Raw genomic sequence first — 72,089 nt, 5'->3', positions numbered from 1 at the left:
ATATTAAGCCATACTTCATTTGTGAAATAGTATAATCTATTATACAAACCAACTCTTAGTTGTAAGTTTTTTGTTTTTTTTCTTAATTTTCTTTAAGTGTTTAGTAGTTTTAAAATACCAGACCAGCGAACAGGTTTATCCTCTGCCGGGTTACAAATTTGTAATGTATAATTGTATAATTATTACTACTTGTTGTAATATTTTGTACTATACTCTGGTTAATAATAATAATAATAATAATATATATATGTGTGTGTGTGTGTATATATATATATATATATGTATGTATGTATATACTGTAAATTTTTTTTAATAAAAATAATTGTCAAATTTAGGAACTCTGGATGATATGGAAAAGAAGATAAAAAAAGATAATATGAAGCGTCCTCGTAGACTTCCAGTAAAACAACTTGACACTGCCTCCGATACAGGAGATGACACTGAAATCAAGAAGGGTGATAAGTCTTCAATGAGAGGAAGGTCACCTACTACTGGCAAAACAAGCAAAGTAAGTTTCAATTTATATTTTTTTTTCACAGTGATGTGAATACTTTGTTCGTTAAACCAAGATGTGTACATCATAATAAAATGGTTTATAGCTCTAATCTATTTTTATATTTTTTAGGAACAAAAGGAAATTGAATTTGAAAAAATTTTAAAGATTAAAATTGGGAAGTTGCCGACTACAACTAAAGCTAATCATACTAAGGTAATAATTTATCGCATTTAATTTTTCATGCTAAATCAGAATTCATTTGCAATTCCCATTATCAAAATATATTAAAAAGTAATAAATTGTAAATGTAGTTTAGAACTTACATCTTACAGTGTTTTTTCGCTTCAGGCACAATTAAAACTCAAAAACGACATATACACGACACTATAAAATTCATATAGATAGATTAAAGCCTCTCCATCCTGCATTTATACACCAACGATTGATTCGTCACTATTGAAATAAATTCAAATTGATTAAAATATTTTATAGTCTTTAAAAATTTATTTAAACTCAGTAATCTATTAAAAGTGATAGGGACCTTAACGGACTATTTTCAGAGGTTATTGAGAGCTTATAGCACCTCAGGTTTTTAATTATTTTCAACATGCAATAGCTCTCATACATTTTGTCAATTGTTAATTGCTACATAAAATTTTTTTGATAGTAATAGTTGTATTTGTTGACCTCATATGTAGCGAAACTGGAACTATATATGTAATCTTAAAATAACATTTTTTTATTATAACTTGCAATGTATTAAATAGATATTAATTCATTTTTTCATTCAAACACACCACCTGAGTATTTTTATTTTCATTTGATATTGTTTCAAACATATTAAGGGTCCCTCTTATAAATAATGGACAAAAACTGACTCAAACTTTGTGCATTTTTTGTGAAGAAACTATGCAATATTTTTATTTCAAAATTTTACAGTGTATTCTTCAAGCTGTCAACATATCTACTATAATTTTCTTTTTACATAATTGATATTAGGGGGGAAGGGGGGGGGGCAATAAATTTTTTTTTCTTCAAATTAGTGTGCAGAGTTGTTACTGCATCTGCCCGAAATATAAAAAAAGATTTTTCTCTTATTATAAGTACTGTATCTCGTTGATATATCTAATTTTTAGTGCATAAAATATTCGGTTTCAAAATGTTGAACTTTTCAAAAAAACAATTTTTCATTTTTGTCATTATTATTGTAAAATAACAATTAAACAATTTTTTTTTCTAAAAAAAATATATATGGCTAGTTCCGAGCTATTTCAACGATTGATTCTTCGCTATTGAAATAAATTCAAATTAATTTGAATATTTTATAGTCTTTAAAAATTTATTCAAACTCATAGTAATTTATCAAAAGTGATTGGAATCTGTTGAAATTATTATATAGTTCCGTTTATCTATGAACTATTTACAGAGGTTTTGAGAGCTCATAGCACCTCACGTTTTCAATTACATTTGACATGTTATGATTCATATTTGTTCTCAATTATTGATTGCAATGCTAAAAAGAAATGTTTTGGGAATTCGAACTTTAGTTTTTGAAGAACATGATCTGTAAGGTGCATCTAATACTCATCCGGGAGGAACGTTTAGTTCGTATGAGTTTATAAGAAGATTTCTACTATATTTACACCTGTTGCTCATACAAGATTCAATATGAAATGTACTCGAAATTTTTTTAAAGAGCTCGACGATCTTGTTTTGATCCTTGTATAATGAAATGCCTTTATATAGCCACAGTCAATAAGTTTGAAAGATGAAAATTAGGCTGTTTTGAAAATAGCAGTAGTCTGTACGTCAATAAAAATCTATTAACGCTATATATAGAGAGAGAGAGAGAAAAAAAAATTGAAATTATTTAATTGAAAACAGATAATGTATATCTGATTTCAATGGTAATTGATTAAAATGAATAATTTCTTTATAAATTTTAGTATAATTTGAACTGGCATGATTTAAATACAGCCTGATTGTGTAAATTATAATTTCATAGTAAAATCTCGAAAATAATAAGAACCGGTTATTTGTATTTGTGCATCTGTTTGTCCTATAATAATTTAAATATGGGATATATGTTTTAGAGTAACAAAGATTCTGAGGAATTTCCTCCAAAAAATGTAATCAAAGATAATAACAAAAGATCAGCTGGTGATCTATCTGACAATGAGATTTCTGATGATAAGCAAATGAAACATCCAAAAATTGATTTGATATCAGAAATTTTGAAGGAACAGAATACAAGCATTAATAATGAAGATACTATTGTTGTATGTATAATTATCTTTATTTCTTAGTGAGAATTTGATTTTCAAATTATTTTTCACGGACATAATTCTGTGGTTTCCCGGAAAATCTTAAGTCTGCAGAACATTACATTGATCAAATCAAAGCTATCTCAAGCAGACTTGATTATTATTTTGATATAAAGAATTAAATTTAGCGAATAAAGTAAGTGGAATAAGTTAACGTAATTACTTCGAGTTGAATTTGACTGAAGTCGTTCTGCCTGGAAACCGCATTGAATTATGTGATGTGAATAGTACATTATATTATATAATCTGTTGACTAAATGTACTAGCCGACGATTGCTGCTATGGAGAATCAAAAAACAAGTCCATCAGCTATCAAAGTAAGTTTTTATTCGGAAAAAATCAATTGAAGGTGTTTAATTATGAGACGTGTTTTACACAATAAAATATATGGGATGACAAAGCAATGATAACTACAATTTTGAATTACACAGGTGAAAAGCACAACTATAGATAAGGAAGTACACCAAGAAAATGTAAATACCATTCGACATTTGAAAGATGAACTTGCAGCAATGAAATCAAAGTTAAGTTCGTTTAAAAAAGACAAAGAAAAATTGAAAAAAAGAGTTGATGCTTTGAGCAAGGACTGTGAAAACTTTATGACAGAAAATGAGAAGCTCAAACGCTTTAATTTAGAGTTACAAGAGAAAATTCTTGACAAATTCGAGCAACAGGAAAGTAAGTACATTCTCGAAACGAAATAATCTAAATAAGTATGATCCCGATTTATAATTTATTTGAAAAACTAATGGAAATAAGATTATACAATTCTATGATTTTGAGCAGAATTGAATTTTTTTCTATTAATTTCAATGCACCGCTAACTTTAAATACTGATTTCAAAGCTACACTAAAATTTCAATACTATTTTATTACATTAGTGATATAACATAATCAATAGCGAGTACTAAGTGGTATTCAAATTTTCCGAATCCCGTACATTTGGAAAGCTTTAATAATTCAGAAAGCTCTTACATGTATTTGATATATTAGTATATATACATTAGTTTTTATAGAGCCTACACAAGTACACGTAATACACGTACAAATAAAGCAGTACGTGTATGAAATATTTGTAAAATAAAAATGTAAACTCGGTTAACATTTTTGCAAATAATTACAATATCTGATCATTTTTATCGATGATTCCGTGAAATATGAATTATTTCTAATCAGCAGCAGTTGGAATGATAGCAGAATTACGTATATGCATGCGTTTAGTTTATGACAAATTATATTTATAAACAAGAAATTCAAATAATTTCAGTGGATGATGCTGAACGCACAACAAGTGTCTGGTATCAGACTGATATCATATTCAGATTTTAGTAAGACAATTTCGTTTGTTTGTTGATTGGTGATTGATTATATGTTCATATGGTTTGACAAAATGCATGCTTTCTTCATTTAGTAATCAGCGGCTCCACTTCATTATCACTGCTATTTTTGGTTTTTATCATTACACTAAAACATTTTAATTTACGCACACTTAATAATTTACGCAAAGAATGCTTATGCTACATGCGCTAATTCTTAAATATACTAATATATAATAATAACACACACACACACACACACACACACACACACACATTGTTTTTTCTATATTACATTTAAATCAGTTTTACCTATTGGTTTCCATGATTTTTTATACATTATTCATCTAAATCACAGTAAATTGACCCCTCTATTGCTGGTAAGCATGTAAAAAATTACGTTTTCGAGAAATTATTAGCAGACAAGTGGCTCATCATTCTGCTTATCAAAAATATTTTCGCGCCCAATTTATGAGTGTTTTTTTCTGGAAAAAACATATCTCAATAACACATGCGTTCAACTCAACTTTTGACTTATTATTATTTATTAAATTGCTTGCATGCTTTGCAGTCATACCAACAGGCTCAATTTTATGTACACTATCCTTCATGTCTTTTTTTCAAAGCCATTTTTGCTACAGTGAACCCCTTATATTTCATTATATAATGTATAATGTGCTATGACGCCCCGCAAACGCGATACGTGATATAATATAACCGCGGTACCAGATATTTTCCAAAATTGATTCAAATATAGGCATTGCTATTATTCGTCAATACTTATATCAACGAATATAGACGCTATATAAGCGTCATATGCGTTGCTTATATTTAAATTAGTTTGGGGAACATTTTTCGGAAATGTGTAATAGCTACGCATGTAGAACTATTTTTAATTATTAAGAAGGGCACATGAATAATTTTTAATCATTCCGAGCTCTCTCCAGTAATTTTCAATCGTAAAGTAATACTATGGATGAGTTTTCAATTGGAAAGAGTGTCTTTCGATTGTCGATGAATTTGGAAAAGTCAACAATTGGTGTGGAGTAGAGTAGTTAGTAGTAGTGGAAAACATCCGTCACGTTTTAGCGGGGTGTCACAATACATTGTTGGTATAAGGGTACGCATCGACTTGATCGTGCTTTATCTTTATAATTTCGTATTTTAATATTTATTAATTATCTATTATAAATTTTTATTTCTTTTAAAATCATCATTGTAAGAAGTTATTTCTGGGTAAATCCATAGAACTTTGAAATTTGCGATAAAAAATAAGAAATAGTTTCTAAGGAGCACAGTTACCGCATTTGACACGTATTATCATATACTAAAAACCTAAGGGAAACTATATATACGATCGATTTCGAATCGACGACTTAATAGTTTGTATCTAAAGTTATAATATTATATCATCATTGTATTAATTATTTCTTGATGTTACAATCGTTTTATACTATGAATAATGAGTTTATTTGATTCTAATTATAATTTTATTGAACCTAAATATGATTCCTCGTTTTTTTACGACAATTATGTTGGATTCATATTGGTTTTTGATATTGTGATTAAAATAAAATTGAAATATTTTTACTGAACTTGTGAACGTCTCACGTACACTCACCAAAGAGGGGTAGCATCAGTCTGAATTGCACGATTTTATTACTAAAAAAATCAAATGACCGACGCAATACTGATAAATCATAACAAAAACAATATAAATATAAATCCAAAATTTCCAACCACAAACTTCTGTAGATTTGCCCTTATTCAATTTTCATCTACTGTTTTTTACTATATAACTATTATGTGATAGACTTTTGGTTTGCTAAAATTTGTTTTAACGCATTCGTAAAAGACTATTTAATGACATTGGAAACTAAAATTATTACTAAAATTTTACAGTAATCGATAAACAAGTGAATGAATCGGCTACTCATCCTGTAACTAATCCTTACGATTTACCACCTGGTTACACTTACAGAAATGGAGATGTACGTATTTATTAAAAATGAAACTACTAGCTACTACTTGATGTTTACACGTTACTATAAATACTAAAAATTATATATTCCAACAGGTTAATTTAGGACACAATAAAAAATTGACTAAGGGAGAGTTGACACATTTACTGTGCCATTCGCCTTCACCTGCCCTTTTTGTAGGAAACTTGCTGGTTATGAAATTTACTGAACCGGTGTTAGTCCAGAGTACAATTACTGGTAACACAAGCAATCGCTCTGGCAATAAAGATAAGAATAATTCAGCACCACAAAAGCTCGATGCAGAGCTACTCCTTGCCTGTAAAAGTATTAAAAAAACATCAACCGATATTGCCGATTTTATATTTTACGTTAAATAACAAAATTTCATTTTTTTTCTAGCATTTTATAAGCATTGGCTCGAAACTTATTACAGAGATACTCTGAGCAAAAATGATAAAGAAAAGTTCGACCCGGCTATAGAACTAAGCAAGTTCAATGGCTATGTGACATCGAAAATCTCCAACCTGAAAAAGCCCAAAGAAAGTAAATCAAAAAAGGGAAAACCCCCAGCTAAAGGTATTATTCTTTTCATATTACATTAAAAAAATATATCATCTTATCTCTGTGTTAATACACTTAATTCCAGGTAGGCTATCAAACGATGAAGGTGTTTCAGGTGAGGAGATTGAGAAAAATCGATCTTCCAGTGCTCTACTGGTAAATTTATTTAAACCGATTATCAATGATGGCACTGAAATGCCATTAAATGATGATCTCAATGGAGACGGAAAAATACCGACTAGGCCGAACTCTAGAAATAGTCTTGATGGCAATAAATCGATTGCACCAATCGATAATATGACAGAAGAATATAAATCACTTTTATTTATAGATACGGAAGGTAATGATGGAAATGATAGTGATTCTGGAAGTTCAGTCTCCGAATCCGATCTTATTTCAGATTGTAGTCATGATGAGGAAGATAAAAAATCAGATCCCTTAGTTTGAATTATAAAAACATTTTATATCTGGAAATTTTTTTATTTATTTAAAGTTTTATTTATTTTTTTATTTATTGATTTATCCGAATTAGTGTCTGAAAAATAATTTAAACATTATTTATACATATACAAGTGTAAAAATCACTGTATTTTAATATTTAATAATAAAAAAAGTCTATGACTATTTGATACTACATACGTATTCATGTTTTTAATATAAATATTATAATAGTTGTAATTTTACTAAGTTGAAAATATGACGATTTTCTTCAGCATAAAAAATGAATCGTATTTATAGAAAACAACGATTTAATAGGTAAGTTCTTAATTAAATAGTATTAAATATGATTTAGAATAAATTGAAATTATTCAAATCATAGCGACCGATTAAAATTTATTCATTTAAATAAGGTATTGTCTTTTGAATATCATTATTTACCTTTGAAGTAACAAAGGTCTATAGGATACCATTACAAATTTGTAGTATATACTATTAAAAACCATTCAAAATAAATGAAAATAAAAAAGGATCTATTGATACCTATTGACGAAAGACGATTTTGTTTATTCAATATCATTAAATATCGGTGAAATGACCACATCTATTGAAAATTATTGAAATATTTACAGTTGACACGATTCATAATCATTCAAAATAAACCAAAGTAATTGCGACACATAAATATTTATTCATTTGAGTAAGGTTTTGTCTATTGGAAATCATTAATTACACAGGACCACAAATGGGAACCGGAAAAAGTCCTTCGGCAAAATTGATACCCTATATGTATTTCGACGCGCTGATTCCAAATCCGAGGTCCACAAAACCCCAGCACGTCGTGTTCAAGGACATTTGAAGGTCAAACGCATTTACTACGGAAAAACATAAAATCTGACCACGGATTCGGAAAGAGCGGGAAATTTTACGTCCAAATATGTATTTTCTATTTTTTCCAACATGACCCTCCAAGGTCATCTGAGGGTCAAATGACTCACCGATAGATCAAATTCGTATTTCCCACATACATCATCACAACTAAAGACATGCGTACAAATGAGTCAGGTATCTTTAGGTTTCTCGATGCGCTGAATCCAAATCCGAGGTCCACATAACCCCAGCACGTCGTGTTCAAGAACATTTGAAGGTCAAACGCATTTACTACGGAAAAACATAAAATCTGACCACGGATTCGGAAAGAGCGGGAAATTTTACGTCCAAATATGTATTTTCTATTTTTTCCAACATGACCCTCCAAGGTCATCTGAGGGTCAAATGACTCACCGATAGATCAAATTCGTATTTCCCACATACATCATCACAACTAAAGACATGCGTACAAATGAGTCAGGTATCTTTAGGTTTCTCGATGCGCTGAATCCAAATCCGAGGTCCACATAACCCCAGCACGTCGTGTTCAAGGACATTTGAAGGTCAAACGCATTTACTACGGAAAAACATAAAATCTAACCACGGATTCGGAAAGAGCGGGAAATTTTACGTCCAAATATGTATTTTCTATTTTTTCCAACATGACCCTCCAAGGTCATCTGAGGGTCAAATGACTCACCGATCGATAAAATTCATGTATTCCATATACATCATTACACTAAAGATTTTTAACTATAATTTGGTCACGTATCTTTAGGTATTTCGACGCGCTAAATCAAAATCTGAGGATCCTCGGTCTCAAATTCAAATATGAGTTACGGTGAGAACTTAGTTCATGGTTGTGTTAGCTCTCTTTATGGTTTTCTCGCGCGGATATTGCCAATTGATTCCAGCAATTAAAATTTACCTAGCTTGATATATAGACTTGATTTCAGATAGTGATGGCGATCAAAAAGATTTACGAATGACGCGTTCTTTTATTAGCAAACGATCTGCGGAGCGCTTTTCTTTTGTGTGGAGTAGTAGTGTCTCTTAGAGACCAACAATAGTCTGACATCATGTTCACATCCCAATAGCCTTGATATCTTCTTTCGATGTCTTTGAAGTCTTGGTGGAATCTCTCTCCTTGCTCCTCGCTAAAGTCTCCTAAATTTTCAGGAAAGTAATCAAGATGAGAATGAAGAAAATGAATTTTCAAATTCATCAAGCAACCCATTATTTTGTAATTACCCAACATCTCATTTACTATATCTTCGTAATCGTCGTCTTTATTATTTCCTAAAAATTTATGCTGAACTTCTCTAAAGCTTTGCCACGCGTTGCGTTCCTTTATCGGCATTCTTCTTTCAAATTCTTCATCTCGTAATAGTTCTCTTATTTGTGGACCATCAAAGACTCCTTCGTTGATCCTTGCTTCCGAAAGTTTTGGAAATTTCTCGAAGAGATACATAAAAGCGTTGCTTTCGTCTTGTGAATTTTTCATTGCTTTAATGAACTGTTTGACCAAACCAAGCTTAATATGCAAGGGTGGGAGGATGACTTTATTTGCAGGTATAAGACTTTCGTGTAAAACATTTTTATTACCTGGGGTCAAATTTTGTCGAAGTGGCCATTCTTTTCTCACATAGTGTTGATCTCGGGCACGGCTATCCCATTCACAAATGAAACATGGATATTTCGTGAAGCCACTTTGTTGACCCAACAAAATTGTTGTTATTTTCAAATCTCCAACCAACTGCCACCCGTGAGTATCATAATGCAATTTCTGTAGCAGTAAATCGAGATTACTATATTCCTCTTTCAAGACAATGGAATGACCAATTGGTATAGGGGCGTATATGTTACCGTTATGGAGTAAAACTGCTTTCAAGCTTCTCGTAGAAGAATCAATAAACAGACGCCAATCAATAGCTTCATACTCTACGTTTCCAAATTCATTTATCAGTCCTGCAACGTCGTTGCAATAAACTAAATCGCATTCTTTCGAAAAAAATTTTCTAAATTGTTGATCACGATTTCGGTAAAATGTGATGGAAGTACCAGGAGCCAGACAATTTTTTTCTTTCAATCTAGATGCTAATAGTTCCGAAAGTTCTTTTCAAAGTCCCGTGTCTCGAACTAAATCACTCAGCTCTTCTTGATTAAACCCATTAAATGTCTGGTCTTGCTCATCATCTTCTATATCTTCCATTCCATCAGTGCAACCTCTTCTACTTGGCCCCTCTCTCGTTGAATTTGGAAACGTAGAGTATGAAGCTATTGATTGGCGTCTGTTTATTGATTCTTCTACGAGAAGCTTGAAAGCAGTTTTACTCCATAACGGTAACATATACGCCCCTATACCAATTGGTCATTCCATTGTCTTGAAAGAGGAATATAGTAATCTCGATTTACTGCTACAGAAATTGCATTATGATACTCACGGGTGGCAGTTGGTTGGAGATTTGAAAATAACAACAATTTTGTTGGGTCAACAAAGTGGCTTCACGAAATATCCATGTTTCATTTGTGAATGGGATAGCCGTGCCCGAGATCAACACTATGTGAGAAAAGAATGGCCACTTCGACAAAATTTGACCCCAGGTAATAAAAATGTTTTACACGAAAGTCTTATACCTGCAAATAAAGTCATCCTCCCACCCTTGCATATTAAGCTTGGTTTGGTCAAACAGTTCATTAAAGCAATGAAAAATTCACAAGACGAAAGCAACGCTTTTATGTATCTCTTCGAGAAATTTCCAAAACTTTCGGAAGCAAAGATCAACGAAGGAGTCTTTGATGGTCCACAAATAAGAGAACTATTACGAGATGAAGAATTTGAAAGAAGAATGACGATAAAGGAACGCAACGCGTGGCAAAGCTTTAGAGAAGTTCAGCATAAATTTTTAGGAAATAATAAAGACGACGATTACGAAGATATAGTAAATGAGATGTTGGGTAATTACAAAATAATGGGTTGCTTGATGAATTTGAAAATTCATTTTCTTCATTCTCATCTTGATTACTTTCCTGAAAATTTAGGAGACTTTAGCGAGGAGCAAGGAGAGAGATTCCACCAAGACTTCAAAGACATCGAAAGAAGATATCAAGGCTATTGGGATGTGAACATGATGTCAGACTATTGTTGGTCTCTTAAAAGAGACACTACTACTCCACACAAAAGAAAAGCGCTCCGCAGATCGTATGCTAATAAAAGAACGCGTCATTCGTAAATCTTTTTGATCGACATCACTATCTGAAATCAAGTCTATATATCAAGCTAGGTGAATTTTAATTGCTGGAATCGATTGGCAATATCCGCGCGAGAAAACCATAAAGAGAGCTAACACAACCATGAACTAAGTTCTCACCGTAACTCATATTTGAATTTGAGACCGAGGATCCTCAGATTTTGATTTAGCGCGTCGAAATACCTAAAGATACGTGACCAAATTATAGTTAAAAATCTGTAGTGTAATGATGTATATGGAATACATGAATTTTATCGATCGGTGAGTCATTTGACCCTCAGATGACCTTGGAGGGTCATGTTGGAAAAAATAGAAAATACATATTTGGACGTAAAATTTCCCGCTCTTTCCGAATCCGTGGTCAGATTTTATGTTTTTCCGTAGTAAATGCGTTTGACCTTCAAATGTCCTTGAACACGACGTGCTGGGGTTATGTGGACCTCGGATTTGGATTCAGCGCATCGAGAAACCTAAAGATACCTGACTCATTTGTACGCATGTCTTTAGTTGTGATGATGTATGTGGGAAATACGAATTTGATCTATCGGTGAGTCATTTGACCCTCAGATGACCTTGGAGGGTCATGTTGGAAAAAATAGAAAATACATATTTGGACGTAAAATTTCCCGCTCTTTCCGAATCCGTGGTCAGATTTTATGTTTTCCCGTAGTAAATGCGTTTGACCTTCAAATGTCCTTGAACACGACGTGCTGGGGTTATGTGGACCTCGGATTTGGAATCAGCGCGTCGAAATACATATAGGGTATCAATTTTGCCGAAGGACTTTTTCCGGTTCCCATTTGTGGTCCTGTGTTATCGTTAAAATGACCATCTATTGAATACCATTAAATAAATGCCCCATAATTTAAATTTTCTATACAATATCTTTGGGGACGTGTTCGAGGTAGAAATGATTTGACACGGTAGGCAGAGGTAAATAGACTTAATATTTATTGAACACAGTTAGGCAACGACACTTCTATGCGATGAAACTCGGGAGGTAAAAACTAGGCGTGCTCGCTCTCTAGCCATCTTGCTGAAGTAAGTCGAAGAGACAGCAGAGCGGCAACTCCGTGGCGTCAGTACTTGTTTTCGACGGTGCTGCCACGAAGCGGGGCCAGAGCGCGTCGGTTCTGTCCCCACAAGTACTCCCCCCTTAGAGACCTTCGCATCGTCAAACGAAGGGAACGATACTCTTTTGCGAAGTATCGCGGGCACAGCCTTGGACGGAAGGGGAGCCTGTGGCTCGGGCGAGGCTGGAGGTAGTTGGCTCTGGCTCTGCTGCTGTGTTGCGTGCGATGGTGAAGGAGCTTGCTGCGAAAGCTAACGAGGAGCAAGCTGCGAGGGCTGCTAGGGCGATGCGTGAGATGATGGAGCTTGCGGAGCTGGCAGTTGTGGCTCGAAATCGAAAAACAGCCACTGCTGCGACTTGCCGGGCGGCTGGGCCTCAGGGACAGGCGTGGCTGGGGGTGGAGTTGCTGGAACCTGTTGCGAGTGTGGTGGTGGTACTGGAACCGGCTGCAGAAGCGGGCTGTTGTCGAGCTGAAGCTCAGGTGATGGAGAGGGTGGCGCAGCGGCCACGTGTTGTGACTGCTCATAAGGCACGTCGGTGTAGGCTGGTTTGAGGGTGTCAGTGGACACGGACTTTTCCTTTCCGTTGACCAGGATGACGTAGACCTTGTTGTTGTCGCGGCGACGAACCTCGTGTGGCCCTGAGTAGGGCGGCTGTAGAGGCTTGCGCACGGCGTCGATGCGCATGTAGACATGCGAGCAGGTCTTGAGGTCTTCGAACTCGAAAACGACTGAGTTGGAGTGGTGAGAAGTTGGGACCGGGCGGATGGATTGCATGAGGCTTGACAACTGCTTGGCGAAGGTGGGCTGGTTTGCTGGGACGCTCTGGGAGACGAAGAATTCTCCTGGCAGGCGGAGTGTAGTGCCGTAGAGCATCTCGGCAGGCGATGCCTCTAGGTCGGCCTTGTAGCATGCTCGCAGGCCGAGCAGCACGAAAGGCAAGCGCTGTGGCCAAGGAGTGTCGCCGTGGCACATGAGAGCGGCCTTGATGGTGCGGTGGCTGCGCTCTACCAAACCGTTCGCCGGAGGATGGTACGGTGTAGTGTGGATGTGGTTTGTGCCAGTGATGCGGGCCAGCGAGTTGAACAGCTCTGACTCGAACTGTGTGCCCTGGTCCGAGGTGATGGTGATGGGGCAGCCGTAGAGGGCGATCCAGTGATGGATCAGCGCGCTTGCTACCGTCTCCGCGGAGATGTTCGACAGAGGTACGGCAACTGGCCACCTGGTGAACCTGTCGATGATGGTGAGGCAGTACCGCAGATCCTGCACCTGCGGCAGCGTGATGAGGTCCACGTGGATGTGCTCAAACCTGTTGTCTGGCACGTTGAAAGTATGGAGCGCAGCACGGTTGTGCCTGCTCACTTTCGACCTTTGGCAAGGGTCGCAAGCTTTGGCCCAGGCTTCCACCTGCTTCAACATGTGAGGCCAGATGAATTTGTCTCTGAAAATGCGCCTCATCGTGCGAGGAGCGGGGTGGGCTGGGCCGTGCAGGACGTCGAAAGCCTTCCGCCGTAGAGAGGCTGGCAGAAAAGGTTTGACGATGTTGTCCGAGATGTTGCAGGCCACCTTGGCGCCGTCGAGGTCGAGGATCTGGAGGTCCAAAGCGCCGTTGCTCAGCAGATGAGGAAGTTCGTCGTCCTGTTGCTGGGCCGCCTCGATGTCAGCTGCGAGTAAGCCGGAAGGCATGCCGATGGTGCAAGCTCGGGAGAGAGTGTCTGCGATGATGTTGTCAACGCCGCTGATGTGTTGGACGCGGACGTTGAACTGCAGGATGTAGTCGATGTGCCTTTTTGCACGAGGCGTGCCTTTGTTGGATGGATGGCGGCAGGCAGACACCAGGGGTTTGTGGTCCGTCCTCAGAACGAACTCTCGGCCATCGAGGAAGTGCTCGAAGTGCTTGCAGGCGCTGTAGGCTGCGAGCAGCTCCCTGTCGTAGACGCTGTAGTTTTTCTCGGTCTGCGTCAGCTTCCTCGAGAAGAAGCCTACAGGTAAGTGCTTGTCGTTGATGATTTGCTCGAGTGAGGCGGCCACTGCGTCATCCGAGGCGTCGGATGTGAGGACCAGCTTGGCATTAGGCTCGAGGAAAGAGCTGTTGGTTGCTTCGCGAAGCGCTCTTTTGCAGGCGGCGAAAGCTTCGTCCTGTGCCGAGGTTCACCTCCTTAGTTTGGCCTTCTTGCTGCGCTTGGGTGCGCCCTGGAGCAGGTCATCGAGCGGCACCTGCAGGTGACTAGCGTTGGGGATGCAGTGGCGGAAGTAATTTATTGACCCCAGGAAACTGCGGAGTTCCTGGTAGTTGGTGGGAGTAGGGATGCGCTCGATGGCATCGACCTTTGGCTGCGGAGGTTTAAACCCGTCCTTGCTGACCAGGAAACCGAGGAAAATGACCTCGAGCTGCGCGATCTGGCACTTGTCGAGGTTGATGCACAGACCTGAAGAGCGAAGCAGCTGGAAAAGTTGGCGCAGATGGTCCAGGTGTTCCTCGTGTGTCTTGGAGAAGATTATGATGTCGTCGATGTACCAGCGGCAGAACGTAAGCGGACGGAGCAGGTTGTCCAGGAAACGCTGGAATGTCTGCGTGGCGTTGCGCAGGCCGAGAGGCAGCACGAGAAAGTCGAAGAGGCCGAATGGCGCGTTCGTGGCCGTCTTGCAGCAGTCCTCCTCAGCCATTGGAATTTGGTAGAACGCTTTCTTGAGATCGACGACAGAGAACACGACGCCTCCGTGGCAGTCGTGCAGAAGGTGCTCGATGACCGGCAGTGGGTAGCGGTCTGGCTCGGTGATGGCGTTGAGACTGCGGTAGTCACCTGTGACGCGGTAAGTGCCGCTGCCGTTGCTCTTCTCTACAAGGTGTAGCGGACTGGCCCATTGGCTTGATGAGGGACGCACAAGGCCGGCGTCGAGGAGCTCCTTGAAGGCTTGCTTGGCGCCTTGGAGCTTGTTGCCAAACAGCGGGCGAGGGCGTTGGAAAACTGGCGGCTTGGTTGTGACGATGGAGTGCGTCACTGGCTTCCCGTGGAGCGTGGCCCTGCGGCTGCTGGGCTTGGCGAGGTCAGCGAACTCGGCGAGCAGCGCATCGAAGTTGCACCTCGTAGCTGAATCCTTGGTTGGATCGTGTAGGATAGCGACGGAGTGGTGAGAGACGGCTGAGAGCTGACCTTGAACAGCGAGTGTGGTGGTTGCGTCGACCAGACGTTGACCCTGCAGGTCCACCATCAGACCGGCGTACGTGAGGAAGTCTGCTCCTATGATGGCACCTGGGACATCTGCAATGATGAATGGCCAAACGAAGTCGCGTCGTAGGCCGATGTTCAGGGTGCAGAACTTGCGCCCGAAAGTCGCGATAGGCGACAAGTTGGCTGCAGAGAGAGTCAGCGGCTGCTGACTTGGTTGAGTTGCCTCCTTACACAGCGAACGGGGCAGTAGGGAGACGACGGATCCGGAATCTACAAGGAAGGACAGACCGGAGTTCCTGTCGAAAACGTGGAGGCGGTTTTCCTTTGGCAGTCCGCTGCCATGAGCCGCCTGTACTGAGGGCAGCAGAGATAGTTTTTTGCCTGTGGATGTGTGCAGCCTTGCGCCTTCCCCTCGCAGTTGATAGCGTCTTCGCCGAAACGCTCGTGGTAATAGCAGGGACCCGGATGGGCCTGCTGATTTTGATTGGCCGGCGTTTGTGGACGTCTGTTGCGGCTGAAGCTGCGGCTGCGATTGCGGCCTCTGGGTTGCTGCAGCTGTTGCGTGGAGACGACCTCCAGCACCTGCTTAGTAGCCGTGAGGACCTGGCTCATGATGGCCGTGAGGCTGGCTATCTCCTTGGCAAGATCATGGCGGTGTGGTGAGTTGCCGCGCGAAGATGTCCTGATGAGCGAGACTGAGCCAGGGGCGGCGGTGGCAGGGATGGCTGCGATACGGTCGGCTGCGTCAGCGAGTTTGTCCAGAGGGGCGTCGAGCACCGTCAGGACCTCCTGGGCATGCTTTGGCAGAAGCGCGAGCCACCTGACCTTGAGAGCTTCGTCAGTGATGTTGTTGCCTGCAAGGATGCGCATGTTGCGCAGAAGCTCCGAGGGCTTCTTCCCTTCCGTCTCAATTGTGTTGAACAGCTTGCGGAGACGCTCATCTGCGGATTGACCAAAGCGCTCAATCATGCACGTTTTGAGTGTTTGGTGCTTATCTGAGGCGGGCGGACTCCTAGTGACGTCGATGAGCTTCTGCATAACCTCATCTTTGAGGGCCTGGATGACGAGGTGGTAGCGCCTCGAGTCATCCGTGAGGTTGTAGTTGTCGAAAACTGACTCGACGTTGATAAACCAGCTCTCCGGTGCATCTTTCCAGAAGTCCGGGAGCCTGCAGCGACCGGCCGTGGCGTTGAGTGAATTGGCCAGCAACTGCGCCTGGAGGTTGCTGAGCTGTTGCATTTGCTGCGCGAGAGCTGCTGGGTCGAGGGGCGGCGGCGACGGCAGGCCGTTAGTGTTGTTTGCGGCAGCGGCAGCGGCCGCGGCTGCGGCGGTGGCTGCCATCTGGTCGTTGGGATTTTGCTGATCGCTCATTGTTTTTTGGGCTCGTGCGCACTTAACTCTTTTGGCGGGCGCGTTTGCTGTCGCACTCCCGCACTTAGTTTGCTTTTTGTTTTTTTGGCTTGGAGCCGCACTCACTTCCGTAACCTGGCGATCGTCGCCTTTCTCTCTCTTTAGAGTTTTCGCGAACGCGCGGGTGACAGGCCTCGATTGCGCGTGAGAACCTGTTGCTGAAATTGCCTCGGTCGCTGCGACAGGTAGGGGCAAGCATGAGCGCGGAATGTTTTTTGATGGCGGCGGCGTGGTCTGAGAGCTGGCTCGCCGAGAAAATACGTTGCCGAACTTTAATCCGCTCGAATCACGTCGGGGTCACCACTTTGGGGACGTGTTCGAGGTAGAAATGATTCGACACGGTAGGCAGAGGTAAATAGACTTAATATTTATTGAACACAGTTAGGCAACGACACTTCTATGCGATGAAACTCGGGAGGCAAAAACTAGGCGTGCTCGCTCTCTAGCCATCTTGCTAAAGTAAGTCGAAGAGACAGCAGAGCGGCAATTCCGCGGCGTCAGTACTTGTTTTCGACGGTGCTGCCGCGAAGCGGGGCCAGAGCGCGTCGGTTCTGTCCCCACATATCATTGGGAAATATTCAAACACATTTCAAAACTATGTCAAATGGATTTCAATCCTCGATTTGAACAGGTCAATTTACAATTGACAACTATTCAGTATCGCACACAAAGGAATTTATTAAATTCCATTAAAAGTTATTGGTTCAATGATGATACCAACCATTGATAATTATAAAAAAAGGAATGTACTTCAATGGATATCAATATTTCTCTATTTTTTCAAAACCAATAGATTTCAATATCTCGGCAAATTTTATTCGATGGTCAATCGACATCAATGGTCATTCCTACTGTTCAAATCGAGGATTGAAATCCATTAATTTTTTCTTTCAATGGTTTTCAATGGAACTTTTTCAGCAGGGATTGAACAGAGATAAAGCAAACGATGAAAATGATCCTAATGCTTATGTGTAGAACAATGTGTGTGTCAGTGCAACGTGCAACCGTCACCTCGGTCGGTCTAACTAGATCTGTCTCTAACCGAATTCTCGCCTGTAATTGGTTGACTTAGAGAAATAGCTAGACCACGCTCAGATTTGTGTGTGTATCGTCTGCTGGACACCAGTGATCGCCATATATTGACATGCATACAGACATTCACGTACATAGTTGAGATTATACTTCAGAGCATAATTAAAATTAATAAATTGGTAAGTGTACATTTTGTATTACGAAGTTTTAAAAATAAATAAAAGATGATCTATTATATATTTTATTTAGTAATTTGAAAATAATAACGTATTTCAGATATCATTATAACTGCTAATAATATGGAAAGTAGCAGTAGCAGTAGTAGTAGCAGTAGTAGTACAGAAGAAGAGAAAAAAACAATACCTTCTAAAAGGTATAAATTACCTTTGGATTTGAACTACAAACCAAGTGATGTTAGTCGGCAGACTCGAAGAAGATGGGAGCAACAAAAACCAGTTAGTAGTACATTTGACTATATTATTATTAATGAATACAGATCCTTATATTAAAATTTAAATTAGTCTTTTACATTAATTAGCAAAAAATTAAAAAAATCAAGTATGTAAAATATTATATATAATTACATATCTTTTTTTATATATGAAACTCATTCTAAGTCATTTTGTGATTAAACCAGTAAAAAAATTAACAAATAAAAATGAAGCAATTGCAATTTAATTTAAATGTTCAAATTATAAGTACAAGAAAATACAAGAATATGTTATATGTTTCAAATAATCTAGTAGTATGAAAAGATTATGAAATCTTTCTTTTTCATCCGTTGGACATTAATTATTCATCGATATTTATAGCTATTAATTCCAGTCCTTTGTAATATATTTTTTAATACTGATCATCACAACAAAATAATAGTTATCCTAAAAAAATAATTGTAGTAAATGCGGTGTACCGAAATTAGTATATTTATTTCAATGGTGCTCGTGACAAATAATATAAAATTTATTTGTCTAAAATTGCCTATATGTCTTCTAGTTAAAAATCTATTGTTTGAACCAATTCTGTAAAAAATATTTTATTTGAACTAAAAAAGTGTTTTCTAAATATGTACGTCCTATTCTAAGAAAGGAAGTCCTCTTGTCATTTATTTGTTAAACGCAAATATCAATCATTTTGTCATATGGAATTCTTTATACAAAGTTATTTGAATGAATAGTCAAAAATTTTGCTTTTTCGACAATCTTTGCATTAATCCATTCTATGGAAAAACTTTGTTGGTGCAAAATCGTTATGACTAATTAGAATTTAAAAAAAATTTTGTTATTTTGAAAAACTAGTTGCGGTACTCGATTTCACGACAAAAATCAACAGAAGTCTCTACCAATTTATCATCAAACTTACTACATACTTATACGAACTTAAAATACTTTGCTATACATACATACGTATATGAATTTCGAATGCACTAAAAACAATTGATATTAATTAATTATTGTTTATTTAGCTGATAAAACGTTATTAAAAATTATAAAAACTTATTAATTATTATTGAAAGTTATTCGTAGCGATAGAAAGTTATTCAGAATTATAAAAAGAATTTAGTAATGATTTATACAAAAAGTTATATATGTCCACTGTAATTTTCCATATTCCCGGTAGCAATAGTAAATATGAATTATGAACGTTTTTCGGTTTAATTTTAAGGCATTAACGTCCGTGCTGAAACTGCCATTGATGGCATATCCAAAAAACGTAATTGTGTTTTTTCTTTTGCCATTTACAATTGTTTATAAAAAGTGATTTAAAGAAATAGTAACAAATTTTGATTTTTTTACAAACTCATTGCTTTAATCGATTCTACGGAATAATTAAAAACTAAAACCTCTTCGACGTTTTTTCATATTTCCAAAGTTATATATTTTTGAAAATCGCCAATTTGAGTAATTTATGTTCACTTTAGACACTTATGAACAATTACAACTCTACTCAGGGCCAATTGCATATATTCATGGGCTCCTTTACTTAAAATGATCATTTGGAAGTTATTGAAACGGATTGAACTTCAATATCATTTTCAATAATTTTTAATAAAATGGTTGATTTCCAATCCAGAACTGGATACCAATTCAGGCCTTTGCCAAAACTGGATAAGGTATAGCGTCAATCTAACCATGTCATTCACAGCATATCCACAAGATAACATACGCATGGTTTTTCTTTTGCCATTTTGTAACAAATAGTCAAAAATTTTGTTTCTTTAATACTGATTGCATTAATCGATTTAACGAACAAATTTTAAGCTAAAACCTTTGACGTTTTTTCTTCAGTCGCTATTTTTTGTGAATAATTGGAAATTTTCCAAAAATTTGATGTTTTGATAAACTAATTATGGAAATCGATTATACGACAAAAAAAAACAAAAAAAAACCCTTTGTATCAATTTTTCATCTAACTTCATTGTTTTTCTGTGAAACCGTGATAAACAATATTAACTGGCACAACCTATTTTCACAAAAAATATGGATGTTGACAAATGTTGTAAAAATTTGTCATTCCTGACTTAGTGGGTTCATGCAATGAGTTTGTCTAGACCATTTGTTTAAATAAGTTTTTATAACAAATTGTAAATGCCAAAAGAAAAAGACATGGGTCTGTTGTTTTGTGGATGTGCTATGAATGGCATAGTTAGATTGATCCCACTTCATACAGTTTTGGCACAGCCGTTAATGGGTGTCCACTTCTGGATTAGAAATCAACTATTTTATTCCAAATTATTGAAAATGATTGGGTTATTGGGTTATTTCAAGTTCAATCCGTTTCAATAACTTCCAAATGATCATTTTAAGTAAAGGAGCCCGTGAATATATGCAATTGACCCTGAGTAGAATTGTAATTGTTCATAAGGGTATAAAGTGAACGTAAATTACTAAAATTGGCGATTTTCAAAAATGTATAACTTTGAAAATATGAAAAAACGTCGAAGAGGTTTTAGTTTTCAATTTTTCCGTAGAATCGATTAAAGCAATGAGTTTGTAAAAAAAAATCAAAATTTGTTGCTATTTCTTTAAATCACTTTTTATTTTTATAATACTGAATAACTTTCTATCGCTACGAATAATTGTCAATAGTTATTAATAAGATTTTATAATTTTTAATAACGTTTTATCAGCTAAATAATTATTAATTAATGAATATCATTTGTTTTGAGTGCTTTCATATTCGTATATGTATGTATATATGCATTACCTACTAATGACCGAAATAAAAATTTTGTGTTGCAGGCCGGCCGTACTACAGAAGATCATTCTATGGAAATCGATGCTGAAACTTCAAAGTCATCGTCCAAATCAGAAAACCCTAGTCAAGAGCAGACAAGCGATGATAGTATTACAGACGCTGGATCTGGTGAAATGCCGAACAATAATCAACAGCCTAGATCATGCACAAATTTCGAACAATCCGAAGAAGATATTCTTGGTTCAAATGAACTAATTTCTTCTTCAGAAGAAGATGAGCTTGAAGAGCCTTTGCAAGATACTGATATTGACGATCTGCAATCTGAAGTAGATTCGAGCGATTATAGTGATAACGAAAATGATGGTAATGTAGTAGATCAAAAAATTGACTTCTTGGACCAGATCATGTTTCGCGAATCGAATTTAAAGGTGCGTGATGTGATTACTATGATAACAGCATTGTCGTTAGATTTACAAATATCAGATGAAGGAAAGTTAAAATTAGGTAAATTTTCTAAAGTTTTGGCGGGAGAACGATTCGATAACTTAAACCTTTCAAAGCACATGATGGATAAGTGCTTTTCACCCCAAGACGAAAACGTTACTTACCATTTTTACTGTAGCAGTTGTTCAGCTGTAAAGGTTTACTCGGTGAAAGCGACGCAGAAAAGCAGAAATAAAAAAGTATATTGCGAATCTTGCAACAAAAAAAATGAAATAACTTCAAAGTCGCTAAATTATTTTTTAGGCGTTGATTTAAAATATCAAATAGAGCTTTTGCTTTCAGACTCCAGTGTAATGAATGACATTTTAAGTAATGTGCAATCTAGAACCATTAATGATACTTCTGATATCTATGCTGGATCTATTCACAAAAGTATACTCGAAAAGTCAAAGAATGGTTCTCATATTATTTTAACCGTTAATATGAATACTGATGGAGCACCACTTACCAAAAGCGGGAAAAGAGGATTCTGGCCTGTACAGATACATTTGAATGATTTGTCGCCGAAATTGCGATTTCGAAATGTTTTAGTAGGCGGGTTTTTATTAACGGAGACTGAACCCAAAAGTAATCTGCTCAATTTGTATTTAGACGAAGTATATGTTAATCAAATGCAAAATTTATACGAAGAAGGAATAGAAATAACGTATAAGGAAAACGATTATGTCTTTAAATTTTGTACACATGCATGCCCTGTGGACGCTGTTTGTCGTCCCATAATACAAAATCGTATTCAATACAATGGATATTATGGGTGCAGTTGGGGTTATCAGGTAGGAAAATATATTCATAGTGTGCATGGAGTACGCTATCCAGTTAGCCAACCAGATATTGAGAGGAGTAACGACAGTCATAAAGAAGATGTTGCAAATGCTGCTTTAACCGGGAAAGTCGTGAACGGAGTGAAAGGTGATTCTGTTATGGCAAAGCTACCTCACTTTGACATGGTTTGGTCTTTTTGCTATGAATACCTGCATGCATTTGGTGGACTTATTCTACAAATATTTAATCAATGGAAGAGTGCCGAGTCTAAATTCAAAATCTCTAAGAATCAGGTAGACTTTATAGAAAAAAGATTTTTGCATATAACCCCGACGCATGACATTCACAGACTTCCTAGAAGTGGTATTCTCAAAGGATCAGGTAAACCCAAAGCTGCTGAGCTAAAATATTGGCTATTGATTTACAGTTTACCTTGTTTAAAAAACGTTTTGGATGACGACGCTTTAAAGCATTATAGTCTACTAGTAAGCAGTGCTTTCACTGCGTTAAAGCCTGCACAAACTGACGACGAACTGAACCAGTGTGATGCTGATCTGCTAAAATTCGAAGTTGGTTATGAAGAGTACTATGGCGAAGAGAAGATGACGTCCAATCTTAACTCTCTTAGACATATGATTAGTTCTATCAGGAAAACTGGGTCATTATGTTACAATTCAGCATTCCCTTTCGAAAGCAATATTTATAAATTAAAAACTTATGTAAATGGTCCAAAGGGGATGGATAGACAAATGTCTAGAAAACATTTACAGAACTTAATATTCAAAACAGGAAATACTAAAGACATTTCTTCATCAGATAAAGCTGTAAATTTTTGCTCCAGCTTATTCAATCCAATAAGATATAGTAAATCGTTTCAGCATGGACAAGATATTGTTTATTGTGGGAAAAGTAAATTGAAAAATATAACCGGTCTTGGAATAAGCGTAGTTTACAACAGATGTATATATAAAAATACTCTGTATCATAGTGAAAAATACGTGCAAATGAAGAAAAACAACGATTCTGTTATTCAGCTAACTTCAAGAGAATTTGCAAAAATAATTCAAATTATTGAACATGATTCGATTCCGTACGTTCAAATACGTATTTTTAATACGTTCCTCGAAGATCCTTTCCCAGGAGTTCAGCATATCAAACTAATTGAATCTGAGCGCGATGAAAAAGTTATTAAGCGCTTCTGTGAGATAGAATGTAAAGTTGTATTGGTAAACGCTCGGAATGCGAAATATTTATGTAAACTGCCCAACAATTTCGAAATTCAATAACTTTTTCTTCCTGTTAATATTTTATAAATATGTATATAATATGCGAGCATTAGAATGTGCAATTGTAAAAATTATATTTTGTATATTTACATGTATTTTATATGAAACGCTGTAAATAAATTTTATAAAAATATAGCTTGACTTCGAGTTATTAACACAGACTTTACTAGTTATTAAAAAAAATATTGATATCGATTTGAAGGAAAAAATTACACGATAACACGCATCAATAATTTTAATTTGATTATAATTGTTTTAATAATTTTAGAGGTGAATATATATATTTTTTTCATTTTCTGAGAATATGAATATACATTATTAAAAAGTTCTGTTAACGATTCATCGGTATTGGGTACATGGCGATAAGAAAACCTAATTCCAAAAGTTTATTGGTCTGGACTTAAAATTATTAAATTAAGTGTGATTGAATTTTAGTTTGTATTGGACAATATCGAAAAGTATTAAATAATATTCGATTCAATGTTATTGAATATGAAGTAGGAAGAATATATTAGAATCGATTGAAAATTACTCGATTAGAAGTGATAAAATAATACGTTTTAGTTAAAAATATTGAAAAGTAAGTAGGTAAACTAGAGGGGCATCAACTCAGAGGGGTACTAGCTCACTGAGTTGAAGCGTGTGAGTTGAGGTGTGTGCATGTTCACCTCACCCCCCCCCCCCCTCCCGATCGGCCCGTGCGCTGTCGACTCACCTCCCCCCCCCTCTTACTGAGTTATACCGATGCGTTCTACGCACTCCCCCCTCCCCTACTAAGTTGATCTGATGTGGCGTGCGTTCTTCCCTCTCTCCCACTGATTTGATTCCTATGCGCGCATCACCTCCTCCCCCTCCTCCTACTGAGTTATACCAGTGCGTTCTACGCACTCCCCCCCTCCCCTACTGAGTTGATCTGATGTGGCTTGATCTGATGTGGCGTGCGCGTTCTCTGCAGCACTTCCCCCTCTCCCACTGATTTGATTTCCTATGCACTGCGCGCGCGCGCGCGCGCGCGTTCTGTGTTTCGCGTTTTGATTTTCTTATTGTGTGTGTGTGTGTGCGAGCGTGTGCGCGCGTGTGTTAAAAATTTTTAGATTTATCTGAAAAAAAACGGACGGATCGGGGGATCGAACGCGCGTCCTCCGGATCCGCAGGCCGATGCTCTACCGCTAGAGCTACAGCCACTGTTACCACGGGCAATACCGTATTGTGTATACTGGCTACACACGCGATTGATATATGGGGGGGGGGCGGCGGCGCCGGCGGCTGCTGCTGCTGCTGGGGAGGGCCCAAGCGCTAATACATACAAATGATAATAAAGTTTAATAAATATACTAATTATAATAAATATTATACATAAATATTTATTATAATTGGTATATAACGAATAATAATTTTTTTATGTTCGATGTGTGCGCGCGGGCGCGCGCGTGTGTGTGTGTGTCTGATCGGTGAAATAAAAAAGACATATTATTAATAATTATTTATTATATAAAAAAATACAAGAAAATATTAAAAAATGTACAAAAAAATACAAAAAAAATATAAAAAATGTACAAAAATTTATAAAAAAAACCGATGCTTAGTTATCGTTACCATCATCATCGTCGTCGTCGTCGTCTTCGTCGTCTTCGTCGTCGTCGTGATCAGCGGGAAATAACTTGGCAACTTTATAGCGCGGGGCGCCGTCGACCGTTTCGTCCATGACGCACAGGCGCTTTTTCCCCGTGATGTTCTGCATGAGCGCCGTTACAGGCGATCTCGCAGGTCTACTCAAGGGACCTGGCGACGGCGATCTAGAAGGCTGGCGCATAGCGGGGGAACCTTCGGGACTGCACGACCTCGATGTAAATAATCTGCGCACCATGTGTCTCACCGGCCCATTTCGATCTACGTGCCGCCTGCTGCCGCGCTGCGGTGGTGATTCTACCCACTGCGGCTGCCGACTGCAGCGACCAGCGGCGCAGTATACGCACTCCCAGCCCTCGCATACTGGCATGTTGTTGTTGTTGTCGTCGACCTGCAACTAAAAAATGAAAAAAACTTTGAACATACTACCGCCGATTAGAAAAAAAAGAAAAGAGAAAAAAATCATACCTGTTCTCGTTGGCGGCAGGGCGTCTCTTGTATCTCTGGTGAAACTAAGTTCACCAAGAGCGGCTGCTGTGGCGTTGTGATGTCGATGATCACAGGTGCTGCTCGAGGCGTCACCAGGTCGATGTGTCACGTGTCGTGATGATGGTGGTGGTGGTGGTCGACGTGCGACAATCACCTCGCAGACCATCTCCACGTCGTCGTCGTCATCGTCATCAGACCTGCAAAAAAAAGATTCTTTAATTGAAAAAAATTAATTCATATATCTATTTATATATAACAATATTCAACTTACACATTCACCGTTGGTAGCAATCGCAAGCTTGGAGACGGTGGCAGTGATTCAAGTGGCGACCGATGCCTGCTGTAATAGGAAACACATGTATAATAAAACTATGAGAGTAACAGCGATAACGACTACGACGACGAAAACCAGACATCGTAAAAAAAAAACGCGATCCAAAAACAAAACAAGAAATTCTAACTACGTGAGAGAAAGGGACATTAAATTTAAAATTGGAAATACTCTCTCTCATATACACACGTACATACATATTATATAACGAATAATACAATATTATTCAATGAAAAAAAAGAACAGAACCTCTTTTTTTAATGCAAAGAACATATATGCTCTTATTATTATAAAAAATTTATGTATAACTAATACCATTATATTGATAAATTAATAAAATTTAAATATAATTGTGTTATTAGTATAATGGTATTAATTATATATAAAATTTTATAATAATAAGAACATATCTATTTATATTTTAATGATTTTGTTCTTTATATTATAAAAAACAGAATGAGAGAGAGTAAAAGAGAATGAAAAAAAATGATACTTACAATAATATCGTTGGTGGAGGTGTCAGCGGCATCCGTATTGTTGCCGCTTCGTGGATGTCGTCGCCGTTCCTCCTCGGCGAAGGTGTTCGCGGCTCCTCAACGACGACTTCGTCCACCGCTGCTTCTTGTACCGGTAAATCAATCAATCCGACGACTTCATCTTCGGAAAGATCTATGTCCTCGCCCAACGCCTCGATTGCTTCATTCAGTGCGTCTTGCCACGGCACATTGTCCGGCGAAAACAATTGTTCCAACAATTCATCACTCACTGCTTTATCGTTTTCACGCTGCATTTTCCTTCACTGAACTTAACTTCACGACAAAAAAAATCACAATGACGTATCGTTGCAAGGCGTTCGAATTTTATTCATTTTTGAAACACTTGCCGCGTTTTGGTCATTGGTCGAGGATTTGGGAGTAGGGACGCGAGACTACGCGATAGCACTGATTTTGTCGCGCGCATAAGACGATCATAATTAGTGGTGGGAGTAGCTAAAGAAAATGTGATTAGTGCGGAGAAAAGACGACAATGTGTATTAATATAGGATCGCGATAGCGCATACGCTCTTTTTTTCTCACGCAACGGACGAAGAGTAGGTGGTGGCAAGCCGTTGGTAGTGACAAGTTGCAGCGAACGAACGATCGGCCCTTTTCTGGGCCACTTTTTTTTCAAGTTGACGGAGCTGTACAATCCCGACAGTTAATCGATATCATGATCAGATCAGATAAATTTAAAACAGCACTTTTAAGTGCTATTCAAACGTATGTGCAAATATATTAGTGCTAAATTTTCAATAAAAAACTTATATTATTTTTCTATAAATCAGCACTTTTAAGTGCTATTCAAACGTATGGTTAAATATAACATAGACTAACTATTTGTTTAATAAAAAACTTATATAATTTTTTTAATAAATCAGCACTTTTAAGTGCTATTCAAACGTATGTGCAAATATATCGTAGCCGCAAAGGTAAGTACTAAAAACAATAACAATTTGAAATTACGAATAAATTTAACCTTGTGTTTTTCTTTATTCTTGCCCCCTCCATTTTCAGCGAAACGAGCAGGTAAGTATAAGGTAAGTATTTTTTTAATTAGTTAAAAATTAGTTTTTAATTATTTTTTTAATTAGTTACAAGTATTTTTTTAATTAGTTAATCAATATAATATTTAAAATATACAAAATTAAAAAATAGTTCGTTTAAATCAGTGTACAAAATAATATTAAAAAAATGATAATTTTTTCCTAAATCATAAAGTAATATACAGTTAGTATGCACTATCTTTAGAAAGAGCGACAATGACTCAGACGGTAGACCACTGTCGTATAGATGCAAAGGAGGCTAGGTTCGATTCTCCTGTATGTCTATTACCGAAAGATTATTACGAGAAAAAAATTCGATAAATAATGTTACTAATTTTTTCTTATAGAGTATTAGATGTAGACAATTAATTATTAAAAACAACAACAACAAATGTCTCTAAAAAATCAGTGCGTATATGCGACAGTTTTAAATGACATCACTCGTATAGGCCGTTGAGTCAATTCCCCACAAGTTGTATGCTTTACATACACATACACGCACGCGCGCGCGCACGTGTATGTATAACTCATAAAAATTAAATGAATTTTTTTTTTTTTTATGGAATGTATGGTATGTATGGAATGAATGGAATGTATGGCATGTATGGAATTTTTTTTAATGGAGGATGGAGGGGGGAAATCTTAATCGTCCGTTATAAAAATGAGCTGCATCTCATCAGCAGTCGCATTCGCATCCAGAGTGAACTAGTGTAAAGTGTGAAAGAGAAAAGGTTATATGAACATTCTACAATGAGCTCCAACGAGATTGACTATAGGTAATTATTTGTTTTATTGTTTATAGAACATACTTTATATATTTTTTAAATATTTTTTTATTTGTGCAGATTTGAGCAAGCGAGGCTGGATAGCTTCACGTCTCAATGGACATGCGCACACGTACGACCAGCAGATCTTGCTGCGGCCGGCTTTTATTATACGGGGCAGATCGATCAAGTACGCTGTTTTGAATGTGGTATGGAAGTCTGTCGTTGGGAAGAAGGTGACGACCCTATGACGGAACATAAGCGCTGGGATGGCGGCTGCCTTTTCATTCGTAACAGAAGTTGCGGCAATGTGCCGATCGGATTGAGCCCCGTACCGGTACCTCCTCCTCGAAGAAAAAGTAAAGATGATTGTGGACCGTATAAGCTCGAGTATTGGGCAGTAACAGCGTGCGCAACAACCAGCCCACTTTCGAGTACAGACGAGCCTGCGTTATCGTTATCGATTGAGAGTCTTGTTACAAAGCTTTTTTCCGATTTACATTTGACGGAGAAATGTGCTTCAAAAACCATAGCAAATGCAACTGGTGGTATGGTATCTGTTTGCGAAGAATTTGTACGCGGTTATAAGAAGAGTATCTATAAACAAAATGAAAAAATGAATAAAATTCACGAAAGGGTTGAAAAGTCTCAGCGAGATATAGGCAATATTTTGCGTCAACTTGAAATTACCAGATGTAAGATATGTTTGGATGCTAGGGTCGCTGAACTTTTTTTACCTTGTGGACATATCACTGTATGCATGGAATGTGCATCAAGAATTGACGATTGTCCAATATGTCGTCAAACTATTAGCAAACGCGTTCGTGCTTATTTTGCGTAAATTAGTTCTTGTTTGGTTTTAATAAAGTTCCTATTATTTTTAAAAAATGTTTGTGTACTTTCTTTCTTTTAATCTAATATTTTTTTTGTATTTTAATGTTATATTTTTTTTGTTTCTAAAATTTAATATATATATTATAAGTGAGTAAAAACAAGGATTGATCGACACGTTAATTTTTAAAATTTATTTTCAAACTTAAATATAAAAAATCAAATTACATATCACGACTTTTGCGAGCGAGCATCCATCTACTGATAGCCAGCGCGTTTTTAAAGGCACACGGTGGATTTGATAGATACGCGTTGTGGTTACTGCATACGGAAATGCTATCGTTTGAAATATTCTTGAGTGATGGACAACCCAAATCTTCAACGTTAACCACAGTCGTTCTGTAAAAAAAATCATTAGATATCATTTTTTTCTCTTTAAGACGATACGCGACGAAAAGACACTTACTGTGCATTGGTCAACAAATTTCTCAGCCATTTTGTTTTTTCAAGACCTTTGACAAAAATAGTTGCTCCAAAAAGTGTTTTTTTGATTATTTTTCCAAGATCGTCGTACGGTAAATCGCCAGATTCCCACGGAATACCATGAAAATTTCTCGTTAACCACCGGTTTTCACACTGATTTTTCTTTAATAACCACTCCCATGGGTAAGGTGGTTTAAACAGAAGCACCGATGGAGTTGGATCTTCTTCCAGAGGACAAACAGCAATCTCCTTGAATACGAATTCATTTAAGCTAGTTTTGAAGCCCTGTACGTCTACAACAAAATCCATCGTAGTAACTGAGGAATCGACGTCGACGACTGCGTCAATACAGACGAATGAATGTCTTTTTATACTGAGCTTGCACTTGTTGATGCCCCACTATAATTTTTCGATCAATCACAATCGTTCACCCCCCCCCCCTCTATACTTTTTCCAACCAATCAGCATTGACGAGTAATGAATATAACGCGATGGATTTGTCAAATCTGCTCAGTTGAGTAACTAGCATCATGGCTGAGTATTTCAAGAACACAGCTTTGTTGCTCTTGCGCGCACATCGTCTGGCGAATGCAGGTTATGCTAGTGTCGAAGACATCGAAAGATGGTTGACACTGGGTTCATTGGCTTTGCGCAAAGCCGATGAGCTTTCTCGTTCGCCTAGCTTGATCGTGTCTGGCAAACAGAAGCTGCAGGCAGCTATGTGCATGATTAGAAGCGTTTTACATCTGCTAAACGAATACAAGAGTAGGCTGTTGGCACAGCCCCCCATTGCCACCTCATCGATTGCCGAACCTGTGGTGAGCAAGCATAGCGAACAATCCATATACGAACCTCTCGTTATTTTAGATGTAGTTGGTGAAGGTCTCGAACCGGCTAGTACTACTACTACTACTACTACTACTACTACCACTACTACTACTACTACTACTACTACTACTACTACTACTACTACTACTACTACTACTACTACTACTACTACTACTTCTACTACTACCACTACACCGGCTGTTGTTAATCCAGCTCAAGACTCAACAGTTCACTGGAACGACATCAATAGTGCGTTCAAAGGCAGAATAAAGATTGGTGTGATAACCAATCTGAAACATCTGGATTTGAATGCGTTTTTGAGGCATGCCAAACGATTATTCCATGCTCAAATTAAGGAGAACTTGAAGAAACATAGTTCTTTAAAAGTTAATGCCGTACTGGATGCCGAGTATGCAGTCGAAAAGAATAATTGCGATGAAAAGCTCGATGTGAAGCATTTCAATACGAAGATGGCGCCGTTATACCTAACCACAGACATAGACGAGTGGTTCGTCGAAAACGTTTTACAACCAATTAGTAAGAGCACGGAAGAATTTCAAGAGCAAGACTCAGGCTGGTCTCTTCGCGTTATATTAAACTTAACCGTAAATATCAGCAAGTACAATTCTATGAGAGTTGGTTCTTACGTTGAATTGCCCAAGCCTGTTAAAAATAAGAAAGCCTGTGTGAACGTGCGGAACAACGATAACGAATGCTTCAAATGGGCCATCCTTTCGGCGTTACATCCAGTCGCAAGGAATGCATGCCGTGTCACTGCCTATACTGCTCATCAAGATAAATATAATTTCAAAAATCTATCATTTCCGGTACACCCGAAAGAAATCGTGAAATTTGAAAAGCAAAACAACGTTTCAGTGAACGTGTACTTTTTAAATTTGAATAATGGATCCTACGATGTGTTGCCGCAACATTTGACCGATGAGAAAAAAGACAGGCATGTGAATCTTCTTCTAGTGGAAAATTATTATATCGATGTAAACGAAAAGCAGCAGCAGCAAATGGAACGTCCCGGTATACCATACAAAGTGCACTACGTTTGGATAAAAGACTTATCTCGATTGATGTATCGACAGTTGTCATTTTGCAAATGTAAGTCGTATATATGCGATCGTTGCTTGCACTATTTTCTAACTGAAGAGAGATTGAAATCGCACGAGATCGACTGTAAAAATGTGAATATGTGTAAAATTGTGCTTCCCAGTGTCAAGGATAAATATTTACAATTTGAAAACTTTAAAAATGAGTGCGCGGTACCGTTCGTCGTGTACGCCGATTTTGAGAGTCTCTTGGAAGCGGTGTCCAACGACGAGCGGATCTATCAACGTCACGAACCGTACAGCGTTGGCTTTTTCGTCAAGTGTAGCTACGATGACTCTCTTTCGCGTTATCGAAGCTACAGACAGAAAACCGTCGATGACGTTGGTCCGGCCAAGTGGTTCGTTCGCAATCTTCACGATTTGGCCAAGTATCTGCAAGAGTTGTACAGAAGCCCGCAGCCTATGGAAAATTTAACGTTCCAAGAGGCAATTAGCTTTCTTCGTGCTACGCTATGTCATATATGTAATAGGCCTTTTGTCGAGAATGAAAAAAAAAGACAGAAAAGTTCGCGATCATTGTCACTTTACGGGAAAGTATCGTGGAGCTGCTCACAGCACGTGTAACATTGCTTATCAAGAATCGCGAACTATACCCGTTTTTTTTCACAATCTCAGCGGATACGATGCGCATCTATTTATCCGGGAAATCGCGAACGAAATTCCCGGTCGAGTGAGCCTCATTCCTCAAACCAAGGAAAAATACATATCTTTTACGAAGTACGTGGAAGGTACCGATATAAAGCTGCCTTTCGTCGATTCGTTTCGATTTATGGCGTCTTCGCTCGACAAACTATCGTCGTACTTGGAAAAACACGATATTCTAGAGCGACATTTTCAGCAAGATGACGGATACACACTGCCGCAGATTGCCCTACTCAAGAGAAAAGGTGTATTTCCGTATGACTATGTGTCGTCGTTTACAAAACTCGAGGACACGACGACGCTTCCACGAAAGCAAGATTTTTACAGCAGTCTGTACGATTCGGATATCAGCGACGAGGAGTACAGTCACGCGGAGAACGTTTGGAGAACGTTCGACATCGCCGATCTCGGCCACTATTCGGATTTGTATCTCAAGACGGACGTTCTCTTGTTGGCCGAAGTTTTTGAAAATTTCAGAGCCAAGTGTCGAACGGCGTATCGTTTGGATTCGGCCCACTACTATACGACGCCCGGACTGAGTTGGGACGCCATGTTGAAGTATACGGGTGTAAGGTTGGAGCTCTTGACGGATATCGACATGCTCATGTTTGTCGAGCGCGGCATTCGCGGTGGAGTTAGCCAGTGTTGTAATAGGTACGCTGCCGCGAACAATCCATACATGGACGACGACGACGACGACAACTACGATCCACAGAAAGATGACAAATATTTGATGTATTTTGACGTCAATAACCTTTACGGTTGGAGTATGACCGAGCCACTTCCACTCGGTGATTTCGAATAGTGCGACATTGACGCCACCGCTAACTTTTCCTTCGATATTCCCGATGACTCAGCCTTCGGTTACATACTCGAGGTGGATTTGGAGTATCCAGAAGAAATTCACGATGCGCACAGAGATATGCCATTTTGTCCGGAGCACAAAGCCGCTCCGGGATCCAAGCAGAAAAAGCTCATGACGACTCTCCATGATAAGGAGCGTTACGTAATCCACTACAGAGCTCTGAAACAAGCAATAGGGCATGGCTTGCACCTCGCGAAGATACATCGGGTTTTAAAGTTTAAGCAGAGCCCATGGCTCAAGACGTACATCGATTTGAATAGCGAGTTGCGTAAGCGAGCGGCAAAAGAATTCGAAAAAATGCTGTACAAACTGTTCAACAATGCGGTGTACGGCAAGACCATGGAAAACGAGAAGAAACACATCGACGTGAAGTTGGTGAACAAGTGGGAGGGGCGATACGGTGCCGAGGCTCTGATAGCTCGACCAAATTTCCACAGTAGCGACATTTTCGACGACGAACTGGTGGCGATTCAACTGTTGCGTACGGAAATCACCGTGAGAAAACCCATTTACATAGGTCTCGCTGTTCTCGACTTGTCCAAGACGCTCGTGTATCGATTCCACTACGACTACATGCTCGGTGCTGCCATTGGCGAGGAGCGTTGCAAGCTTCTGTACACCGACACGGACAGTCTCGTGTACGAGATCACCAATGTAGACATGTACGAGGTCATGCGTCGTGATATTCACGAATTCGATACGTCGGATTTTCCAGAGCCGAATCGCTTCGCGATTCCCAGAGCCAATAAGAAGGTGGTCGGCAAGATGAAGGACGAGAACGCCGGAATGCTCATGCTCGAGTTCGTGGGACTCAGAAGCAAAATGTACAGCGTGAGAGTTCGGAATAGAGATGCGATAAAGAAGGCAAAGGGGATTAAGAATTCGGTGCTGAATACCACGATTACGTTCGCCGACTACGTCAAATGTCTCCGAGAAAATGTAATTTTGAGCCGACAGCAAAAGTTCATCAGATCGCGTCATCATCAATTGTACAGCGAGAGACAAACAAAGATCGCGCTCAGCGCCCACGACGATAAACGCTTCTTGCTGCCCGGAACCACCGATACGCTTCCTTGGGGCCATTACGGCATTCCGTTGGTGGAGAGGGAGGGGCGGATAGAGGCGTTGGGAATGATCGCAGTCGAGCCAACGGTCGCTGCTGCCGCCGCCGCCGCCGCTGTCGAGCCGCCGTCGCCGAAAAAGAGCGGAGTGGGGGACGGGTTATATCAATCGACGCCCGAGGCTTCGCAGCTCATTCTCATCGAGACAAAGTTACCAGCAACGTTGACGACGACGAATAGCGAGCAGCAGTCTTCGAATTTCATTCTTAGTCAACTTGCACCGAGGAAAAGAAAGTTACTGGAAGCTCGGTTCGTCAATAAAATTAGAAAAAAATAAAAAAATTACACGAGGTAATTGTGATTTTGTGTGTGTGTGTGTGTATTTTGTTTCAAGTCGACTGAGTTTAAATATCATTGTTTTTTTTTTCTACAGATGGATCTCGCGCAGCTGAATAATTTAGCTTGTAATCAATTCAAACCCACTATGAAGATTCGTGAATTGGACACAGAATCCAAGTATATGATCACCAGACTCAAACAAGTTGAAACACGATACGGTGCAAAAATCGTAGCCGAAGTGAACGAGGAGTTTCAGCTGTTTCTACCAAACAAGGTATCGAGTGCGCTGATCGTGAATGAAAAGCTGTACAACGATATGTCGGATTACGCTAATAAACTTAAATTATTTCTCAGCCATAAGGGTAATGGTTGTATAGAATTTACAACTGCATAAATATATGTATATTAATGTACGCATAACAAGAAAAAAAAAGAAGAGAATAAACTTCCTTTATATTTTTTTCAAATCAAAATATGTGTGTGTGTGTTTATTTATTAATTCTTCAATCTACATAGTTTTTCTTTTTTTTCTCTAAAATACGGTTCTATTTATCCAACTATTGTGAGAATCATCAAATCCTAACCACTTTACGAAAACTCGATTACCACGCCTCTTAATAACCTTTTCCACTAGATAGATGTCGGGATATTTGGTTTTCTGAAGTTCCTGTTCGTAGAAGCCACCTAGGATAGGCTTATTTTGATAATCTTTCAAATGATAAGTAGTTGGATTTGTTGGTGCCACGCGCACAATTGTAAATATTTCCGTTGACCAATTTGGTGTATATCCCTTTTCAAATACTTGCTTCGCTTTGCTCACTCTGACTTTGTCGCCAACTTTGAACTTTGGCTTTCTTCTTCCCACGTATTGTATAAATTTTTTTAATACTTGAGCTTGATTCGCCGCTGTAACTTGGATAGGTTTTATACCAATAGTTTTGTGTTTGCGATTATTGTAAGCAGCTGTGAGCTCCGGTAGTACGTCGAACCATTTGTAGTTCCCACGGAGACTAAACTTTTTCCACATAGCGTTCTTCAACGTGCGATTAAATCGTTCGCATATCGAAGCTTTGAGCGAACTATTGGTAGAATACAGATTGATATTATATTTTTTCACGAGAGCTTGAAAATCTGTATTGTAGAATTCCTTGCCTCTATCCGTATGAAGATTCTTTGGCCGTCTACCTTTCGCTAAAATAGATTTCATGGCCGCTGTCACATCGCGACCGGTTTTCCTTTTCACTGGCACAATCCACGCGTGCTTGGAAAAATTATCAATTATCGTGAGAAGCCAATTATAGCCGCGATTTTGTCTAGAATAGGCCTGCATATCGACGAGATCGGCTTGCCACGTCTCATCGATACCTCGAACGTCGTACTTTCGTCTTGGATAATTACGTCTCGTTGGTTTGTGCAACTCCTCCACCACCCCTTCCATCTAATCGACTATTTTCTAAATTTTCAACACTTGACTTTATTCGTGGTAATTCCTCTTTGATAATTGCATCCAAATCCTCAAGATCACTCCTTAATCGTGCGATCACGTCTCTCGTAGATTTGATTGCCATCTGAACGATGTTTTCCGCAGTTTTCCAATTTATAGCATCTTTAGCCTTCTGCGGAGGAGCAAGATTTTCCAATCTTTTATTCTCTAGATCGTAATGGTACTCGCTCGTGAGCTTGAACCCAATACCAGGCGGACCGCGAAGACCGGGAACTCCTTGCTCTTTATATTTACGTCCGAATACGTCGACGTTCATTTTGATAATGCTCGAACGATAGGTGTGCTCTTAGTATATATATATATATATATCCACCCTCGCGTAATTCTTCGATTATCGAATGAATTTCGTTGATGTGATTATTGTTACCAGCTGATTGCTCAGCCAATAACAATCGAAGACGATCAACGAGCTCATTCGGATCATCCCAGTATATGTAATCCATAGAAGTATCGTTTCGAGCAATCTTGTAGGTAGGCAAAGACGTATCAGTCGTCTGTAGCAGCCCCTCGCCTCCTTTTGTATTTTTTTTAGTCAAACCAAATAACGGACCAATTATGTTATTGAATTTATTACTATTGTGCGCTCGTATAGCCTCGTTTGGATTATTTTTCTTCCTATGAATATTAGAAATCTCCAAGATTTCTTTGTAGCTCTTGAGATCATTGGAAGTGATTAAACTTTGATCAGGTTGCTTTGCAACCAGTAACTCCATCAAACCCTGTATTTTTGGGTACTTGAAATCATCGACGTCTACGTTATCTTTGTCAAAAATCACCGTAGATTTACCAAGCGTGTATGATCCATTTCGTTCTTTACGTACTCCATAAATCAAGTCCACAAAATTCGAATCACTTTTATCCAATGCATTCGTGTACTTGTCGCCAGCTAAATGCTCATCCTCGCTCGGTTCGTCGGATAAACTGTTATAAAATTGTGTAGTATTGTGCGTGACAGTAGCATCGCTATCTCCGCCATTATCATCCGAACATTATCAGCCGAATTGATTTCGTATTTTAATTTTTTTTTGTTTAGAAATTTCGGCTTTTTAATAACTGTAACGGGAGTTTCGGGGGGAAGATTTTTTTTTGTTCCTTCTCACTTATTATGACTTTAAGAGGATCGACTATTGGTTTGAATGTTTTATTCAAGACTTCGTCGGTATACTCTCGGTTATGCTTCAATAAACTATATTTTCGTCTTATCGCGTCTTGCGCTTTTACGAGTTGAGAAAGCACATGTTTTTCCCTTTGATGATCAGCCATGTTAACGCTTCGACGATCATCGAGAAACTGTGTACCGCATTACTATCGTGATATATTTATAACAAAACAATCAAAGCCCTTTCGATATCTTCCACAGTTTATAGCTCTGTCTTTGTCGATCACTAAAAACCCATATTTATCATCCAACCAGCATTTTGCACAAAGTTCTTTAAATTGATTATAAGTCATATCTGAATTCACATAATCGTCGTATATATGTTTCATATTTGCTTCGTCTTGTCGAAAAATTGCCAATAAATTGACGTTATCTCTCACGAGATGCTTAGGAATACGCGCGTACGTTTGCGAGAGATAGAAACAGTCGACGCTCCTATGTCTGCCCATACAAAAGAAAGCGCGTACATTGTCCTGTTTCTCACAGGCGATGTCGTCGAATATCATAATTGAATTAGGCAATGCATGCTCGGGATCGATCACGGATTCGTGCTCCTTGAACGGAAAATACTTCACTCCGTCTATCGGCTTTAACATCTCTTCCAATAATTTATACTTTGGCTGATCGAGCGATTTCGAGTACACGTAAACATTTTCGAATCTAACGCCATTGGGGTGAGTGATAAGCGCCAAAAGACTGTTGGTCTTGCCACAGTTGGACGGACCACAAAAAATAGCTCTGATGCTATTCGGCAGTAAATCTCCGTGACGCTTTGGTTGTTTATCCTCCCGCACGATGACGTCAAAATTTTCTACGGGAAGTTTCACAGTTTGTTTCTTGAAATTCATACTCACGAGACAGAGTTCGAACGATAACTGACCACATGGCTATATATATACCTGTTTTTATAGTTTAAAACGTTAGTCGTGTGTTGGACTTGGTCGAGGGATGATCATATGCAAACGTCAAAGAGCAAAGAAAGGACGAGGATTCGTCAATAATATCATTAATAAACTTCCGTTTGAACTCCATATTCCAGGCTATCAATATTGCGGACCAGGAACTAAGTTACAGACACGTTTAGCTCGCGGTGATCCAGGAATCAATCCTCTCGACGCAGCTTGCAAGCAACACGATATAGCGTACTCGAAAAATCGAGAAAATATCCAGGCTAGAAATATCGCAGACAACATTTTAGCTGAAAAAGCGATCAAAAGAGTCTTCGCTAAGGATTCTAGTTTTGATGAGAAAGCAGCTGCTTACGCTATATCTAACGCCATGAAATTAAAATCAAAGTTTGGTATGGGTCTCGCGAAGAGAAGAAAGAAAACCAAGACGAAAGGACGCAAGAAAACGAAAAAGTTAGTTAATTTGAAAAGCGTGATCAAAGCGGCCACATTCAAATGGTCCAAGGGTAAATGTGTGCGCAAAGTCATCGGTTCTGCTTTGAAAAAAGCTCGTACAACCGTTAAAAAAGCTGGTGGAAAAGCAAACATCAATGTTCCACGAATTCTGCCAATATCAACTAAGATGGGTGGAGCTTTGCCCTTCCTCATACCACTTTTTGCAGGCTTGAGTGCAACTGGCGCTCTAGCTGGTGGCGCCGCGGGAATCGCAAAAGCCGTGAACGATGCAAAGTCTGCAAAACAGCAATTGGAAGAGAACAAGAGACACAACAAAACGATGGAGACCATTACTCTGGGAAAAGGCCTGTATCTCAAACCTTATAAAAAAGGCTATGGACTTTATCTCAAACCTTATCTGGGATCAGGTTTGAAAAAAAAAAAAGTTCGAAATAAATTTACCGGATAGAGCCCTCACAAATGCCGACTTGATGAAGTATGCAAAAGTTTTGAATATACCAAATTTTCGCGGAGTCTTCATGAGAAATGACTTACCGAGTTCTGGACCATATTATCACGAATCAGCTATAGTCAATCTTGACGGCGTCGAAGGAACAGGAACGCACTGGGTGGCTTATCGCAAAATCGGAAAAAACGTCACATATTTCGATAGCTTTGGAGATCTTAGACCACCTATTGATTTAATGATGTATCTTGGCGATATCGAGATCAAATATAATACGAAAAGATATCAAGATTTCAATTCTCACGTATGCGGTCATCTTTGCTTACAGTTTTTGTGCGAGGGTATAAAAGTAAAGGCAACGTGAAAATATCGCTAGTCATGTTCACACAGTCATGGAGGATTCGTTAACTCTGACGCTCTCGGGTAATTCTTCACTGTTGGAAGCGCACTATTTCCCACCAATCGAACTATCACAGCATAAACATTACAAGTTGGGCTTAGTCGAGTTTCTAACGTTCAACTCGATACCTAATATCGACGTACATAATAATAAATTTTACGTCGCAAATCAAATTATCGACATACCTGTCGGGACCTACGAGATCGACGACATTGATAAATTTCTTCGCAAAGCTGTGCAGCCTCTCCGTACTGATAATAATAATAATATAATATTTAGTTTGAAACCAAACAACAACACCTTGCATTGTACAATCAAGTGTTCCGAACCTATCGATTTAGACCGATAGAAATCTATCGGACGATTGTTGGGTTTTTCACAACGTACATTAGAGGCAAACGTTTCTCACAACTCTGATCTTCCCGTCAGTATTCTCAGAGTGAACGCTGTGAGAGTCGAGTGTAATATAACCGCTGGAGCTTAGTTGAACGGAAACACCGTTCACGATATTCACGAATTTTTTCCAGCAGTACCGCCTGGATATAAAATTATTGAAATTCCCTCTCGCGTGATTTATCTTCCAGTTACGAAAAAGTCTATAGATTATTTACAATTACGCATCGTCGATCAAGACGGAAATTTAATTAATTTTCGCGGTGAAGTCATAACCATCAGATTACACCTCAAAAGCGTATAATGGGAATTGTTTACGATTCAAAGAGTGGTAGGGACTATATAAGCATTGAAAAATGCAAACCCATCATCAGTCGTCGACTGAAATTGAAAACGTCAACACGACGAACTCCAGTCATCAATCGTCATCGGAAAGCGAAAGCTTTAACACGTCAAAGCATAAAGTTCCTAAAAAGTCTTGGGTTAAGAGTAGTTCCAGGTGGAAAATAAATTGCCTAATTTTTTCTTTTTGCTGCTTCTGCTTTCAACGAAACAATGGAGAACATTCTCGAAATACAGTCACCTGTCGTCTTCGATGAATCTTTGGCTCATTACGAGATCCACGCTTATCAACCTTACACCAATTCATCGTTCAAAAATAGTGACGAGATTCGTATATCAATTCAACATCAAGACTTGTGTCTTTTACCATCTCGCAGCTCGTTACACATTTGTGGACGATTACGCAGCAACAATAACACTTTGTTAACGAATATTGATTTTGTTAATAATGCCATTTGTCACATGTTTGAAGAAATTAGGTATGAGCTGAATGCTATAGAAATAGATAAATGTAAGAACGTTGGTCTCACAACCGTTATGAAGAACTGGTTATCTCTCACTCCAAGTCAAACCTTGATTGCCGAAAATGCCGGATGGATAAATACCTTAGAACAAGAGGACCGTAAAATAACTAATGCGAATGGCGACTTTGACATTTTGATTCTTCTGAGCTTCATACTTGGATTCGCTGAGGACTATCGCAAAGTGCTAGTGAATATGAAACATGAATTAATTCTCGTAAGATCGAGTACTGATTTAAATGCAGTTTATCAAACGAAGAAGACCGTGGCTAACGTTGAAGCTTACGAAGAATTCAAGATTAATGTAACACGTCTCGAATGGCTTATGCCCTATGTGACTGCATCGAATGCAAAGAAAATACGTCTACTCGACTTTCTAAAAAGCGAACGAAGTATTTCAATGAGTTTTCGTAGTTGGGAACTGTACGAATATCCAGCGCTGCCTGCAAACACAAAACACGTCTGGACAGTTAAAACGACAAATCAGTTGGAGAAACCACGCTACGTCATCTTAGCCTTCCAAATCAATCGAAAAAATGAACCAAACTCTAACGCTAGTATATTTGATCATTGTAACATCAGAAATGTAAAACTGTACCTCAACTCTCAGTGCTATCCATACGGTAATCTCAACATTGATTTCAGTAAAAACCAGTACGCAATGTTGTACGATATGTATGCCAATTTTCAAAACGTATACTACGGTAAGGATGCCGAACCGATGCTCAAAAAACTCGAATATAAAAATTACATGCCACTCGTAGTGATTGACTGTTCGAAACAAAACGAATCATTAAAGACTGCTCCAGTAGATGTGCGCTTGGAGTTCGAAACCAGAGAAAATATTCCCGAAGGAACTACAGCCTATTGTCTTATTCTACACGATCGCATCGTTCAGTATAATCCGATAAATGGAGATGTGAAGAAACTTATTTAGGAGAGGGGGGGGGGGGGGGGGGTATTAAAGAATTGACTCTTTCCTTAAGCAGCTCAGTAGTAGCTTTCTATCGCAATGGAGTACGTAGTGGATATGCAAGGCTTCATGATGCCTGGCAAAACTTATGCCGTGAAAGAGTTAGCGATACTCCCACTTAACTACAACGAAGAACCGCTCGTACGCTAGTTCAAACTATCATGGATTAACATGGAACTCTGGCGATTATAAATACGAAGAGCATAAATTCATCATCACAGATACACTCAAAGATGCCACAAAAATTTTCGTTTCCGGAGATTTGAAAAAAGAGTGGTTAGAATGATATGGCCTCAAAGTTTTCGATTTGAATGATTGGGGCTATTCGCCTTTCGAAAAATTAAAATTAGTTACCGTGTGCCCTAATCATAACGGCAAATACGTAACGACATGTGCACATCAAAACGTTAAAATAATGAAAAAGTTTTATATCGATGGCTGTTGTATGGATTGGGAAGAGAGCGATGAAGTCGTTGAAGGATTTCTATAGTGATTTTGTTTTTTAAGTAAATACTTTGTAGAATAATATGTATTTTTTTAAGAACATGTAGAATAAGATATATTTTTTATGAATAAAAAAAATTTTTGTTTCAATAGATACAAAAAAAATATTCTTTTATTTTTTATTAAACCATCCAAAAAAAAAAAAGCGAAATTCTTCGCTGACTCTGACGATGACAGCAGCAGTAGCAGCAGTTCATCTTTTTATAATAAATTTTGTATTTTTTTGTCAACAAAAAAAATTTATACAACATAGAATTTAGACAAAAAAATGTTTATTTATTAGTTGAGGTGGTGTACAATGATGACATGTATAGATATGATTATTTCTTCTTTTCGTTATTGAACTGCTGATAGCCTTTTTGTTCAGGAAAATTTTTAGTATTGCTCGAAAATTTCGAAATACTTTGTTTCCATGTCGATGATTCTTTGTTCTTTTTTTCGTCCGGGTCTTCCTGTGGAAGACGAGAGTACTTTACTTTAGAGTAGCGATCCATTTTATGTGAATGCTGGTTGATGAAAGATTCGATAATTCTTACGCTGTGCTATTTATAGTAGCTTACAACCACGAAGTCTACAAATAAAAGAAAGTAAGCAGGTACTTGCACGTTTTTTCTATTAAACCATCTTCGGTAGATAAGACACGCATGCACGCACATACACACGCGCGCCCGCGCGCACACATCGAACATAAAAAAATTATTATTCGTTATATACCAATTATAATAAATATTTATGTATAATATTTATTATAATTAGTATATTTATTAAACTTTATTATCATTTGTATGTATTAGCGCTTGGGCCCTCCCCAGCAGCAGCAGCAGCCGCCGGCGCCGCCCCCCCCCCCACATATCAATCGCGTGTGTAGCCAGTATACACAATACGGTATTGCCCGTGGTAACAGTGGCTGTAGCTCTAGCGGTAGAGCATCGGCCTGCGGATCCGGAGGACGCGCGTTCGATCCCCCGATCCGTCCGTTTTTTTTCAGATAAATCTAAAAATTTTTAACACACGCGCGCACACACACACACACACACAATAAGAAAATCAAAACGCGAAACACAGAACGCGCGCGCGCGCGCGCGCGCAGTGCATAGGAAATCAAATCAGTGGGAGAGGGGGAAGTGCTGCAGAGAACGCGCACGCCACATCAGATCAAGCCACATCAGATCAACTCAGTAGGGGAGGGGGGGGGGGAGTGCGTAGAACACACTGGTATAACTCAGTAGGAGGAGGGGGAGGAGGTGATGCGCGCATAGGAATCAAATCAGTGGGAGAGGGGGAAATGCTGCAGAGAACGCGCACACCACATCAGATCAAGCCACATCAGATCAACTCAGTAGGGGAGGGGGAGTGCGTAGAACGCACCGGTATAACTCAGTAGGAGGAGGGGGAGGAGGTGATGCGCGCATAGGAATCAAATCAGTAGGAGAGGGGGAAGAACGCACGCCACATCAGATCAACTTAGTAGGGGAGGGGGGAGTGCGTAGAACGCATCGGTATAACTCAGTAGGAGGGGGGGGGGAGGTGAGTCGACAGCGCACGGGCCGATCGGGAGGGGGGGGGGGTGAGGTGAACATGCACACACCTCAACTCACACGCTTCAACTCAGTGAGCTAGTACCCCTCTGAGTTGATGCCCCTCTAGTTTACCTACTAAAGTATTAAAAAATATTCCATTAAATGTGACTAAATATTATGTTTTATTGAAAAATATCAAAAAGTATTAAATAATATTCGATTAAATATTATTGAATATGAAGTAGGAAGAATTTATTAGAATCGATTGAAAATTACTCGATTACAAGTGATAAAATAATACGTTTTAGTTGAAAATATTGAAAGGTATTAAAAAATATTACATTAAATGTGACTAAATATTATGTTTTATTGGAAAATATTCAAACACATTAAAAAAGATTGAATAGAATGTTATTAAGTTAGTTTTCATTGAAAAGCACTATTGAAAAATGATTAAAAAAGATTCAAATTAATCCTAAATTTTCGTTTTAATTATGATTAGGATTAATGGCATTAAAAAAGATTAAGCTTTAATCCTTATCTGGATTGGAAATCACTCATTTCATTAAAAAATATTGAAAATGATTGAAGTTCAATCCATTCCAATAACTTTGAATTGGTCATTTTTAGCAGGGATGGGTCAACTTGTTGGGATTTGGCATGTAACGTGTAATAGCCATAACGGCAATTTGTTAGCAAAAAGTGTCGTGGATAGCGGATTTGCAGGAAGAGTGCATGCTTTGCTAACAGATTTTAAAAGACCTGACTTAGACCGGTACCGCATCGGCTGTACCGGCACACCGCGTCGGCGCGCCATCCCACGACGATGGCCGAAAAGATGTCAAAACGTGTTGTCAAAAACTCTGAAAGTTCGAGAGGTAATATACATAGTAAATTATGTGTCAAAAACTATGTATTTTACCTATAGTAATTTACCTACCCACCACTGCCGGGGCCCCGCCGTGGAAACCAGGCCTCGCAAACATGAAAAATATCAGCTAAGTAGGCCCCGCCGTCTTTTTGGCCCAGGGGTCGGGAAAAGTCTAAACTCGGCTCTGCGTATTTGAATCACTGGTCATTGTTAGTAGAAGCGTATTATATATTATTACAAAGTGAAATATCTGTAACAGAATTACGAAGAGCAGATGTGTTCTTATGAAAAAAATTTGTTGCTTATATGGAACTTTTATATTGTGACGGTAATCGTCGTATTAGCGCCGTCGAGGGCGAAACCGTACGCACCAGTTACCGTGTGAAAAAGACAGATTTTCTCGCCACTCGAGTACGAACTTTCCCTTCCGTTCTTCGTGCAACTGCTAAAAGGTAAGCTGGCCAGCTTAATTTCGCGATCGCGGTATAATTGTTAAATAACTAATCCCTCGACTCGATAAAAAGCGTGCATGTAATATCTCGGCAAACAAAGAGTGGCGAGCGATCCGACACTGCATGTTGTCGTGCGCGCGGCATGTAAACATAAACACGCGGGCCGAATACGATGTAATGTTAAGAGGTAATAAAAGTTCTCGTATGTGATATTAACAGTACTTTCGGAGTGTTCATTTCGTATTAGTAGATAGTTGGTTGACTGACACCCGTTCCCTCCTTCTCTCCGATTTTTGTGTTTGATGTAGGTAATTACGCGCGCCCTTCAGTGTGATCGCGCGAATAAATTAATTAAACGGAATACCCACCCCGTTACAATATATAGCAGACGCTATGACATACAACGTTCATCAATTAATACATTTAACACAGAGTGTTGTTAATTGGGGTCCACTCTATGCACACAGTGGCTATGTATTTGAATCAGGTAATGGGAGGATAAAAAAAACAATATATGCAGCCAAAGGTGTTCTGAACCAAGTATGTCGCTATCTGTCTTTTGAGCAAGGTATCATGAAATTACAAAAACATCTGGAAACGAGAGGAGACTCACCATGTACAGAATTCATAAAATATTTAGATTGTAATTTTATTGAAAAAATCGTAAAGTTTGCATATAGATATTTTAGAAGAAAAGTTGTTAATACAGATATTTTAAGGCAGTTACAACTTCCAATTGGAAAAGCAAGAGCTTATAAAAAAATCGTTAAGGTGGGATGTGTCTTCAAATCGTGTGAAAAAGTGTTGTATATATCAAATAACTCATTTGCAACTTTACAAAATGAAAATTATATACAGATTCAACAATTTCTTGTGGAAATTGAAAGTATGAATAAGTATACAACGTATAAAAATGTTGCAGTCATTGGTGATGATCATTTAATCTCCGAGGAGTTATACTACATAAAGCAAGTCATGGAAATAAATCAGAATATTGACATAACGTATACTAAAAATATTAATAAAACATGTGTTTATTGCCACATTGATTCTCACAATTACATTTCACGTCTTCCTAATATGTATGAGAAATAAAATAACTTACCTTATCTGCATTCAAATTTCATAATTGTATTTCCTTTTTTACGCAAGTAATTATTTTATGAAAGAACTTTAACGATGTATTTCCTTGCACCTGGTCAGTAATTTTTTCATATCTTTATTTATTTATCATATTTTTAATTCTTGATACAAAATTTAAATTTATACATTAATTACATGAACGACTATATTTATTACGTCGTATATGTACGTAATTCAGGAATATATCAAATCAAATTAATAAGTTTGAACATAAACGCACTCAAGACTCTTTCATACAAGTATTTTTTGTGCAACAGAGTTGAAAAATAAACTTAAATATTATTTAATGAATCTAGACAATTATTTTTTCTCTTGTGAGCTTGAAATTATTAATTTTGTATACATTATAGAATTGATCAAATAATACAGGTAAATTTTTTATAAAATCCATATGAATTGGATACAAAATCCATCTTATAATCTTACAGAAATCCATCTCATATTTCTGAAAAATCTACCTACAATCCCGAAATAATTCATTTAAGAAATTAGGAAAATTTTATTTAAAATAAATTCACTTTAAAATCCTACACAATTCCATCAGTACTTGATTAGCAGTCCATTCAGAATTGTTAAAATATGTTCTGATACAAATTTTAGTAACATCTATTTGAATTGTCACGAAAGTTCACCTAGATTTCTTAAGCTATCTGTAAATAGGAATATACATCTAGATTGGTACTGAAATCTATCTAGATTTTTCAAAATATCTCCTTGGAAATCCACCTGGAAATTCACCTGGGTTTTGATTAAATCCATATGGATCGACGAAAAAATTTACCTCGAAATCCATCTGGATATTGGTCGAATCCATATGGATCGACCGAAAAATCCACCTGGAACTTCTCCTGGGTTTCGATTAAATCCATACTAATCAACAGAAAAATCTTTCTAGGAATCCACATGACCTTTGGTTGAATCTATATGGATCAATCGAAATATCCACCTGAAAATCCATCTAGATTTTAGTCAAATCCACATGGATCAACTGAAAAATCCACTTGGAAATTCACCTAGATATTGATTTAATTCATATGGATTGATCGCCGAATCCATCTGAAAATCTACCTGGATTTTTGCTGAAATCCACATGGATTCCACATGGAAATCCATAAAAAATCCATATTAATTCAGCTCGATATCCATGTGGAAATCCAGCCTGAATTTCCAGCTGGATTTTTTCAATAGGGGTGGCATCAGGTGGGTCTTTACTGCTCAACGCTGTGACGTCGGGGTCACTCTCAGGTACGCTTGGAGCAAGCGTAAACTCAGGGTTGCTCTGATTTGGCTATCGTGTAACACACAAGCCGGGACGAGCAATATTGTTGCGTTGAGAAAACTGTATGCTAACGGGGAATGTAATAACCAAATGTTATTACGAACACACCAGACTCACGCTTAATGTGTTCTTAAGGGACTTTAATGGAAATTCACCAGACTCACGCTTAATGAATTTCCAAAAGAAAGGCGGATTACTTAAAGAAAGAAAAGGATAGCCAGGTTTAAGATTTTACTTACTTTTATTTTATCAATTTAGTTATTATTAATGTTGCGTTCTCTCTCTGCTCTTTGGCCTCTTTCTCTCTCTATATGTTCTGAATATACTTGGGTGATTTGATGCTTGCTCCGGGACTCGCTCACTAGTAAAAACTTCTTATTACGGACTTCCTGGTGCTCACTCCGCACTTACTCTATCTGAACTTGACTTCCTCTAACTTAACTGACTGAACTGAACTTAACTTAACTTCCTCTCCAGCCTTGTACAGAGCTTTTTATAAGCCGTGGGTGGTTGGGTGGAAATCCCTTTCCTCAGGCCCATGAAGCGATAACGGCTAAATTTTGTATTGGTCGGAAATTTTCTAATCATATCCAAAATTTCTTTATTGGTCTGTGGGCGTGAATTTTCAGAGAGAGAAAGGGCGGTCCCCTTTTAACTTGGGCCCTTTTCTCCAGAGATGGCTCTCGGAGTGCCACTTTTAAGAGCAAGAGTAACGCTATAGCTTATAATTACTTATACATAATTGTACTAAACTTAATTAATTATGACGAAACATAGTGACTATTATGAACATTCAGAAAAATTCAAACCTTTTACGATTTATTATAAAATACATTATTGTTCTATTTTATTGGTTATTCGGTGACAAAAAGGTGCGCATTATAATGGCTTACAAAATTGATGAAAATCTATTTAATATTACGGATATTTTCTTAAAAATCGGTGGGAAAAAAAAAATAGATTGCATTTTTATGGTCCCCTTCCATTATCGGCGTGTGATAACACTTCACGATGTATACGCGATGATCGTAGGCCCCTGTCAACACATACGTGTGGGACAAAGCAGGATAGAGCGTTGATTGTAAGCTTGAGTACGCAGGCTCGGGCCACTATCAAAGTTTATATTTCGAATGCGTTTTCATCGTGGGAAATCAGGAAGGTTCCCACTCCGTTCGTCATATTTAATAATTAAATATAAAAAAAACTAAGTTATGGCTAGCCGTCACAACGCCATAGTTGCGACTGAATAATCACGTGAAAAATTTATTATTTGTCATTGCAATCGACTGGGCGAATTAAATCATCTCAAGGGCAATTTTTTGCATTTTCAGGAATTAAGTAATATTACTTAATTATCAAGACATTGATGCTTGAAGTTTGCAGATATACCGGATATAATTATTAATTTTTGTAAATAAAGTGAATATAGGCAAATAAAACAAAAAACGCAGTTGAATTGGGCAATTGAAAATCTATGGATTTAAACGTTAAAACATATTTTTGTATTAGTTTGCAGGCTAGACTGGGGAAGGTATATGGGTTAGCATGTGGACGCAGTCACTTATAGTCTGTTATATGATAAATCAATGATCAACGATGACATTGAATTTTAGTTATCGAATTAAATTAATCTGTCCACTGTATTTATTTACCAATTGAACCATACAATTTGTTTTTAACTGTCTACTCCTACAGCACTTGCAATCTGATTAAGTTTCATCATTGTACAGAATAACCGTTTTAATTTGCTTGAAAGATAGCAAGATCCAAAGTATCTATAATAATTTAAGAAAATAAATATAAGATTCAGTCAATTGAATTGAATCAAATAATTTTATTGATATTGGCAAGCTTGAGAATATCAATAAATTTGTTACTACAGTTGAAAGCTATTAGCTGACTTAGCTTTAACCTACATACAATGATGAAATTACTTTTAGAAATTAAAATTAACACTGACGTATTTTCAATTCAATCTAATAGCTAAATAAGTATAAAAAAATTTCATTTAAGAAAAAAGAAATTATTTTATGTATTTCTCCATGAATTTTCGATGAAATTCACTTCTCAAAGAATCATTAACAAAAGTATTTTGTTTCCTTTTAGATTCTGATTTAGCACAATTTTTAAAAACCACATCATCATCCCAACGCCTTCGAACTTTCATATCAGTTTTACTACTTTGTGCAGAATAATTCAAAAGGGGATTGCCAGACAAAATATTTTCCATTCGGATTCTTTCTTCTTCCTGACGTTTTTCCATTTCCTATAACATTACACAAAAACTATGTATTGTAAGTTTTTTCAATGAGAGATGGTCTTACAAATATTTGTATTTAACAAAGACTTATAATATTGAATCTTATACACTTAATCGGTCATATTTTAAATTAATTTTTAATTTTTAAAGTATTTTCATGAATCTAAAAACACAGATTTTTTTAAAAGAAATAGTACTCTTTTTTATAGTTACACTGATATACTTATTTAGAAAAATCTATCAGTTACATGGTTCAGTGAAGGTAAATTGTGATAGAATAAACAGAGACAATAAGATTACAAGAGAATAGCTTGCATGACTACAAATGAAAATATAACGAGTACTATATATTTTACAAAAGTAGAAATTGAAAAGATTAATATTATGAACTTATTAGTACATAATATAATAAACAATTCAATATTGGCATTAGCAAATTCTGACCTTCCTTGCTTGATCAATAGCCCGTTCGTTTCTTATATGTTGTAATTCTGCCATCAGTGCCTCAGTGTCGTCATCATCACTATTAGAATCTGAATCATCTTCATCTAACGGATCATCAGCATCTAAACTAGCTGCTGCAACTTGATCAATTTTTATTCTCTTAATAGGTGGAGCTTCTTTTGATAATTCTATAGATGTTTTACGAGGTTGCTCTTTACTCCTAGTTTCATGCTCACGTTCTTCTAATTCTTTTCGGAAATCACGATTTCGTAGTTCATCAATAGTACTTTGCCCATGTTCTCTGTGATATAATAAATATTTATTACAAATCTGGTGTTGACCGGAATTACCAATTATAATGAAACAATTATGATGATTTCTTTTATTTATTAAAGAAAAAATTTACAATCTGATAGAAAATAAATATCACTCATTAAATAATGACTGTTTTAATCATTTTATTATGTTAAGAAGCCTACATAATATGAACTAGAAACATATTTAGAAAATCTAATGAGCTTTGTAGACAATAGCTACCTGTATTTTAATTTGGTGTGTGATGGTAAATCACGACTGCTATACTGTTTAGAGATTGCACTCAAATCTTTCTCACCACGACCTTGACCACCTTTTGCTGGATCAAAAGTGGGCCTAGCAGCAGTTGTCATTTTGTATATATTCTTTGACAGACACTTGATTTTATGAGAATAAGAATATAAATTTTATTCAAAATCATGAAAATGAAAAATAGTATCTTATAAATTTTAATTTATTAATTTCATATAGTAAATTAGTTTTCCTATGTAATTATTTATTTTCAATTTAAATAAATGATATTATATTAGAATTATTATTAACAATCTAATTTAATTCATAATGTCCTTAACTGTTAGACCGTTTACAGGTTCTGTTCTGTTCTGTTAATATTCGTTGACTCAGCCCCCTTACCCCAGCCAGCAAAGTGTAATGGACAGTGAAAAAAAAAATACCATTCGAAATATCTCTAATTGAACCCTCCAAAAATGCTAATTATTTTAATTGAACCCTTTCAGTTGTCCCAAAAAAAATTAAAAACTATGATAATTTTTTCGTTTTTTGTAACTGCGATATCTTTAGTAATACTTAATATTTTTGTAAAGAAACAAGGCGAAAAAATTGAACCCTTGCTCGTTTTAATTGCATCCCTCTTACTTTTTCAAACATTTGCGTTAACGCATCTATTTGGAAAGAACATACAATAAAATTAGATTGTTGTTTTTGACATATATATTAATAATTTTGAAAAAGTAAGAGGGGTGCAATTAAAACGAGCAAGGGTTCAATTTTTTCGCCTTGTTTCTTTGCAAAAATATTAAGTATTACTAACGATATCGCAGTTGCAAAAAACGAAAAAATTATCATAGTTTTTAATTTTTTTTGGGACAACTGAAGGGGTTCAATTAAAATAATTAGCATTTTTGGAGGGTTCAATTAGAGATATTTCGAATGGTATTTTTTTTTCACTGTCCATTACACTTTGCAGGCTGGGGTAAAGGGGGTCGATGACTCTGGTATCGACTCACAGTATGGGTGTTCACAGAACGATTCTGACACTTAAATATGACATAAATTCTGACACTATGACACGTTGAAATAGGATATCTCATGTGCCACTGCGCAGCAAGCCATGCGCAGGTAATTTCTAGGGTTTTTAGAGGGGAGGGTATTTTGAATACAAAATGATAAAAATGAAAACAAACAAAAACATTACAATACATATTCCCCAAAACCAAACGATAAATTTTTATAAATTGACTTCTTTGGCTATCACATGTTATTAATAATGTATGAAATTTACATTTTTCTTTCTAAATACTAAATATTGTAATTTCATCAAGGGTCGCGGTCGAGAGCCGTAGGCGAGTAGGCCCGAAATGATCACGAGACTGCTGGCCGACCGCAACACTATAATAAAATGAAATGGGGAAACGTCAGAGTTGTCGAACAGAAGTACTTATTTTTCATGTTTCAACGTATCGATTTCCTTATAAGGTATATGGTTTTAAAAAGTCTAGATTCTCTTCTATTATCTGAAAAAAGATTCACTTCGATAGTTTTTGATTGACTCCTCGCAACCACTCAATTAATTATCGTCAAAAAGGACTTTTTGAGACACATAGTTCGGAACCGGCAAGGGCGTCTGAATCAACGCTGATAAACAACATCGAAGTATGTATAGCATAAAAAAAATTTCAATTTGAGTACGCACGATAAATTTTACTTACATGATTGATTTTTTTTCTAGATACTACACGCCGAACCAGAATAATATTCTTTTTTTATTTATAACTCGCAGCGTTTTTAAAGTATAGCTTCTGCCATCATTGTACCTTTTTTTGTTATTGACATTATTAAATCTCGTGCTAAAGTTATATATATATATAAATATAATATAAAATATTCTCTATAAACAATAAAAAAATAATTATCTATAGTCAATCTTGTTGGCACTCATTGTAGAATCCTCGTATCCGTTTTTTCTTTCTTTCACACTATACACACTACATAGTACACGCTTGATGCAAATGCGACTGTTAATGAGATGCAGATTATAATCAACTTGTGGCTATGAAAATGGTGCAAGCTGGTGCATGTTTGGATTTAAGGTAATCATAAATTTGTCATTTACAAAGTTGAGGTAAATACAATTTTCTTTTTCTTGCAGTCGATTGCATTTTAGACTTGTGCTTGGCAATGATAAAATAAACAGTCCATTTAATAGTGATCGAAGGTATGAGTAGGACTTTACATACAAATTTGTACGCGAAATTAAAGGGCGAGTGCCTAAAACTCGTGGTAGTGAAAAATCGTTGCCAACCCTCCTAGGCGACGACATGTACGCTGTGATATGTAAATATGGAAAACATATCACCATAGTAGACACGCAAAGTCCATTGTCTACCAACTAGTGCACTTGTGAGTACCTGAAAAAGAGCAGTGCAAACAACGAGTTTTCAAATTCCAATAAATATAGCTTCGCTAGAAATGACGCAAGTTAACTTGTTTTTTTTTATAATTATAAAAGTTTTTTTTTCTATTTACTTGACTCTCAGTTGGATAGTTTCATACATTATTCTGTCGAATAAATTTTAAGACAATAAATAAATTGTTAATCAAAATTAAGAAAAAAAATGAAATGATATATATCACGTATTGTACAAATAATAAGTGTATGAAGTCACGTTGTGATATATCAAGCCTATATACGAAGGTCGTTAGAAAAGTCCGTGCAAAAATAAAAACTGCTTGATTTTTTTTAATAAATCTTTTTTATTTTTCAACATAGTCTCCTTTTGGGCTTATACACTTCATCCAACGCTGCTCTAGTTTGTTAATCCCTTCCAAATAATAGGATTTGTCCAAGTCTGTAAAATAGGCATTCGTTTCTGCAATCACCTCCCCGTTTGAATAAAATCTTTTCCCTGCCAGCCATTTTTTCATATTAGGGAACAAATAGTAGTCCGACGAAGCCAAGTCTGGAGAATAGGGGGGATATGAAACAACTTGAAACCCTATCTCCATCAGTTTTGCGGCCATAACTGCTGAGGCGTGAGCTGGCGCATTCTCGTGGTGGAAGAGGACTTTTTTGTGGGCCAATCGTGGACGTTTCTCTAGTAACTCGGTTTTGAAACGATCCAATAACGATGAATAATATTCGCCTGTAATGGTTTTACCCTTTTCTAGATAGTAGATGAAGATTATTCCTTGCGAATCCCAAAAGACAGTCGCCATAACTTTCCCGGCCGAAGGAATTGTCTTCGCCTTTTTCGGAGCAGATTCCCCCTTGGTAACCCATTGTTTAGACTGTTCTTTGTTCTCAGGAGTGTAGTGATGTATCCATGTTTCATCTACAGTGATGAAACGACGCTTAAAGTCTTGCAGATTTTGCTAGAACAGCTGCAAACCATTCTTGCAACATTTCACACGATCTCGTTTTTGGTCAATCGTGAGCAATCGCGGCACCCATCTAGCGGATAGCTTTTTCCTCTTCAAATGTTGGTGCAAAATATTATGTACCCGTTCGCTCGAGATGTCTACAGTACTAGCAATCTCACGCACCTTCACTCTTCTGTCAGCCATCACCATATCATGGATTTTATCAATGATTTCTGAAGTGGTAACCTCAACTGGGCGTCCAGAACGTTCAGTGTCTTTTGTGCTCATATGGCCACTCCGAGAATTTTGAAACCACTTATAAACCATTCTAATGGAAGGTGCACAATCACCATAATGTATATCAAGCTTCGGTTTAATCTCCTGAGGCGTTTTGCCTTTGAAAAAGTAATGTTTAATCAATAGACGAAATTCTTTTTCGTCCATTTTTTTACAACCACTCGATTTCTATGATTGAAACGAATGTAAAACGCAAAGTAATTGGCCGATCTGGCTGAAACTTGATGTGTGCTCTTCCAAGATATGCCACTAACTGAAAATAACCTTGATACGCACTAGTAGGGCCATCTTTCTGACTTTGCACGGACTTTTCAAACGACCCTCGTAAATTCTTTGCTGGAAAAATTTCTAGTAAAAAGTTCGATCGATTTGTACTTGACATCAACTAGCAAAAATAATTTGTTTTTTTTATTGTTTGTTATCCTATACCTATATTTTCAAAGTTGATGAACATTAATTCTGTACATAAACTATTTTATTAACACATTAATAAAATTAAATGTTAATTGACGATTAACACAATAAAATTAAGAAATAAAATGTGAAGTAATAACAAGAATAAAAATAAAATTACATTTTACTTATAACTTTGTATTTATTCTCAGAACGTTGTTTATTTTACATATAAATATTGTACTTTTAAGAGATAATATGTCTCGCTTACTATAAACCTGCTGGTGTTAATTGAATAATTTTTCATTAAAAAGTCACTTCCGTAAAAGTATGAAAATACAAAAAATAATCTAAATCTTTGTTCGCGTTCTTACTTTACATAATTATATAGTTAAAAAAAATGAAATAAATTTTTCTTGTATGTGGACATAATTTTTCCGTGTCTTTAATTAGATGGTATAGTAATTTGGATATAAAGTAAAAAATTAATATACACTGTTGCATTGGATCAATCTTTTCGTTTTTATACCAGGTACCAGTAACATTCCTGTTGAAAGTTAAGCGGAGGATAGAATAAATGGTTGACACAAGATTCTATTTTAACAGAGAGATTTATTTGGACGTCTCGCAGAGAGTTGTGTACAGCCAGACGGTTACAATCCAAGTGAAGTTTAACATACATATATCGGCGGCTCGCAGGCCGCTATACGCAACTATAGTACACACACACTCTTACAGAGTACGCGCATGCGCACACATATGAAATGCTGAGCAAGCTATCTTAAACACTCCCTCTCTTGCTTTGCATTCCATATATTTAAATACAAAAAAAGAAAAACTTCTAAACATTAATTATGTCACATCTAACTTTTAAACTAAATTTGTTTAATTAAATAAATAATATATATATTTTGATCACAGAACGCACAATATTCTAATGAATATTGAAATCTATCTTACTATCTAAAATACAAAATACAAAATAGAAACTAACAGTTTCTCATAGTTAACTTTTGACTTATTTCATACTACATCTTTTTAATTAAGTACTTCTAAATTCATCTAAACAATTCATTATCGTCTCTAATCAACATTAGTGACAGCAGCCACCTCTGAAAAATTTAAATAAGAGAATGTTTTTACATTTATGTATCTAAAATCAATTACAATAATTCAATTCAATTACAATAATTCAATTTAATTACAATATTACTGAATTTTCTAAATGGTTGAAGAGGAAGTGGCTTAGTAAATATATCAGCGGTATTATCATGAGTAGATACCCTTCTAATACTGACTTTACCTTCTAAAGAACACTGTTTCACGTAATCTCCGTGAGTATCAGACAACTTTCTTTTAACACCTATTCTTTCTTTTTCATCCAAACGTTTCTTAATCTCTTCTAAAGTATCATCACAATCTTTAAGTTTGTGACTATCCTCCTTTTGGGTACAATCTCTGGCAGATTGATTATCACAGTACAGAGTAACTGGATACATGGTGTAGCCTAATATATCTCTTAATGCCTTATCTAACGAAACGATTTCTTTGCATGCCTCACTCATAGCCAAATACTCTGACCCACAATTTGAAGAGGTTACCAAAGTTTGCTTATGACTTCTCCATGCAACGGTGTCTTTATACAATGAAATGGCCAAGCCACTTGTAGAAGCGGAATCTGGCCAATCTTTAAAACTTGAATCAGAGTAAGCTTCTAAAGTATCACCATTACCTCTAAAAGTAAGTCCTAACTTGGCTATCCCCTTTAAATACCTAAGTACTCTTTTGACATCTAACCAATCTTCTTCGGTGGGATTAGATTGCTTACGCGAGTGGAAATTTACCGCGAAGGAAATATCCGGTCGTGAAGCATTCGCCAGATAAGAAATACATCCAATGATCTCTCTATATGGGACATTTAATTTTCTTCTCGTCTTTTCTTGATCTTGGTTGATTTTCTTGCTTCTAGCTTGTCGAGTAACCATAGGTGTTTCGTGTGGATTACAATCAGTCATTCCAAACCTTTCTAACACTTTGTAAACATACTCTGTTTGATTGATTGTCAATATTTTATTACTTCTATCTTTCTTTATAGTTATGCCTAAGAACTGTTTTGGTTCGCCCAAGTTTTTCATTTAGAAAACACCGCTCGAATGATCTATTATTTCTTATAATTTCTTTGAACAGTTGCTCGCCGCAATAATGTCATCCACATACAAGACTAGAAAAACAACAATCCCTTGATATCTATAAGTAAACAGGCAGGGCTCATTAATATCTTTTTGCAGACCCAGTTTTAGCACTTCTACTGTGAAACGTTCATTCCACTTCTTTGGACTTGTTTTCAAACCATACAGTGCCTTATGTAATCTACAAACTTTAGTTTTTTTAGTGAATTCATCTACTTCTAAGCCCTCTGGTATCTCCATATAAATTTCTTCATCTTCATTTAAAGTACCGTTTAAGAAAGCTGTTTTAACATCTAACTAGCGGACTTCTACATCCAATTTGTTTATAATAGCTAGAGCTGCTCTTATAACCGGCAGTCTAGAAACTGGTGCATATGTTTCTCTGAGCTCATAATTATTTTTATCCATAAATCCTCTAATAACGAGCCTACCTTTTCTTTTCAGTATGTATAATTCATCTAATTTCTTCTTAAATACCCAGCTAGAGTCAATAACATTTGCTCGTTTACCATTCTTCAAGACTGTTGGCCTGTCCACCAAACTCCAAACTTTGTTGATTTCCATTGATTTCAACTCTTCTTTAACTGCTATAAGCCATTCATCTTTGTCTTCCATACTCATTGCTTCTTTAAAACTAATGGGATCATGATTTATGACAGCCAAAAGAGCAAATACTGACTCATCTTTATCTTCTAAGTCAATGCTTTTTATTTCACTTAAAAACGCAAAGCTGACATCTACTACCATTCGAGCATCAAAAGTTCCTTTATCCATGGCCTTATAGTCTTTGGCAGTTTTTACATTTCTTTTCGGTTGCTTTCTAATGGGCTCTACATCTATAGTTTGTTCCTTAGATTGGGCCTTCTTACTCCCTTTAGATTTAGGTTTGGCTGAACTATCGACTCCCATGTTTTGGTTTGATGTCAGTTTCATGTTTATAAGATTATCTTCTTCGACTTCTAATACTTCTAAATTATCTCCATATAAATGCACTGTCTTTTCTTTCTCATCTTCTAATTCAATATCTTGATTTCTTTTAATGCTATCTTCTAAAATTCTTTTGTTCTCAATATTTTTGTATGTTAGTTTTTCCTTGATTTTAACGTGCTTTGAGTGAACAAATTTTCCCGAGCTGGGATGCCATAGTATATAACCATTTGATGTCTGACCTACCAGCACACCTTTAATAGCCTTGGCTGAGAATTTTGTTTCAAGGGCGTGTTTCGTAGCATAAGCAATACTTCCAAACCTTCTAATTTTGTCTATGTGGCATTTGCCTTCAGAATTTATTAACTTCAAAGGAATCTTGAAGTCAATTGATTTATTAGGAGTTCTATTATATAAGTTTATAGATACATCTACAGCAAGTGGCCACATACTCTTGGGCAAATCGGAATCAATCATAAGTGACCTAGTTTTCTCAATAAGGCTTCTATTAAATATTTCTGCAGTACCATTATGTGGTGGAGTATAAGGGCTAGAAAAATTTGGTTCTATGCCCTCCTTTTTCATTACTTCCAAAAACTTTCCTCCTGTGAATTCAGTACCATTATCAGCACGGATAAAACTAACCTTTTCATTTTTACCTAGCAGATTTCGTGCACTAACCAAAAAAACTTCTAAACAATCACCTGATTCAGACTTGTGTTTTACCGAATAGGCCATTGCAAATTTGGTGTAGTCATCTACAAAAACTATTATATATCGACATTGATCTGGGAATGAAGTTGGTTTAATTGGACCAATGGTATCTGCATGAATCATATAAAGTAGCTTTGTCGCTCTGGTTCTAGTTTCTTTAAATGGTAATTTCGTCAATTTAGCAAAAATACAGATTTCACAGTTCATTATATTTTTATCGAATTTTATCCCTTTCAAGTTTACATCTAATTTCTGTAATTCTTTGAGATAAGCCAATGAAGGGTGACCTAATCTAACATGCCATAACATACCTTCGTTTAATTTCTCAGTGTGGAGTTTTTCTAATTCAAATGACGTGAACAGGTCTTCTATTTTATCTGCATCTTCTAAATCTATGTCTACCAATTTATAATTTAAGTATTTGAGTGAGGGATTATTGTTAAGTATTGAACTAGAATTTATTTCGTCCACAATGCACTCCCTCTCAATTTCAGCATCTATATCTTTATTTTTGTTATTTTCGTCTAACTGATCGGATGATTTAATATGAGTTTCATCGAGGACTTCATCAAGAGTGATCATTCTCGCGTCACATCTATAACTATGATATTTTTCCTCTAAAGCATCAACAAGATTCTTAATACTCAGCGATATAATCCAATTTGGTTTACTATAAACGCCTGATAAATACACATGATTTGTTTCTTTGTCAAAAATTTTCAAAATTCGATCATCTAAATATATACTAAAACCTGCATCAACAAACTTCCTAAGGAACATTAGATTTTCACTAATATTATCCGCAGCTAGAACGTTTGATAGTACAATAGTTTTACCCTCACTATCAAGTTTTTCTAGAACAAGGTCCCCTTTTCCATCTATTTTAATATCAGCAGTACTATTTTTATTCGCACTTCTAATAACTGCCCCGGGACATTCTTTAAAGTTGGATAGAATAAAGCCTTTATTTACTATATGTTCTGTTGCACCGGAATCAGCCAGGAAACTTATATTATGGATTGAGGTATGAGTATTACTCTTACCTTGGACCGTTGCATGTGCTGCTGCAGTTTTGGCGTTATTCTGTTGCTAATTATGTGGGGTGTATGGTCTAGCGTTGGATTTAAAGGATCGACTTTTACCTCTAAATATACCCCCACCTCTGTTTTCTTAATATTTTTACCTCGATAATTATTACTTCTACCTCTATTGTTATTATTATTATTGCCTCTTCCTCTAAAACCTCCGTTATAGCCGACTCCCTCTGAACCCTGACTCTTTTTGTAATTACCTCTATAATTGTTATTTAGATATCCTCTAGATCCATAATTGCCTCGTCCATTGTTAGGACAGCTTCTTCCATTGTGAGAAGCTATCCTACGACATACGTAGCAGAACCACTCATTTGTTGCAATGAGTGGGCAGTCACCTTTTGCATGCCCATGCTCATTGCAACGCCAACAAGCATCAGTGCACCACGGTGACCAAGGGAAGGCTGAACAGGCTGAAAATATTGGCCATATTTGCTTGACCTCTAGCTTCTAATTGCTTTCTGTGAGCATTTGCTTCTAACTGCAACACAATTGATTTTATTTCATCTAAAGTCATGTTGCTATTTTCTGGATTAGCCTTTTTAATCGAATATGAAATGCTAAGTCCTGGGAACTCGTCTTTCACAGCTTGATAAAATGCACACCTCTTTTCAGCCTCGGTAAGAGGTAATTCCCTTCCACAAAGTTCTAACTCCTTTATTACAGCATTAAACCTGTCACAAAATTTATCGACCTTTTCGCTTTTACCTATTTTCATGGAATAAAGTTTAGCTCTCACCGTTACTTCAGAGACGTTATTCTCAAGTTTCTTTGCATCTTTTATTATTGACAAAATACAACATCTAAAATTTTCTTATGATAGTCTTCCTCTAAATGATTAATTATTTTGTCTGTAACTATTTTGTTTCTTCTAAACTTTTCTGATGTATTATATGACTCAGTACAAGGTATTGAGGGATCTATTACAACTAAAAGATCTCTAGCTTCTAATTCAGAATTCAAATAGTCAAACCAAATGTCTAGGTTCATGCTTCTAGTCAATTTGTATTCACGTTTAAAATTATCCTTCGCTACAGTATTATTTTTTGCAATAGAGTGTGCTAGCGCGCCTATAGATTCTGATAATTCTTTATTAATGTCAATTGATTTTTCAGTGACGGATTCTCTCATAGTGTTATTTGAAACTGGTTGTACTAAGTTTTGAAAATTAATGTTTGTGGCATCTAATATAGCGGAATTATTTGGTATTTGGGTTGCTAAATTAGTATTATTTATACTAGTCGAGCTATTAGGAGTTAATAAATTGTTGGGCTGTGTGTGATTTACCTCTAAAAGTCTAATAGTAGCATTTTCTAAATCAAGGTTCTTTTGGAGTACTCCTTCTGCTGCTGCCACAGCTGCCTTCAGAGTTGCTATCTCTGCTTCATTTGATTGCAGCATCTCTTCTACTTGGTCCAGTCTTTGTCTGAGCAAACTGTTTGCTCCTTTGTCGAACGGCAACAGAAAAGCAGCTGGTGTGCTTGGTTCAAGCAAACCAGGGAACTTTTGGTTCAGTCTATTAATCACTTCTAAGGTGACTCTGTCTAGAACAGCATCTGCTATTCTGGCAGAGTCCACAATTCCTCCAGGTGTTGTTTGAACACCTGTATCGGAATTCAATGTGGATTGTGTTGGGATGTCATCAACACCTCCCTGAGCAGCAACATCCTCCTCAATATTACTAGAGCTACTGAAAGTCTCCTCAGCATAGTTGTTGCTGTTTGCGTCATCTAAATAAAATGAAAATCTAATTAATGTTTGGATTTTTGTTTATAACTTCTATAATGAACTTCTAGTGGCGGATCCGCACATCTACTTATAATATGACTTCTATTTAAATCTTCATGTGATTTATATATATGTAATTTTATTTTAATTGTTATCATTTTGTTATCCTTACCATGAGAAACATAAGCCCTTCTTAAGGTGGGTGGTGTTCCCGGAGGAGTGCCGATTTCGGCATCAATATGTTGTGTGACGTCACCCATTTCGTTGAGTAGTAGGCCTCTAGATAAATACCAAACATTTCAATTGGTTTCTCATGGATATTTTGTAGTTTCTTTTCCTTCCTGTCAAAACATTTGATAGTTCGGATTGGAAACAACGTTTGCTCTTAGCACACACTAATACTCAACACATGCACCCCACTAAAAACAAAATCGTACAACGACAAAGTTTTAAAAGTAGGGGGCGATCGCACACATGCAAAGCACCAGAAATGTGTTCCAAGCTTACGCCAGTCTATTGAGAAAAAAAAAACGTTCGAACATCGCCTGAAATTACTCGACTTTGCATTTAGGATTTACGTTATGATTAGTTTCACTTTGATTTTGTTCAATCTGGATGATATAACATATTATAATTTTTAACAACTTTCTAATTTTGCATCAATAAAATACGTCTAATTTATTCTTCGAATACATCTAATTTATTCGTCAATCGTTTTAATTTATTCTTCTAGTTACTTCTATTTAATTTCATAGTCACATAAATTTTACTTTCGAAGTACATCTATTTTATTATATCACTTAATTTGATGATTTGAAATTATAACCCAATAACTTTTGTTTTCGTTTCACATTCTTTCTTTTTCCTGGAATTTCAGGCACGCGCCGACCTGTTGCTCGGAAACACGATAAGAAGACGGCGTTACTGTATATGCTCGCATCTTTATACCTTCTACACGTGCTCGACTTGGCGTCATGGCGTCGCGCCTTTGTTAAGCCGGTCGAGACATGTAACGCTTGCTATCAAACGAACTTCCAATTTTTTTTTTTTTTATTACGACAGCCTCTAAAACACTCGCGATGCTACTATCTTCAATAGATTTATTTTGCACTATTCCTGTAGTAACACTCACGCTTATAAATCGCAAACTTTTGAAAACTCACATTTCTGTGACACTCCCACTTCTAAACTTAAACCTACATTTTATATCGTGTCATCTCTATCTTTTCGTCTACTCCCTCTAGCTTCTAAGCCACTCGCGATTTCATCAATTTTTCATCTACACTTTTTCGTCTAAATCACTCACTTCTACTTACTTGATTACTTGTCAATCTTTGCGCAGCGGAAGCGTGCTGGGCCCATAACCTGTTGGAAGTTAAGCGGAGGATAGAATAAATGGTTGACACAAGATTCTATTTTAACAGAGAGATTTATTTGGACGTCTCGCAGAGAGTTGTGTACAGCCAGACGGTTACAATTCAAGTGAAGTTTAACATACATATATCGGCGGCTCGCAGGCCGCTATACGCAACTATAGTACACACACACTCTTACAGAGTGCGCGCATGCGCACACATATGAAATGCTGAGCAAGCTATCTTAAACAATTCCTGTAAAATACAATTAATTGATTTGTTCTTATAATTGACCAATAACGCCCACTAAAATATATTTTTCTTTATCAACAAAAAGTCACTTTCTAATTTTTCTAAAATTAGTTTTTCGTTTTCACATGTTATTATGAAAATACCCTGAATTACACTACTTTGGTGAAAAATATTTTGACACGTAGAATAAGTATTATCTTCTAATAAATCTTGATGGGCGATCTTTTCATTAACATCGACACAATTCACTGCAAACAGTAATTCATTTTGAGAACATATTTCACATACTTCAGTGACTAATACATTAGCGATGTTGTACATTAACCTGCAGGACAATATACAAAAATCTTCACATCAAAGTATATCTCTTTTGCGGTCACCAATATTATAATGAATTTTTGCCCATTGTTGAGCAAACCCTATTTGGTTAGTAGTACAATAGTTATGAATGGTATATAAGAAAAGATTTTGTACTGTAGCTCTTGCTTTCATTATGTAATCTCGAAATTCTTGACATAAGTTGTACGCATGAACAAATAATTCAAGCATATTATCGAAAGCTAAAATGTTTCTGACAAACATCTTCTCTTTATTCACAATAATACGTCTGGAAAGACATGCAAGTAAATAAGCTATGGCGGTTCTTGAATACTTATTGCGTCATAAAGTGCAATTTTTGTATTCCAGAACCGTCCCAGCTTTTTAACGGTGTTCCAGAACCGCCACAACTTTACGATGTTTTTTAACCACCGTAAAGTTTCAATGAAAACAATGATAGATATTTATAAAAATTTATTTAATATATTTTATATTGAACAATATAAAATGAAATGAATGAGTATAAACTAATAATAAAATGAATAATGTAGAATACAATAAGTTTCGGTGATAGGAGCTCCAACTACGCTCCTATCCGTAAGATTCAACCAATATAACTAATCTCTCCGATATTTCAAGAAAAAAAAAAGAAAACAAACGTTATCTAACAGTTTTTATATCTTTTTATAGCCAGAATTTTTGGGGAAAGAATTGGTATTGGGCAAGTATTTTTCGAATACTTTTCCCAAGTACTTTTTTTCCTCTTGTTTTTTCTCTCCTCCTTGATCCTTGAGCTTTGTATATCCACTACTACTCTAATTTTGTCCTATTTCAGTTATTGATGGATTTTCAGTTCATATACACGTTACCAAGATAGAATTGTTTTATCAACTTGACGTTATGTAATGCACAGTGTTGAAGCTTGAACGAACTGCTGTGATATGAACATACTGTGACTAATTCGGCTTTTTTTGCCGTTTCATAGCCGAGATCTTCAATATCGCGGACAGGTAATCTGAACTCTGCAACTCCTTGTGTGCGGCTCCAGAGACAAATACTTTTCTCGCTTTTCCTAAAGTTTCTCTGATGATTTCACTAATTGTATTGTAAAACGAGTCACCCGAACTTCACGAAATGCCGTGAAAATGATGTTCGCGTCAAAAGTTTTCTTCTCTCTATTTTTGTGATAATTTTTCCCAGAAAAATGGCGGTTCGAAGAGTCGTACTATAGGTTCTACGTCGTACTCGAGAGGAATGATGGCTAGCTTCTTCAGAATGAAATCGTCTTCGAATTGCTTGATTTCCTGTAGATCCGCAACGAAAGACATTTCAAATATGAATGAATGACTGCTCATGCTATGCCTCGTTTTATACTCATATCCCCTGCTATCGAGCCGTCTTTTTTTGTTTCTTTTCAACCAATCACTACACCATTTTTTTCACATCTCCACTCACAGGATTGTACTGTATAATGCGATCATGATGAATCAGACAGTAGGCCGCTGTATTATCTGGAAAATTGTCTCTAGTGTTACATCGACAGGAGCACTTTTGAGAGATTCATTTTGCTTCAAACAGTCAATCACTATGAGCGGCACTTTCTCGATGAAATTGTTGAGTACACGCTTTGTATCTTTACTGTAGTAAGAATTTTGAAAATTTGCAAACATATCGTAGAGCATGGCGTATTGATTTTGATTGATGTTGATATAAAGATTTCCGTAGGGATAGTACTGCGAATTGAGAAATAGTTTGACGTTACTAATATTGCAGTGATCAGATTCGCTAGCGTTGACAGATTTCTCATCCTTCTGTTTGGTTTGGAAAGCTAACACGAAAAGCGTGGTTTTTCCAGCTGATTAGAAGTTTTGACGGTCCAAACATGTTTTGATGTGGCCAGTAACTTTGGATACTTATACAATTGCCAGGAACGGAAACTCATAATGATTGATCGATCTTTGCCTATGTAATTCAACAGTTTGATTTTTTGTCTGTCTGACAGAATGACATAAGGCATCAATCACTCTATTTGTGTCAGCGTAATCTTAAAATCTTCTTTTGTCACAGGACCATTTGCTAAGGCACCTGCTCTAGATTCTAGGATGACAGCATTGGTGTTTGTTCTTGATCGTGTGATAATTAATTCATGCTTCATATTGACAACAATTTTACGACAGTCCTCGGTAAAACCCAGCAATATACTAAGTGGAATAAGTGAAATAAAAATAACGTGTTATTGATAAGATTTCTCCTATGATTATTACCATACCATCGAGCATTTTCGCTAATCAAACTTTGATTTGGATTGAGTGAAAGCCTTCATGACACTAGTCAGCTCCACATTTTTGATATATCAGTTCCAATGGCATTGATCTATTAGCGAAACTCCTCGAATAAATGACAGATAGGATTATTGACAAATTTAGCTTTATTCGATACTGTCCCATCTGGTGCTGTTAATTTTCTAAAGACATGAAGCATGCTGCATGATGGTAGGAGATACAAATTTTGATGTTAAATTGAAATGCGAATTTCGTCGTTATTGTCGAATGACGATGATGAGTAAGGTTGATGCGCATGAATCTCATAATGAGCGATAGATTCATCGAACATTTAGGCCGAGACTCCTCAAAAGTTGTATGTTTCGAAGTGTTAGCGCTGCAGCAGTTCGCTGTCGTCTGACGTTTCGTTGATATGGTGGGCTACTTATATACCCACTCCCAACTTTCCTGTTGAACACCAAGCCCATTATGTTTTCGCCTTGATGTGAAATCGTACGGTGATGACTTCACCTCGAAAGTTTATCAAGTTGTCGTCTTGATCAACGATAGGTATTTGTAGACGATCAATGAACTTGCAAATTAGCGGATAATAAATTACATGAGAAGGTACTTCAACGATTTTATATCCTGGGGGGACAGTTGGAAAAAATTTGTGAATGCTATGTCCTTTGTGTTCGTTTATATATGCTCCAGAAGTGAGGTTGCAATCTACTCTTAATGCGTTGATCTTCAATATGCGAATAGGTAAATCTGAGTGATGAGAAATGTTGGGTGGTAGTTTTCGATATCCAAAGCCCAACAGTTGCCCAATAGAATCTTCTTTTTGAAAATCAACTGCGTGGCTGCAATAGATGTCATTACAAAAACTCTTGTTAGATTTGTAAGTAATTTTTATACTCTTCTCAGCCAATGCGTTTTAAAGAAAGTCCTGAATCTCCTCGAATTTGTAGCTACCTTCAGGTAAAATAAAGTACTCGTCTCTAGTGTAAAACTTATTGTTGGGTGATTCAATGATTAGTATAGAGTTGAACGTTAGCAGTTTTGCCAAGCGTACGACGTATCCTTGTTCGGTGACAGTTTTATTGTGGGAAAGTAGTATGCCTCGATTATCGAAGATGTACCTGCAAAGATTTAAAGTCGTTGAGCTCTCCATGATAGTTCTCGACAGATTGATCCACTATCGACATATACAGCTACTTATATAGCTCTCCGTTCGCTAAGTTTATCCGATAAAAACTGTAAACAAAGATGGCCGGAGTTATAAGTATTATATTCTTGATATCTCTCATGATTATATTTGACTTTATCGACGCTCAGATAAAGTAATCCCAATAGAGGTTGTAGATCACCAAAACTATCAAAGTAGATAACGTTCTTGCCTGTCTTGCGATAGGCCATCCAATGCTTACCAGGTCCACTTTTATCATCTAAATTAATGATGACTGATACTTTGTAGTATAAACCTCCAGCAGGCAGATCATTTCTCATGTATATTCCACGAAAATTTGAAATCTATCAGATTAGAATATTTTATCAAGTCGTAGTCGCTTAGTACTCGATTAGGCAGTCTCATTTCTTCAAACTTTTTTTTTTCTTTAAACACTTCTCGACCACGGTTTCAGATACATACCAAATCCCTTTTTGTAGGGTTTCAAGTACAAAAATTTACCCATAGCGATAGTTTTCATTGTCTGATTATGTCGTTGAGATTCCGACAACTGTTTTTGATCTGTGTTAGCATCAATAACGATCTTCGCTATATCAGCAGCACTTCTAGCAAGAACAGCAATTGCACTCAAATCAGTAAATGGTGGAATGAGGAATGGTATTGTATCACCAATTTTTGCTGAAACTGGCAATATTTGAGACACGCTAATTTGACTTCTACCACCAGCCATCTTCACAGCTTCTTTCGCAGTTTTAAAAGCCGAATGAATAACCGTGTTTGATCAATTAGTCGGTATTGCTGCTGCTTTCGAAGCGGCGCTCACAATTGCTTTCAGTGTAATATTTTTTTTCTTTCTTTTCAATCCAGCACAATTTTTTTTTCCAACTACTTTTTTATTTATTTTTTTTCATAGTAGAGCCTTGTTTCCTCTTGACATCCATACCAAATGTATTTTTAATCTTCATAACGTTTGGTACAACGTATGCTGCTGCTTTTTCACCAAAGATTCTGCCTCTGCCAGTACTCTACTCCAAGCTTTATTAGCCAAAACTCTGTCTGCTTTGTTTCTCGCTGCAATGTCTTCTCCATTTCGCGAGTACGTAAAATCGTATTTCTTGCACGCTGCGTCAAGAGCATTAATATCCGGATCACCACGTACCAGTCATTCCTTTAGTCGAGTTCCTAGACCACAGTACTAATAAATAACCTTCTGGTAAATAAAGCTCGAATGGAAGTGAGATGATGAATTTGTTGACAATATTTGGCGTCTACGATATTTGATCTATTTGATCATCACTGTTCGATAATCGCTATATGACTGAGCTCTGCGGTATATAAGCACTCAGATTTATACCTAAAGTTCAGTAGTAGTCGCTGAGACTTCCAGTCGTCAACTTTGACGGAGTAGTGGAACAAGAGAAGCGTGAAAAGTGGCATGGAGAGTTGCTACCAAATAGTATACGTGCAATATTCTGAGGTCTATCGAACTATGGTAAAGCAAACAGCTTACTCAGTCTAATCACTCATCCGAATGGTCTACGATTTGATAACATCTGCGTATACAAGGTGTTGACAAAATAATAAGTGTGGTTTTATCGTTATCGATCGAGATAGAGCAATCAATTATAGCAGATACAGGAAAGGTTTTTACTGTTTTGCTATAAATATAACTCTCTAGACGTTAGTAGATCATTATGTATTATGACGTCCAAGAGTCTACATGGCTGTATTTGAGCAGGAAAAGAATATATTGATGCAGTTGGCCAAAGCTCGTGAAGCCATCAGACGCAAGCATAAGTTGTTAATGGAAGGAAAAGCTAGTTTCGAGAAGACACTGAGAGAGACCTTTAAACAGATCAATGATCCTTTAGAAAAACTTACTACAGCGAGTAGTGGTAGTACTAGTAGTAGTAGTAGTATTAATGAAACGAAGAAAAAAAAGTCAATTCTCAAAAAAACCGGCAAATCTAAGCTGAATGTAACCTTTGATACCGACGAAACTTTGGAGCCCAACGACTCCAACTATTTCAATGAAACTTCTGATATCTTCAACAGCACTATTCGAGCACGTGACACTTCTTCCGAAACTGCTGACAGTGAAATTGACGATGATGATGATGATGATATTACTGCTGCTGCTGCTGTTGCTGATAATGATGAGTATGAGAATCGTTCTTTCTTTGACAAGACTGAATTCAAGGATTCTGTATCGGGAAAGTACTTGCGATTACTGAGCACCGATAAAAAAAAGATTTGTACATAGATCATACGGAATGTGTAAGCAGGAAAAAAATTATGTGAGTAGTAATTCTGCAATTACTTTTGAACGAGACAGCGTTAACGTCAATGGAAAGAAGTATCCAAAAACACATGATCTAATGAAATTTTTATTAACGAAAGAACCTAAAACTGCTTTGATTGACAATAAAGATAATAAGAATTATATTCAAATTCTCACTGAAAGAAATGATGACAAGAGACAATTTAAAAAAGATGCAGTTTTTAAAATAAGTTTAGTAAGAAATTCAAAACTTATATATTTCCATATATAAGTTTAGCAAACAAAATAAAAAAAAACAATCACTGGAGAAGGTATGATACCTCGATATAAAGTCGACAGAGTCATCATATTAATGAATTATGTTTAATAGAACGATCCTAACGAGTTGGTCGATTGGCTCAATTTCCTAATCGTAGAATAATCAGCTGGTAATCCAAGTTATGTAAACGAAATTCACGCAATCACAGAAGAACTACGCGTGGAAAATACGAGATACTGAGACTTTCTAGCATTCTAATCATTAACATCATGAGCGTTGATGTGGTCGGGCGTCAATTGGAATGAAAGGAAGGTACTCGAGGTCCTCTGGATGTTGCAGCTGAAGTAATGCTGAAGCCAATGCCGAAGCCATGTTGGAGCTGCCAATGCTGAAGCTGTTCGAGCAGTACAGTCTTCAATTCTCCATTTTCGCTTCAACTGTAACAATCTCTTTGCATTCAATCTTCTCTTCATCAATTGTCGGATAATCGTCCTGATGAATATCTTTAAATTAGTTAGATTAATTTCATATTCAAGTCTAGACGAAGCTTTTTGATTGGTTTAGAAGCATTTTGATAAAGATGTATTGGAACCATAATGTAGAGACTGCTGCTGCTGTTGCTGTTGAAAGAATAGCGTTTGATTGCTTCGAAATTCGCTTATGTAGCCTGGTCCCTACTTTTTTTCTCTTTTTCACAGCACGGAAACTGCTGTTGCGTAAATGTATTCCTCACTTTTGCTACATCGTTATTTCTATTTTTCTTAAATGTTAATATGAAGAATTTCTTTTTTTAAGGTGATGAGAGCCCCAACCTTGCCCTCATCTATGAAGCACTCCATTTATCATTGCTCCTCCAATGATTAATTTACGAGTACAAGCTTATAAAATTACTGTACAGCGAATTTAAATTTGTCTTCTTCAATGTAATCGATGAAGAGCTTGTAGTGCTGCATTTTGTCGAGCAGTTCATCGTAGAGATTGTTGTTCTCTACCAATGCTCTGGAAACACGGTTTGGGAGAAAGACTTGAAACTCCCTTTGAGTTCCGCCACAACCTTAGTACCAAATTGGGTAGCGACCTATCTCAGCATGATGTAGAGAGTATCATTCTCCAAGTCATTAAAGTCCTTCTTCGGGAGGAACTGACCCATAGCAATTTTATTCAGGCTTTCAAAATCCATTCTATAATGAGGAACATTTATTAAAGCTCTGCTTATTGCTCTGAAAGCGTTCTCGTAGTCGACGTTGCCCTTACTCTGATTCAGAGTTAGTATTCACTTCTTGAATCTTTTGCTTGGAGGTTCTATGCTATACTGCTGCTGCTGCTGCTGCTGCTGCTGCTGCTGAAACTCGTCCTCACTGTTCGAACCGGTTTAGCTGGACAACTATCGTGTCCCGACACCTATAGTGTCCCCAAGAAAGTGTATCTGGAGAATGACCATTAAGCAACTTCGTTATCACGTGGACTCAACGCCACCTTTTCTTCCCGCTCTATCCGAACCCGATGGTATTTACTACGGATGGTAAATTGCTCTCTTTTGATTATTTTCTCCTCCTCTAAACAGCGTCAGTAATCCTTGACGTTAATGCTGTTCTTTACAGTGTGTGACTTGATCTCCTTAGCCTTCTTAATTGAATCCTGACCTTGTATGTTGATAGCATACATTTTGCTACGGAGGCCGATAAATTCAAGCATAAGCTTACCGGCACACTCATCCTTCATTACCTCAAGTACTTTCTTATTGACTAATGGAAGGTCATATATATTGTTTTTGGAATAATCTGACGTATCGAACTTGTCAAGGTTATGTTTAATCATGTCGAAGACGTCCATTTTCTTCAATTCGTAGAAGGCTGTCAGTATCGGTATAGAGTAATTTACATTTATCACCGAACGTCTCTTTCATGAAACTGTAATGGAAATCGTACACTAGAATTTTAGACAAATATAACACACAGACTTCGACGTATATGGGTTTATCGTGGAGATGCTTGTCCAGGACAGCTGAACCGCTACCAAGTTCTCATCGAAGATCAAGCTGCTGTGGAAATTAGATGCAGCGTTACGAGTCTCAACACCGTAACGTCCTCCCCACTTGCTGACGAATCTGACGTCAATCCTTTTTTTCTCGCACTCCATCGTCTTACCGTATACTGAATTGATCATCAACTTATAGAAGAGTTTCTCGAACTTGTTCCGATATTGCTTGCTCTTCTCTGTATTGAGATTAACGTAAGTCTTGAGCTAGAGACTTTGCTTGAAGCTGATCGCTCGATTTACGCAGCTTAAGTCCATTGGTAAGAGCTTGCATGAGCGCTCGATAGTGGATGACATAGCGCTCCTTATGATAGAGAGTAATGAGAAGCTTCTTCTGTGTGGATCCAAGGGGAGCTCGATTTTTTTTAAATAGAGGAAGATCCTTGTGCGTATCGTGTAGTTCCTCGGGATATTCCAAATTAAGTTCTAGGATGTAACCGATAGGACGATCGTCTGCCATGTAAAAGTCGAGTGTCTCCGGATGCTCAATCCACTGAGAGTCTGCATAGAATAGAAATTGCATCATCGCCCAGCCGGAAAAGATTGTTCACGTCATAATATATCAAGTACTTTGTTTCCTCTTCATTATAGTCTCTCTCTATGTATGGATTGTTGACTTTGGCGTATCTATTGGAACACTGACTCCTCCTCAAATTCCCTTTTAGATAAACAATAC

The 72,089-nt window shown here is 37.1% G+C and overlaps 2 protein-coding genes across 3 annotated transcripts; both read right to left on the bottom strand.

The window, feature by feature from the left end:
- Positions 1 to 47,375: 47,375 nt before the first annotated feature.
- On the bottom strand, positions 47,376 to 51,232 carry LOC131675322 (spliceosome-associated protein CWC15 homolog). 2 transcript variants are annotated; one of them, XM_058954256.1, is made up of 4 exons: positions 51,095 to 51,232; positions 50,745 to 50,899; positions 50,208 to 50,508; positions 47,376 to 49,769 (listed from the first exon to the last, which is right to left on the bottom strand). In XM_058954256.1, exons 2-4 carry the CDS (start codon positions 50,873 to 50,875, stop codon positions 49,527 to 49,529), a joined length of 675 nt encoding a protein of 224 aa, XP_058810239.1. In that variant the 5' UTR covers positions 50,876 to 50,899; positions 51,095 to 51,232; the 3' UTR covers positions 47,376 to 49,526. The 2 variants fall into 2 exon arrangements, with proteins under 2 accessions (XP_058810239.1, XP_058810238.1); XM_058954255.1 differs by having other exon boundaries at positions 50,745 to 51,130.
- Positions 51,233 to 55,870: 4,638 nt separating this feature from the next.
- LOC131675337 (uncharacterized) lies at positions 55,871 to 56,947 on the bottom strand. The gene is made up of 2 exons (XM_058954268.1): positions 56,018 to 56,947; positions 55,871 to 55,924 (listed from the first exon to the last, which is right to left on the bottom strand). Exons 1-2 carry the CDS (start codon positions 56,945 to 56,947, stop codon positions 55,871 to 55,873), a joined length of 984 nt encoding a protein of 327 aa, XP_058810251.1.
- Positions 56,948 to 72,089: the final 15,142 nt, after the last annotated feature.

Source organism: Phymastichus coffea, unplaced genomic scaffold, assembly GCF_024137745.1.
Source record: "Phymastichus coffea isolate CEN01 unplaced genomic scaffold, Cenicafe_Pcof_1.1 PCOF00019, whole genome shotgun sequence".
Classification (NCBI taxonomy): Eukaryota; Metazoa; Arthropoda; class Insecta; order Hymenoptera; family Eulophidae; genus Phymastichus; species Phymastichus coffea.
Note: the sequence above shows the minus strand (reverse complement) of the source record. Positions and strands in the feature narration are given on the sequence as shown.

Coding starts and splice junctions, on each gene's coding strand:
- LOC131675322 (XM_058954256.1), bottom strand. CDS start 50,875: ATGACAACTGCTGCTAGGCCCACTTTTGATCCAGCAAAAGGTGGTCAA. Junction 50,509..50,744: donor CACACCAAATTAAAATACAG/GTAGCTATTGTC, acceptor ATTATATCACAG/AGAACATGGGCAAAGTACTA. Junction 49,770..50,207: donor CTATTGATCAAGCAAGGAAG/GTCAGAATTTGC, acceptor GTAATGTTATAG/GAAATGGAAAAACGTCAGGA.
- LOC131675337 (XM_058954268.1), bottom strand. CDS start 56,947: ATGAAAAACTTGGGCGAACCAAAACAGTTCTTAGGCATAACTATAAAG. Junction 55,925..56,017: donor TTAGAAAATTCAGTAATATT/GTAATTAAATTG, acceptor TAAATTTTTCAG/AGGTGGCTGCTGTCACTAAT.